This window comes from Rhea pennata, chromosome 10 (genome assembly GCF_028389875.1).
Source record: "Rhea pennata isolate bPtePen1 chromosome 10, bPtePen1.pri, whole genome shotgun sequence".
NCBI lineage: Eukaryota > Metazoa > Chordata > Aves > Rheiformes > Rheidae > Rhea > Rhea pennata.
The window spans coordinates 19,866,357-19,922,933 of record NC_084672.1 but is presented as its reverse complement, the minus strand read 5'-3'; the positions used below and the strand labels follow the sequence as shown (position 1 = coordinate 19,922,933).

General features: G+C 41.6%; 3 protein-coding genes and 1 long non-coding RNA gene across 28 annotated transcripts; 1 reads left to right on the top strand and 3 right to left on the bottom strand.

The window, feature by feature from the left end:
• Positions 1 to 4,003: 4,003 nt before the first annotated feature.
• RPS27L (ribosomal protein S27 like) lies at positions 4,004 to 9,888 on the top strand. The gene is made up of 4 exons (XM_062584153.1): positions 4,004 to 4,078; positions 4,894 to 5,002; positions 8,451 to 8,561; positions 9,678 to 9,888. The coding sequence occupies exons 1-4, from the start codon at positions 4,073 to 4,075 to the stop codon at positions 9,704 to 9,706; spliced, it is 255 nt and encodes an 84-aa protein (XP_062440137.1). The 5' UTR covers positions 4,004 to 4,072; the 3' UTR covers positions 9,707 to 9,888.
• Positions 9,889 to 10,590: 702 nt separating this feature from the next.
• Positions 10,591 to 21,994, bottom strand: LACTB (lactamase beta). Its single transcript, XM_062584152.1, has 6 exons — positions 21,758 to 21,994; positions 21,065 to 21,131; positions 19,545 to 19,735; positions 18,812 to 19,157; positions 17,218 to 17,383; positions 10,591 to 15,420 (listed from the first exon to the last, which is right to left on the bottom strand). The coding sequence occupies exons 1-6, from the start codon at positions 21,992 to 21,994 to the stop codon at positions 14,877 to 14,879; spliced, it is 1,551 nt and encodes a 516-aa protein (XP_062440136.1). The 3' UTR covers positions 10,591 to 14,876.
• Positions 21,995 to 24,101: 2,107 nt separating this feature from the next.
• LOC134144884 (uncharacterized) lies at positions 24,102 to 28,296 on the bottom strand. The gene is made up of 3 exons (XR_009959503.1): positions 28,059 to 28,296; positions 27,617 to 27,699; positions 24,102 to 25,156 (listed from the first exon to the last, which is right to left on the bottom strand). It is a non-coding gene; the product is annotated as an uncharacterized LOC134144884 (long non-coding RNA).
• A 3,181-nt stretch (positions 28,297 to 31,477) lies between these two features.
• TPM1 (tropomyosin 1) lies at positions 31,478 to 50,294 on the bottom strand. 25 transcript variants are annotated; one of them, XM_062584090.1, is made up of 10 exons: positions 50,039 to 50,280; positions 49,652 to 49,777; positions 49,346 to 49,471; positions 44,132 to 44,265; positions 42,705 to 42,822; positions 42,181 to 42,251; positions 41,283 to 41,358; positions 40,688 to 40,750; positions 40,341 to 40,410; positions 31,478 to 32,433 (listed from the first exon to the last, which is right to left on the bottom strand). In XM_062584090.1, the coding sequence occupies exons 1-10, from the start codon at positions 50,150 to 50,152 to the stop codon at positions 32,351 to 32,353; spliced, it is 981 nt and encodes a 326-aa protein (XP_062440074.1). In that variant the 5' UTR covers positions 50,153 to 50,280; the 3' UTR covers positions 31,478 to 32,350. The 25 variants fall into 25 exon arrangements, with proteins under 25 accessions (XP_062440074.1, XP_062440067.1, XP_062440066.1 ...); XM_062584091.1 differs by lacking the exons at positions 31,478 to 32,433; positions 41,283 to 41,358 and adding exons at positions 37,538 to 39,052; positions 41,850 to 41,925 and having other exon boundaries at positions 50,039 to 50,293; XM_062584092.1 differs by lacking the exon at positions 31,478 to 32,433 and adding an exon at positions 38,491 to 39,052 and having other exon boundaries at positions 50,039 to 50,287.
• Positions 50,295 to 56,577: the final 6,283 nt, after the last annotated feature.

Sequence of the window (56,577 nt, the reverse complement as noted above, 5' to 3'; positions counted from 1 at the left end):
ACATGAGCTTTGCTCCTTAACTTTTGGACTCTGATAAATAATAATAGTTTTCACGTTTATGCTTAACAACTCCGGTTTTGGCAGACGCCACTGAAATTTACAGCCATTCGATGACTGTCACATGACACTCCTTTAAGTAACTGCCACTTACTTGCCAGTTCTAGTAAATACGTCCTGCTCTGCAGGTAGATACATCTATGCTTTGTCTCAGTGCATTCAGTATGTCTTGTTTTTTACTTTAAAAAGCATCAATGCACATGTTTAATTTTTTTGGTCTTTAGAAAGAGCAATACTTTACTCTAGTGACCTAAATGTATGAATTCTTCATATGTATATATGTATACATATATATGTTGCAGAACTTTATATAGAAGAGATTAAGTCAAGCTATTAACAAGAAAAAATACACAAAGTATGTATAGTTTGATCTCCTTCAGTCCTGGGAAGGAAAAACACTGTAAGATTCTTATCTGTAAGTTCCATGAAGTTCAAGGTTTGTTAATAAAATTAATCCTAAAAGTAGTCCTTCTTTAAATTCCCTTGCCAATCTGCCCTATCTCAGTGTAAGCCATATTTAAACCCACTGAACACATCCCAGGGTTTACACTATTAATTTATAACCAGTTAAAAAGTACTATACTTAATTTTGCAATAGGAACAAAACCACAGGTAGATAGTGTTCCAGATCAAACATACAACCTGACAGGAAACTAGTTTTGAGTGTATCATAGAATTGGTTAACATATAGAAATCTAAATGGTTTTAATGATAATACCACAGTGAAACCTATCCACAATTTATTATTTTAAATGTACCACAGGAAGCTTTATTAGGGTGAATTTATTTTTCTAGAATAGTCAATATACATCTTGGAGATCACGCTCAGTCTGAAAGATATCCTGTACTAAACGCCCCCAATAGCCTGTATTCTGGCAACAACACTTAGCAACTCCTAACAACCCACCCAAGCTCCGCTGCCAAAGACTGCAAAAGGAAAAGAACGGAGTAGTACCGGGTGCGATCAGGCGCTCTAGCGTGGCCTCCCACGTCGCAAAGCATGTCTCAGGCACAGCTCGGTGAGAGGCTACCAAAATGCATGTCATCAGAGAGCTCCAGCTTCATCTCTGCAACAGCAAAGGACTTCCACTCATTATGCAGGAAAAAAGTAACCATCATTATGTTGTTTTTAAACATCTCCAGATCAACTTCTGGAAATTTTCTCTTGTTGTTCTAGCAGACAGTGTTTCTTGTTCTTTTCTCTGAAATTAGTTTTGTTTTTTTTTTTTTTTTTTTTTTTTTTTTTTTTTTTGCCAAGAGAAGGTTGGAAAGGGGAAGTAATTTCTCTTGGACTTGCATATATACTCTGTACGCCATGACACTGTGGTACAAACCTGGCAAAAACAGACTACATTTCTCTTCCAGTTAACTTGCAACATAAAGGTCGGTGCTGCACTTCCGCTTTCCAAATAGTGTACTTCAAAAAATGGTTTATATCATAAGATTGAATGTAATCCATTATAACTGACTCCTTTAGCAGGTCATGCTCAACTACAAGCTGCTAAGAAAAGGAAATACATCTCCAAGTAAAACTAAAATAGAGAACCAAATAGAGGGCTGTGTCCCAAACACATCCTGTTTTCAGATCATCCTGTGTGCTCCTTCCTTCTGCTCCTAAAAGCAGAAATCTGCTTTTAATGTAAACTGTGAATCTACAGTCTTCCTCAGGCACCGGATGGTCCTTGCAGGAAAAACCTTTATGAAAGGAAAGTTAGAAGGAAGAAGTGAAGGAGGGCAGTAGTTGAAAAGGTTTTTTGTTGTTTTCTTTTGCTTTATAATATTGTGAAGGTATTACTATAACCAAAGAAACATATAATTCTCTTCTGGATTCTGAATCAACAGCCTTAATACAGTCTCTTCTGCTTGTAGGTAAATACCATATATTTGAAACAGACTGAAAGGTAGTAGAAACAGTTAAGAAGCAAGAACTTGAGCCAGCTGCTCTGTATTGATAACTAGTGTCTGTTCCTAACTTCACAGGATAACATACAGACCATGAGTCCAGGCCTTTCAAAGACCCTACAACATAATGAAAAGGACTTGCAAAATACACTTGCAAAGTGTCATCATCTCTCCAGAGCATAAGGAAAAAAGGCTAATATGACATTACACTGTGACAGTTGTGACTGAGAGACGAGAAAAAACAGTATAAAGACTTGAAGCGCTACATGTGGGTCTATTATTACAGAATAACATGAGGTTTTGAGGGAGGGAGAATGTATTTTGAAAGCTTTGTATGCTGGCAGCATTGGGGATGCCATCTCAGCTTTGGAAATATTGTCATCAGACAGATGTGCCTCTACAAAAATTTACATCTTCACTTCTGCACGTGGCAAATTTATAAAATCCTGCAGGAAGAAAAGGCAGGAAATTCCAGCTCTGTATTTTAGGAGAAATTAAAACAATTCTCAGAAAGAAATAGGAAACTTCAATAATGGATTTTTTTTTAAAAAAAGCTTTTATATTCATGCAATATTTCTTATGAGATCAGAACAAATTTAAGATACCATTATTAACAAATATACTACATAGACAACAGTTACGTTAATCTGCCTTATGTAGTTTAGATGTTAAAGTATAATATAATGAATTCAAATTTTGACAAAATTATTGAATAATTTTTTCAGAGAAGGTGCATGGAGAATTCCTTTATGTCTAGTTGAAGTATTTTCTACATCTACTTCTTTGATAGAAATTTTACTAAATGCACCAGTTCTCCCTTCAAAAAGGATGTAACTTGACATTCTGCCTGTTTTACATTTTAGATTTTTCATAGTAAGTGTTTTTTATAAGGTGTATTTGTGCCACTTACTGGACTTTTAGTGAATTACACTTTTAAATGCAGCTTGGGGCTTGTTTCAGTTAAATCCAATAGTCTTACAAATTATACTCACAATTATTATTTATGAAAGACTTCTACCTCTTAATAACAACATTAACGACTATTTTTTCATTCCCACTATCAGTAATCTTTATTTCTCATAGATTTTCTAAATCGAATTAAACACATAAATGATAACTAACATAAAAACTGTTCTCTATTTTTCTTTTTGATTTGGTTGGGGAACTCCAAAAGAATATGTATCTACATATAGTTTGAAGTAAGGTGTGGTTAAGTATAAAACATTGAGTCACATTTGACTCAACATCTAGTATAAAAGCACATTGGTCTTCTAAACCCCATTTAAGATCTGAGAATTCAAGTTGAGATCCTGATCTCTTGATCAATAAACATACGAAGATGCCTTGCAAAAAAAGAACTAAGTATCTGTAAGCTGATGAACTGTTTTTAGCATTTGTATTTGAAAATGTAAAATTGTATTTTACAAGTAAATATATTTTTTTCATGTGTCATGTATTCAACCACGGAAAGGCAATACAGATTTTTTTTCTATAAAAGAAAGCTGAACTAGTACCGTAGCGGTGCTTTCCCCCGCGCATAGCCAGCCCCCGAGCTGCAGCTGGAGGGAACGCGACATGCTTATGGCAGGGCAGTGTCACGAGGACCGTTGTAAAAGGCCTCGTGAGGCCGTACTTCCCCGTAAGTTAAATTTTATCTGCGATAAAGTAGTAGATCCGTCATAAAGATCGCCTCTTTAACACTTCTTTACCGGAAGTGCATTTAACACAGGTTCTCTACGGTAATTTCCTGGAAAAGGTTAATTAAGTACGTTATATGCAAGGAAATTACATTTTTTTCCCCCAGTACAGAAAAATAGCTTCTGTACGGGACGAGATCCCTCCCGCGTGCCTCAGGGGCCGCCAAACTCGCCCCGGGCGCGCGCGAGGCAGCCGCCTCAGGGCGCGGCTCGCCCGCCTCAGGGCGCGGCTCGCCCGCCTCAGGGCGCCCACGCCCCGCGCGGGCCGCTGGGGGCGGGGCCGGAGGCTGCCCCGCCCCCGGGGCCAGGCCCCGCCCCCGGCGGAGCGCGCACCCCGCCCCGCCCCGCCCCGCCGGAAGCGGCGGGCGCCCGGGGGAAGCGGCGGCGGCGGCGGTGGCGGCGGCTCCGCCGGCGAGATGCCCGTGAGTTGTTTGCGCAGCGGCGGGCGGCGCCGCGGGACGTGTCCGGCCGAGGCCCGCGGAGGGGGGCGAGGGCGGCGCGGCCCCGGAGGCTGCTCCTGGGTGACGCAGCCCCGCGGCCTCGCCGTGCGGGGGCGCCCGGCCCGGCCGGGGGCGCGGGCCGCGGCCGCGGGCAGCGCCCCGGCCCGGCCGGGCCCGGCCCCGGCGCCTCCTGCGCAGCGGGCGCCGCGGGGACGGGCGAGCCCGCGGCCTGGCCTGGCGGCGCGCCGGCTGCCGCCCGCGCCCTGCTCCCTCCGGCGCTGGCCGCCACCGCGCAGTCCCTTCGTGGCTCCCAGAGGCCGTTTTCCCGAGGCTGCGGCGTGATCCGTTAAGTGCTTCTTCCCGCTCCACCTTTTTATTTTTTAATTTTCCCTTTCTCCCTCCTTTCTAGTGCTAGCTCCATGCTTGCTTTTGCAGGCATGCATTTCAGGAATCAAGATACTCACCGAGTACCTGGAAGCGTTTGTGAGGGTTTTTTGGTTATTCCTGTCTGCTTCAACCCTTTCACTCAAGGGAAACAGACACGGTAGCATTGCTACTTCACTGTACGTCTGCAATGACAGCACTTCTCCTAATATACTACATCTTCTATTCTGGGATTCAAGTAACATAAGTCAACAGTGGTATTGTAAATTCTAAAGAACAAATGTTTACACAGATAGCTTAACTATAGCTATGCCTGGGAGCAAACTACAGGCAGCAGAAGATACAGTTTGTAGCAGGCTGTTTATTTAACTAGACTGAACATTATTTAACAGTGCCTTTTTTTCCGTGTCCAGTTGGCTAGAGATTTAGTGCACCCCTCGCTAGAGGATGAGAAGAAAAAGCACAAAAAGAAACGTCTTGTGCAGAGCCCAAACTCCTACTTTATGGATGTAAAATGCCCAGGTAAATACTTAAAATGTTTATATCTTAAAAAAGAAATGAAACTGATTTTGTATGCAGTTCAGCTTCATAAAAGGCCTCTGAAAATTAATTTACCTAAATGTGGTTTGTATGTTCTGTAGATTAAAAAAAAAACATTGTTGAAATTTCTGTTGCTTTTTCTTTACAATAAAATGTTTCAACCTTTTTGAAAAATTGATTTAAAATATCAGGTCTTAATATCATTTCAAACCTCCAGAAAAGAAAGTATGTTGGTGTTTTTATGTTTTTGTTTGTTTTTTGCAGGGAGGTCTTTCTGAAATTCTGGCAGGTGGGGAAAAAAAAAAAAACACCAATATTTCCATGTGTAAGAACTAAAATGAAAGAGATGTTTTAAAACATCCATTGCACAAATTTCAAATTGAAAATGACATTATTTTTCTCCTAAGTTGGGTGATTCTGGAAGAACAACCAGAAAGCTTTTTTGCAGGGATATAATCAAATATACTGGAACTTTACATAAAAAGTAAAAAATGCGCCACTTTCTTCTTTGCGTATTTCTGTTTAGTAGTAAAACTTGACATGAAACCCACACATATAGGACACATTTAAGGTATTGTCTGTGTCTAGTTTTCACAGACTTTAATTATTTTGGCTTAGAAACATCTGTACAACCTCGCCTATGCATATTACAACATAACATTTTATGGCACAGTTATAGGAGAATGTGCTACCATTGACCAGCTTCTTTGATCAGCACAGCTGCATTCCTACTGAGGCACAGAAATTGTCAAAGGTTGTACCTTTTGTCTTCGACACTCTTGCAGTATAAGAAAAGTATAAACAGTGTAAAAGTATACTAAAAAAAATTAAGATTAAAACAGTAAGAAAATACATGGACTTACTTAGAACCACGATCACCCTGACAAGACGCAGTGTAGCGAATCATTGCTGTATCCATTTCCTTGTATTTGTTATTATCTAGTTCTTTCTTAGTAGTTTAGATTTCTAGGATGGTGTGAAACATTGTTTTCCATCTAAAGATGATATAAATTCATTAAAACTGTTTGAAGGTAAAATGTGATTATTAAGAAAAAAATACATGGTTAGTGCCACTTACTTAAACTTAACTTGCTTCAAACGAGCATTCATACATGTGTGCACTAAGATACAGTTAGAAATGCCAACTTATGCCCATAGGTCATCTGTTACATTCCTAATTTTTGAATTAATTGCTTACTGAGTTTTAGAAATATTTACAGCAAAAGAGAAGAGCTTCAACAATGATGGTCATTGAGGCACTGCTCGTGACATCGGGCAGCCTTTTGTATCATCCACTGGTGCTGAAGATGATAAATAGTTGTTGAAATTAATTGGGCTCTTTTTCTTGAAAAACCCCAAATAAAAACTGATCAATGTAGAAGTTCAAAATCATGGGGAAAAACAACACTCGCTGTTGCTAAGTTTTAGCTTCTATTTTTTTTTCTCCAAACAAATACCCTGGTAGCAGCTATTTATGGTTTAAACATAGAAAGCTGCCATCTTCTCTCAAAGGAATTCTCTGTGCCTGCCACCTTCCTTGTCAGGGTTTCTTCTGAAGTTTAAGATGACCTTTCTCATATCATATATTCTATTTTGTCTTCTCTTTCTGATTTTTTCAGATACTGATGCCACCTGAAAATGGCCTCTATGCTTGTCAATAGCTAATTGTCTGTTTATATTCACATCTGGATTGAAATCCATTATAAATCTTTTCATCTCCAACACCTCCCTTTCCAATTCCTCTTGACTAATTAAAAAAAAAAAGAGTAAAAAAGCCTTTATGTATGAGAACAATTCCATTTTTGTTTTCTTAAGTAATGGAGTTTAGACATCTGCAAAATACCTATTTTTGGATCTGGAACTGGGTGAAGTTTTTCTATGCAAGTCTTCTGTTTTAAATATGACACTAATTTAGTGGAATATAGCCAAGCATGTGCCTTATATGTACCAATTATTAAACAGAAAGCAAATAATTTTGTACAGTAATGTTTATATTCACAGTTGCCAGACTTCGTCAATAGCAGTGCTCTACCACAGCAAATTACCTGTTTTTCTAGATAGACTGGATTCTTGTAGTCCGGAACCATGTCAGGAAAGCAGGAGGTCTGCAATGGCAGTGCAGTATTACAGGAGGTGGGATGCATCATACAGTTTGACCTGTGTTCTAGATACAGAATGCTTTGTCCTGCATATTATGAACTAATGTCATTTTAAAAATTGTTTGAAGAAGGTATGAAGATTGTCTAGTAGGTGGCAGCTTCTACTTTCACTCCCGTTGGCTTTATTAAAAAGCAAACAAACAAAAACAAACAAACTGAGGATAACCACTGTGTAGAAGAGGGGAGTAAGCTACTTGCCAAAGGAAGAGCTTAGATTATTCCAAAGTTTGTCCTAAGGATGTACGTTGACAAGCAACTGAAAGGTCCATTAGCAGATATCCTAGCCTGTATCTACAGAACCTCCTGCTGATTTACTCCTTTCAAGCTTGGGATGAGATAGCCGTCTTTCCCCCCCCATGCATTAAAAAAGTATAACTATCATGGAACAGTTTCACTAAATAGCAGAACAAGTCTCCAAATGTTTTGTGAACAGTTTCTGATAGCCATAAAAATAAGGTAACAGACTCCTCCTGTTTGCAGGAGACACTGCAAGTAAATTGAGTTTGTCAACTATCAGGCTTTGTTGATAGTTCTCTCATAAACAGTCATAACAATTTCAGTCAATTAGCTGTCACTTTTGGATGCGTATTAATAAAAGCAAATATTTCAAACTACAGTAGCAATGCTTTTGGTTTACATAGTATGCAGTGTAATGACAAACAGATCCATTTTTGGACCACTGTATTTAGAGTATCTGGTTCAATTACACATACAGAAAATAACTTGAAAATTTTCAGTTTTGATAGCCCTGGGTAACTTAACATCTATTTTTTATTTTGGGTTTTTTTCCCTAAAACTATACAGCAGCTGAACAAGTAACATGCCTGTCTCAATGCCATCTTAGTTTGATCAGTATGTTGATAAAAGGAAAAACAATATTGTTAGTACTATTTACCATTATGAAGTCTGGTGTATTATGTGATGCGTGTCAAATAACACTGTTGGTTACTTAAACTGTAGAACAGCTCTTGTGTACTGCTCTTAAGCTTCTCACTGGAAGTACCTTGAGAGAACCAGTAATAAAACATACTAATACAGATCAGCTTTTTATTGGGCACTGTAGGAGAAGTTTAAGCATTAGAGATACTTGTCTAGTTTCTTACAAGGCATCCTGTACTTTGAAATAGGTTAAGATAATGAAATACATACATTCCTCTCTTTAGAGGAGGAGTTGGAACAAATAGTGTCTGAGAGCTGTCTTTAATAATAATAATAAAAAAAAAAAAACTAGAAACACTCAATGGAGAGATTACAATAATGCTGTTTTCCAGGATGCTACAAGATCACCACCGTATTCAGCCATGCTCAGACAGTAGTTCTGTGTGTAGGGTGCTCAACTGTCCTATGCCAGCCTACTGGGGGAAAGGCTAGGCTCACAGAAGGTAAGGGGCAATCTTTAACAGTCCAAATACTGCGCTTAAGACCATGTATTTATAATCTGCAAATAATTTAGCTTTGATTTTGAAAACAGATATTGGAAAAAAAATCTCAAATTGTTTAGAGTTGATTAGCAAAAACATTGTTAGCAGGCTCTGTTTTTCTGCAGCTTCTTAAAAAGATATATAGACATGCCAAACAGCTAAGCAGCTCTATTTTGGTCACATTTGATTTTAGATGCATTGACTTGTAATTTACTTCAGCCTAATGGTGATACATATATGGTCTATTTAATTTTAGTTCTGAACAAAGTCTGGAGTTTTGTTTTGTTTTGTTTTGGTTTTTTTGTTTTTTTTTTAATCCTGTGATTATTCACTATTAAAAGGAATAGAGTACTTTTGTCAGGTTAAAGTGATCCCTCCCACTGCTAGTCAGTGGTGAGGGTTGTTTTTTGTTGTTGTTGTTTTGTTTTTTAAGTATTTGAAAGTTTCTTCCTTCCAATTACTTGGCTAGTGTTCCCTATCAAAATTTGTTTTGTATAAATTACAAGAAAGCAAATAACCACTTATCATTCTGTGCCGATAACTGGTATACCACCACTCTCTTGAAGTACAGCCCAAGGTCTAGGATATGGAAAACACTGGAAAATACTTGAGAGTTTAAATTACTTTAAAGAATGAATACAGACTTCATTCATAAAGAAACGTATGTGAATTACATATAGCAGTACTTGTTTCATATACTACTATACACATGTAGCTGATGGGGAACAGAATATCTGAAATAGTGTTGGAACCCTTTCAGCTGCTCAACAGCCTTAGCAGCTGTTTCGGTTTAGGGTTTGTATCAATCAGAAGTGGAACAGTAGAATGGAATTTAAAAAGACAGCTGGGGGGAAAAGAAAAGGCACTCCTGAGCCTTATTATAAGATGATTTATAAAACAGTAATATCATTCTGGTTGGATTGGAGAAGAGTCAAAGTGCTAGATCTTTACCTTTTGTGGTATATGAAATTTAAATCTATTACACAAATTCTGTAGCAGAATTTGAGGAAGCAATTTTTTATGGCAGTCTTAACAATTTAAGTCCTATTCATTTATACTCCTGTGATTTCTTTACAGGCTGTTCATTTAGAAGAAAGCAACACTGAAAAGTCTCTTCAACATGCTTACTTGGGATCTGTGCCCCTGAAAGCCTTACCTGTTAAAAAAAATGCCTGTTAATATAACAATGTAATTATGGTTGATTTTGTAAAAATTATATACCAGAAGTGACTAATGAGCTGGAATCTCTTTTTCAATAAATGGTTCAAAGTGCAAATTTTTCCTGCAAGTTTGCAGACAGCTCTATTTTTTATAGTTTTACTTCCAAACAATGTATTACAATTGGGTAGTGGCACTTAATGCAAGAATCTGAACTTCACACTTCCTGCATGCTCCCTTCCCCTTGTTATTATCAACTACAGAAATGTAAGGCAGGTGGTGACACAGAGACCACTGTCAGAATGCATTCTGTATGCTTTATCATTGTAGCTGCTCTAATGTAAGAATCATAAAGGCTAGACAGATTTATAAAGGGCATGCAACTCATTTGCTTTCAGCATTGCTTTAGTCCCTTCACCATGTTGACAAATATGCTGATAATCTGTCAGTTTATTTTTCAAGTATAAATTACCCACTTATGTTCAGCTGTTATTTTAGAACATATGGTTTTCCCCCTCTCTCTTCTAGTTTAGGGACTCCCATTGAGCTTCTATACTGGATTGGATTACAATACAAAGGAAGAGTATTTTGCAAAACAACAAAAACAGATAGAGACAGCATATGGTAATGAGTAACAGTAAGTCAGCAGTCTACATTAACAGCTGAGAAAGACAGCAAATCACAAAATAACTAATAGCAAAACCATGCATATTTTTCAGTAATATATATAAGTAATTACCTTTTTGAAGGAAGAAAATGATTTTTAAGATTAAATTTTTAAAGACATCCCTTTCTAAATGGCTATGCAGAACCATTAGAGTTAAAAGGCTGTTTTAACCATGATAAACCATTCAAACAATGTAATCTTATATGCATCTTATTTTACTAAATATTCAGTTGCATGTCAACAACATCTCTTTCAAAATACCAGCTGACCTGGTGAGCTGATTGTTGTTGAAATTTATTTAACTTGTATTTGTTTTTTAATGATAGCAAATTTGTGTCTAGTCAATAAAAAAACCCTGATGATATAATTCAGTGCATTCACAAGATATGTTTTATTTCAGTTAATTCATTCAGTGAACACTGATAATTATCAGATGCAAAGCAGGTGTTTGGTAGAGAAACAGATACACTAATTTAGTATACATGCCTTTAAGGAAAGTAGTTTTAGGTCAGTGCCATACTGTGCTTTCACAATAAAGGTTAATTTAAGAGCATGTTTATCACTCAGGTTGCTTTTGAGTGACCATACAGTTGCCCACACTTAATACCAGTCCATCAAATAACTGGTTTCAGAATAGAGATCAGAGTAGCAATATTAATTCATCTGTGTGTGACCTGAATACATGTGCTAAAACTGATTCCTACACTCCCATATCAGTGCTTTTCTTCCCCCCCCCCCGCCAACAGACGAGAACATAAAATTCATGATTAAGTAAAGAATTACCAAATCAAAAGGAAGTCAGTGACCCATTTTGCTACAGGTGCTAGAAGGTGAAATGTAAAAATTATAATGTGTCCAATACTGTACACATGACAATAGGCTAGTGACATTCAAACACTGTTGTGTTTTTTTTCTTAAAAAAAGAGCCTTAAGTTACCAGAGATACAGTATAAAGAACGTTGTCTCTGCATATAAAGTTAATCGCTAACTGTTCTGCTTCTTGAGTTAGATACCATTGTTAATAGCTTAGTGTTAGAAATGTCTTAGCTACTTCTGGCCATTATTTGCTCATACATACGTCAAATATTCATTCATGATGCATATTTGATCAAGTGTAGACAAGCATACTGGCAAACTTACATGCTGAATCTTTATCTAAACCTAGACACAACAGTCACTGAGACTTGTTTTTGTAACATATGCAGAATGTTTTTCAAGAACAATCAAAAGTCACTTGCAAAATAAAAATATCACACAAGAAAGGCTATAAATCTTATAGTACCAATGTTAGTTTTCAGAGTTTCTGTATTTAAAACATTGTATTTGGTCAATTTCTGTTAACGTATCCTTCAACATGAAAACAACTGAACAAATTACTTGTTCCTTGTCTAAAATGAGCAGTGACTTCTGCTGTTGCATGCTTACCAGTTACTAAGTGCTCAAGACTGAAAACATGTTGCCATTGTAGAAGATGCTGATCTCCAGTACCTCTGTATTGGAACTGTCAACTATTACTAAAGATTTAAAAGAAAAATTAGATGAATTTATTGCTTGACCAAATGAACATTTTGTTCAGAAAGGTTTTCATGCCTCTGTTCTCTCTACTAGTTTGATACTTTTGAGCTATTAAGACAACTCATTATTAATGAATTAAAAAAGTGAAATTTTGGTGGGCCAGAAAACCCAAGCAAAAAGTATAAATGCAAGTAAGTTTTTTACAGCTTTAAGGCACAGGAATGATTATGTGTAATTATGAAAAGTGCTGAAACAGTCGTACCATCTTGAATTAAAAAAAATCAAAACAAAATACTGACACCTCATAATAGTTCATTTCCTCGTTTGTCAGTCTTAATAACTGCAATTATAGGCATACTGGGAACAGAACTGACAGCATATTATTTTACCACAGAGCAGGTATCAATTATGAACTTAACACTATCAGCAGTAGCTTGCAGAAGAGGCAGGTAAGGCTATCTTCTCTCAGCTGTACCATCTGAGACCACCTGAACCATCTTTCTGCCCAGGTTCAGAGAAGCACAGCTGCTAAACAATGCTGGGACATAGCATTCACATCTTTTCTAAAGGATATTTTGTGTTGTCTCAGGCTAGAAAGAAGCATCTGATCTAACCGCAGGGGAAGAGGAGTCTGTTTAAAAAAAACACCTCCTTGCAGTCTTGTGAAGAAACTGTTGGTGAAACACGCAAAGCAAGGCTCTGCACCAGCTCTGCAAAGGATCAAACATACTAGCACTGTGGACAGAAAACGTGAGATGCAATCTACTAATAGTAGCTAACGGCAGCTGCATGTTAAACCAAAGGTCTGGATGTAGTACAAGTTAGTGGCTAACAGCAGTGGTACTGAAAAGACACTCCGCAAAAACAACAATCAAATCCATTAAAGCAGCAAACTGTTTAAGAACTAGTGAATCAAGAAGAAACACCTAACTTTTCTGTTTTCTAAAATCCAACCCTATTACACTGATTAGAACTTGCAGAAGGAAGACAACAAACTATCTTTCATCAGAGCATTATCTCCACTCTGACTACCTCTAAGTTTACACCTGCTAGATAGATCTCGCAAGAATTAGTATACAGACTGGAACACTGGTAACTGGAACTGGTAACTCCTACACTATACAGTATTCCTACAGTCTCAAGTATTTACCATGCTAAATTTGTACCATCTTCTCATTTAATTGAAAACCACAGTAGGAAAAAAGTTACACACACAAATATTTCCTAGCTGTTTTGGGACTGACATCATGCTAAGCACTGTACAAGAAACGTGGGAATTCTCCTGAAGACAGTATCAAAGATCTCCTGATGACTAACTTAACCCTAAGGTACATGTGAAAGGCATAACTTAAGTAGTTGCCACTGGAGAACACACTAAAACAGTTCTGTCTGAGCTGCCCCGCTCTAAACATGTAAGAAATTGCAAAGACAGTGATACAGCTTGTATAAGAAATTGCTACCAATTTAAAAAAGGAAAAAAAATATGGGACAGAAATTTTATTATTTTCTGCGTTAGGAACAGTACAGAGGTTCTCAAGAGCTATGATAGGTATTCTGAAGTTGTCTCACGCCAAGAAAAGGTAGTAGTTGGAACCCTTTTCAATTAGGGCACGAGGACAGTAAAATAACATGCCCCTCCACAAGGGCATATTGTTTCCTATATTGAGATACTTAAAATCCATTTTGAACAAAAGTGGACTGGGGAAAACAGATCAGTAAAGGGATGACCGAGCAGTAAATGGCTTTTTGCTGCCCTTGAGAAAAAGGAGATGCCATTATGGAATATATAAAACTCATAATACTGAGTTGTCATTATACTCCTGTAATAGGAATGAAGCTTACATACAGCTTCTTTGGGAACCTGTCACAATAATTTCTTGCTCACCTTGTGCAAACATAACTCCTTAAGGCAGATCTCCAGAATGAGAAAAAGGATGGTTTTGGAGGTTAAAAGCAAAAAACCACAATCCTCTTCATCTGTAAAACCTCACTACTGGCTTCAAGAATGGCCTTTAAATTTTATCAGAACTTTTTTTTTTTATCTAAAGGTCTATCTACAAACCAGAATACAGTGCTATTCCTGGCTATTAACTACCACCTCTACTACCAGTGCTAAGTTGCACATGCACACTGTGGCTGATTTATCCTGTAGGGAAAGCTAACAATAAGAGTTTAATGGTTTACCATGTTGTGCTATTCTGGCATATTCAACTGTAAAATAATACCCTTATTTCACAGTAAAAAGGTTTCACATATTCTCTGTGCCCAATCAAAATGGAAGACAGCTATATAATGAAAATATTTTTACTCACATTACTCTAGCTTCAATCTTTTTTTAATTCTTCAATAATTCACATCTTTGATTAAAATGTACTTCTGGTATAAATCTGTATTCCGGAGGTAGCTTCAGCATTTGTTTTTTGCTTTTTAAACAAATAAAAAAGCCTCTGTAAAAATCTAAAATCAATACTAAAACTTTTAAATAACACTGAAAAGTTTTGGCAGACCTGAATTGTGAAAAAAATAAGTGTTTGGGAACTCAAATCAAGATGTGAAAATTTTTGCACAAATTTAACATTTAAGTTACATAATTTGTTGCTGAATTTCCCAGTACAAGAAACCCACACTACTTCCTAAATCTTTGTGAAGTGCATAACTGGATGGGGGGGGGGAGACCTGCTAATATAAATGATGATTTATACGGGTAACACAGGAAGTCAAATTCAACTTTTACATTCTCTTCTATAAGCTAGGAACTTCCCTGAGAGATGAATTCAGTTGCATGAAAATGTAGCACCACTAACAGAAGTTAATTAGTTGAACTTTTGATACTTTCTCATGTATTCTCAGCAATCTCTGACTTCAGTTGTCCCCCTCTCCATTTATGGTTTTTCCCATGTTTCAGTACAGTAGTTTGGTTATCTACGTCTGTTTTTTTAATCTATGTATCTCATCCATTTTTCTTTATCAAATTCCCTTGCAATCTTCAAGGCAGTGCTGTTGAGGGAAACTGATTGCATATTACAGATAACAGTAACAATTACTCCTCTAGGTGGTGCCACTAGCCCATTATCTATGACTTCCGAGTCCAGCTCTTCAGGAAGAATGAGGAGGACACTACTCGCCCCCACTGCACCACCTGTATGGGAAGCATAATGTCTCTGCTGTCTACAAAAGCCACATTGTTGTTTCTTCTCCACTACAGCCCAAGCCATGGCATATTTACCATCCCTGTCCCATGATACTTCAGTGTTTGGCACTGGGGTCCACATCATTGCGACTGTGTCTGGTTTGAGGTACCCAGGAAGAAGTTTGCCATTACTGTTTTTAAATCGTCCAACTTGATAACTGTATAACAAGGCATTTCCAAATTTCAGAAGGTCACCTACTGATGACAGAAAGCCACCACCAGCCCACTTGTAAGAGTTGTCCACATACGGTGCGTTTACCAGCCGTCCCTTTTTGTTGTAAACATAACACCTAGAATTCAAGAAAATTTAACTCATCATTCTCAAGTATCATGTAAAACTATTTAAACTACCCTACTTTTTAAGAGCGTATTGACTATATATCATCCTGCTCTCAAGAAACTTTAAAATTGTGTTTTTAAAATATTCATATTTAATATATTTTTGAAGAAAATCAAATCATGAAGAAATTCAAATGGGAAAACAAAAATAAGTGACTACTTTTAGGTTATAAGTTTTGTTTCAATAACTCACTAATCTTTCTTCTTACTAGTAGGATATACTAAAGGTCAAGACAATATAGAAGACACGGAAGAAGCCTGTAGATCAGCCAGCACAGGACTTGTCTTAAATCTGTGTAGTAAATGTAAAGTGTTTCAAGAGAGAGGAATCCTACTACTGCCCTTGTGATTATCAGACACTGCTCTGAAATTTCCCTAAAATCTTACATGCCCTGTTCACTGTGAGGCAGTGTTTTCCATTTATGATTGCCTTTTTTCCATTACAGTGATGATGCAGAACAACCAAGTGTGCCAGAACTACTAATATGACTGAGAAGCATGGAAGTCTTGCAAAACCTTTTATTAAAATATCAATTGGAAACCATCAGCCAGAATAGGAAAATGAGCTATCAGGAACAATACAATAGTAGCACTGACTGCACTGAAATAACTGGAACCTTGTCTTTAGGCCACAAGAGGCCCACAGACTACTTAGAGATCCATGAAAGTATAAAAAGCATACCTACTACCAAACAGGTACCCACTCCCTAACTAGTTCGCGTTTACACTGAAAAACTTTTAGGGATCTTCTAAAAGAAGTAACAATTCAGAGATTGAAGCAAAAAAAGAGAGGTAAAGAGTTCCACTCTGCCATCAACTCAGCCAGTGACCTGAGAATCTCTCAGTGCCCCTATACTCTATTTTTCTGTCATGATAATAGTTTCTTACAAAGATACTCAATGCCTGACTTATATCTTAAGAAGATCTTGAAAATGCAAAGTTTTAAGCATTTTAGTATCAGTAAAATATAGCACAAACAAATTATTAAGAAATACCCAACTTCTCAATGTTTCTAGGTTTGAGACATCAAGCCAGTTATGCTTGAAGGAAAAACAACACATTCATGCCTCAGTTTTGTTCAACATTAAATAGCGCAGAAGATGATCCCCATAGGAGTGTCTGTCCCAATCATCCCTACCACATTTCCATTTGTAAAAGGGTTTGTATCTCTCTTCCCCCCCCCTCTCTCTATATATATATACATACACACATATATATGTATAGATAGATCAAGCCTTTTATTACTGTGGGAATGAACTACTACCATTCAGTGGACCTCTTTGGAAGTCAGCATAAAGCAAACTGAGGTAACTACACATTGTACAAGAGCCTCCCAGTTACTCCTTCATCTTCCTCTACCTAAACTTACCTGCCCATTTGCAACTAAACTAAATGCAAACTTCAAAATTATTCAAAATTATTCAAAATTATTCAAAATTATTCAAAATTCAGAACTCCTACTATCTCTCTCTATATATATACACATATATATGTGTGTTTGTGTATATATATATATATACACACACACACACCCTTAGAAAATACTTTTCTATTCTTTAATTTCACATGCTAATTACAACATCAATACCATAATGCTGATATAAAATTCAAGTTTGAAATAACATGAATCACTTCATCAAAACACTCGTCCAAAAAAAAATTGCATATTTTAATTCAGTAGGCTCAAAAAGATAGAAAAAACAATGATTATCATGGAAAAGGTAGAGTAAAATTTCATTCTTGTTTACCTTGCTCTGTTATATATTATTGCTTCATTGTCATCCAGCACAGTTGACAGCATATCCAGGTCCTGAAACATTTTTAGCATATAATCTGTAAATTTTTGTCCTGAAACTCTCTCCACAACAGCACTTAAGAGGGTAAAGCCATACGTTGAATACAAGAAGTGACTACCTTAAGAAGAAAAAAAAAGGAGGGGGGGACAGGGAAGAAGAGTTAGCTGCACGATACTTTAATGAAAATTTTGAGGGATAAAACTTCAATAATCACACAGGAAATAAAACTAGTATAGCAACAAATAAGAATTATTTACATTATATTACAATTGTGAAAACTAGGGCTCAAGATACTGATCCCTAGCCATTACTGTATTGGAGCAGACAGACACTCATTGAGTGCAGGCAGCTGTGACAACAGCACTAAAGAACTCTCAAGAATCAACATTTACAGGTAGGTTTCACACCGAGACGTAGAGAAAAACATTTCACATCCTTTTCACAAGATTTACCATGCTAGTTCTAACAAGGGTATCTAGATAGAGAGCAGCAGAAGTCAACCATGTAATCACTTCCTAAGAGAAGCTGATCCACTGTGATTTTTCTGTTTATCTATACCTTAAAGGTGGAAAAGCAGGGGTAGTACTGGCTCAGGTTTTTCCAAGGTCTTCAATCACTTTTATCATGTTTTAACCTTTCTAGTTCTAGAATATCGTTTAAGGTCATGTAACAGTAACACACGTTATTTTAGATAGTATTATTTACAAAATTATTTACAAAATGATGTTTTGTGTTTTTAATCTCCTTATTTCTTGCGCTAACATCTTTTCTGAAACACCAATACACCAAGTAAAAGTTTTCACTGAAGTCCCTGCAGTTACAGACAGATCCCTTACTTGACATTGGTTCAATTAACTTAGAACTCTCCAAAGTGGAAAAACGGTTGACGTCTTCCCCTTTCTATCCATCTCCCCTAAACAGCAAGTAACACCCATTTAATCAGCAATGAGTATCATTTGCCTACTAATCCAACTCATTTAGAACTTTTATCTGAAGCTCTTCAAAGTAATCTCTGGACTTAACTTAAATAATTTCAGCATCTTCCAATAAGGTTTAGTTGTTGTAGCTGTATAGCTGAAGTAACAGCAAAACTGAACTGAATAGTTAAAAACAAAAAAGAACAGTATACGAGTAAATGCATGATGGAGATCTCTCTATACAAGGCACGCATGTGCTCTACTGTACAAATAAGAACTTTCAAATGTACAAACACTGTGGTCTGTACCTTTACATAAACTGAAAATAAGGTACCACTAAAGATTTCAGTTTAAAAATATCCTTAAAGCAGTGCTTTGTCTTGACAAAGTCCTAATGATTACTTTGATCATCAAAAGTTAAGTCAGTTGTAATATAACGACAAGAGTGGACAGTTTCTACAGAACAGCCTGCACACTTCTCTGTTGAACTTTTAATGGAGCACAGAAAAACAAATAAACAAAAATCACCCCACTTTACTGGACTAAACTAACTTCATTGCATGTAAAACAATTTGAAACTAAAATTTCACCAAACAGTGCATTTTTAATTAAAACAAGTAGAAACTCACCTGGTTTAAAGAATAAAGGATCATTTTTAAATATCTTCAGTGATTCAATCACACTTTCAAATTTTTCCTTCAAATAATACTCTTCTTGTTCAAACTCCTTTCCTCTCCTGCCAGGTTTTGAATTTCGGCTTTTTTCCTCATCTTCGTGTTCTTTCTTAGTCTTGACAGAATCCACCTTTTCCGTGCCTTTATCTTCTTTTCCTTTTAATTCCTTCTCCTGGTTAGGTTTTGTTAGTTTAAGTGTCCTATTTGCCTTTTCCTTCTCTTCCTTTACTTTTGTAATATCTTTTTCATAGTGACGAATGCCACTCAAGTGTGAAACTAACAGTCTTGTAGTAATAACAACCTAGGTAGAAAGGACAATATCAAAGGACAAGCCTTTGTAATTAAAGACACAAAGCATACTGAATCACCCAAAAGAACATAACAAGGAAGAGTCAAAGATATAGAAGCTTTTAAACACTGTGTATTAAACTGGTTTAAAATACATACATATACGTATTTAAGTATATATACAAAAATACATGCATATATATGCACATGGACACATACATACTCTTAATACAAAACTGAAGATCCAAACTTCCAATGTTGTTTTTTCAAGCAGTAAACATCAGTACATGTCTAAAGGATTTCTGGTGTTCTACATCAATAGATCCAGGTACAAACACACACGGCTGGGCAATGGCACGAACAAAAGCCAAATAAGTGTTACCAATAAACTCTCACATACCTTTTCACCCTCATAGATTTTTTCTGGAAATTCAGGGACATATTTCTGTACTGGAGCATCTAAATCCAGTTTTCCCTCTTCCCACAATTTAGCAACAGCCATCATGGTAAGACACTTGCTAATACTAGCAATTCGCATGATTGTCTCTGGTTTACATATTACACGATTCTCTACATCAGCATAACCCAAACCTGTAAGAAAATGAAAACACTATGTCAGGAGAAAGTTAGTTACAAAGAATCTTTCAAATTCTGTAACCTCACTTTAATGAAATATGTTGCCATGTACTGCTATCATCTTAGCTTTCCACAAAAAACACAAACCTATCAAAGTGTTTCTGAAAATATATAATAATTTTTTTAAATTAATATCAAATGCCTGCATAATATGAACAGTACTGACAGATCTAAAAGATAACCTCTGTAATCAGAGACATTTCTTATAATTTCTAGAAGAATGACACCTATTACATTCCCAGTAATAATCTATACCTCAGTCCACAAATGGGAGATGGATCACCAAATGAGAACTATTCTTTCTTTCTCTGCCTGTTATGTAAGTTCCTAGGGGAAGACCAATTCTTTTCATCTCAACATACAATTCTACCAGACAACAGTAAAGCTGTATACCTCAAGTATAAAGATATACAAAGACTGATCTGCTAAATTAACAGAAGAAAGGTTCTTAAATACATTGGTTGACATATACTAGCAGGCTCAGGAAGTTACTGAACTATTGATTTCTGGAGGTTAGTAAAGTTTACCAGGGAAAGTATCAGTTCATATTCCCTGGTCACCTGTTTCTGGCCACTGTCCTGAGATAGGACAACAAGAGGATGAAATTCTAGTTTGATCAGTATGGCCACCCACATAGTTCTTCACTGCTCCAAAAACAAAAGAAAATACATGAGTATTTTGTACTATGATTTTTTTAAGTAGGAAGCATTTGCAGAATGAATGATATAATGATCAATCGTCATTCACAATGGTTTAGAATTGTGCCAGGACAGAACTCTCATGAACTTTCATGAGTTGGTAGGAAATTTTCTCTAAGATTTCTTCAAAAATATCGATGAAAAATCCTTATCAAACTAAAATAACTAGTCAGAAATATTTCAATTAAAAAAAATCACATACATTTTAACTCAAATGCCAAGTGTAAAGTGGTTCCACTTATTATGGCAGAAGTCACATGCCATTAATGTCAACGTTAATGTATACCATATTCTTTAATAATTTTGTTCACATTAATAGCAGGCACCTTAGATTAATCAATGAACAGAACATCTTTTGGAGCCTTATATTGATGAGCATTTGTTCTAAGACATCTCTCTAATTTTATAATTCCTTTACCTAATTTGAAGAAACTAAGCAGTTATGAACTGTGGAGGCAGAAGTCGAAATCAGCTTAAAGATTTAACAGCAACACTTGTGTCTGAAGTAAATAGTTAACTTTTAAAGACCATTCATCATTTCCCAAGGGCATGCACAACTACAAAACTAATACTCCCATATACTGACCTTCTGACCAGATTTCCTTTCCATCTACAGAAACTCCAACCAGTATACCTGGGATTCCTGCTTCATCCTATCAAAGGAGAGAGAAAAGGCATTTTAAGGAGAGATTTTTTTTTTAATCCCTCCAAACCCCTAAAGAACCAAAACCAATCCTCCAACTAAATTATTCCTGATATTGTTGCCAAATTACAAATGATTTTGTTAAGTACTAGTTGGACTGGTGTAAACTGCTCTGAAAAAAGAAACCGGCAATTTCAATGCAGCAAGTATGAAAAACATAACCCGGTAATGTAATAACAGTTTAGTTAAATTATTTTATTTCATAATTTAATGGATTTAAAGATGAGGACATGCAAAACCAAAGGTAAATAAATAGAAAACATTTAAAACTCAGTATGTAGTACGTGAATGGGCATCATATGTTAACAAACAGAATTTCAGGGAGCTTCGGTTAGATTTTCAAAATAACTATAGCCTATTTTGGGGACAATCCACCCGCCCCTTCCTCCAGCCTGTGCGGTCACCCCTTGCGGTCAGGCGTCCCGCCCCGTACTTTCATCCGCTCCACCACTGCGCGCTGCCCCGCCTACCCTTCCCAAGCACAGCCAGCCTTCACTGGCACCAAGAAGGAGGATAATGAAGTAAAGTATGTAAAAGTGATGCAATATAAAAAAATATCGACGCCCCCCACAGCACCTTGACCCTGCGCAGCAGGTCCCGGCTCCTCTCGATGGCCCCGCCAAAGCCGTGAGGGGCCGGCGGCGGCGCCTCCGACCGCACGTCCGCCTCGCAGCCCGCCTGCACTCCCAGCGCCAGCCCCAGCGCCAGCCCCCAGCCCCAGGGCCGCGCCCCGGCGCCGCCGCCGCCCGCCGGCAGCCGCCCGGCCCGCCCGAGGGCCGCCGCCCGGTGCAGCGCCCGCACCAGCCCGTTCATGGCGGCGCCGCGCTGCGCCGCCAACGGCTGCCGCCAACGGCCGCGCGCCAGGCAGCTCCGGCCGCGCCCCGAGCGCATCGAGCGGGGGAAGCGCGCGCGCACCCCGGCCGTTAAACGGCTGCGGGGGCGCCGCGCCGTGCCGGAGCCGCCCGCCCGCCGGGCGCGAAGCTGCTGCACGTTAGAAACGGCGCAGCCGGGCGCGGCTGGTGACTGAGCAGCAGCGCGCGTTAGGGCGGCTGGCGGCGGCCTTCGCTGCGGGGGGCTGCGCGACCGCCGGTCACAGCCCGCCGCGCCCGCGCCGCTCGCCGGCGCCCAGCCGGGCAGCGGTGAGCCTGGTGCGTAGGACTCGCGTTTAACCTACCACCAGGAACATCTCTGTGCCCGGACTCAGTTATGGGCAGTATTTGCCCCCTTAAGATTAATCAAATTATCATGAATTCTTCCCCTGTTTAAAAAGTAGGATTTTTAAAGTACGGTTCTGCTCTGCCGGTAACTGGAAAAAATGCCGGTAACGTTGGGTAGCTAGGCTGGCACTGAGATAAAACTTTTCAACTGTAATATGAGTGTATTTAATCTAGCTCGATGAGGAATTAATTATAAACCTTGAACTTCCCAGTGCCAGTTTTAGAGTGCAGTTCAGCCTGGGCTGTGGCAACCTAGAGCAGTACTAATGGCACAGCCCACGTTTCCTCTTGGAAACAGCTTTTTCCAGGTAGTTGCAGTTGTTTTCTCACATTCTGAGGCATGGGAAATGAAAACGCCCTCCAGCTGATGCTTTTGAGTATCTCAAACAGAGGTTTCCTCTCAACTTTGTGTATATTTGTTGCCAATAAAATTTTTAATAGCTCTCTGTAACAGTTTGAATGTTGACTGAACAGTGAATTAACTTTAGACTAAAAAATGACCAAACTATATTATTACTCAAAAAGGCAGAAAGAAAAGAGAATTTTCAATGCATCAGCAGATGCAGATTGACATGCTGTAAGTAGTGTCAGCCAGATCTAAGTCCAAATGTCAGTCGAGGAGCCAAGGACAGCACTAATCAGGACTCTCGTGAGCTTGCCAGAGGGATGAATCTGCAGATTTGGGCTCCTCACAGCAGCCATTTGCTGACAACTGAAGAGCCAATGTGCCCACAACGCAAAGACAAATCCAGACACCTCAGGTGTCAGTGGAGTTAGTCCACACGTCTAAGTGGCTCATCAAAACATCTTCATCAGTATATAGATTTTTGTCAGCCAGTATATAAATTTTGTCGTACCAAGTGGTAACATTTTCACATTAACTCCTCTTCTTTTTCCTTTCCTGTATCTATTGTATTGTTCATTGCTGGGAAATTACTAATTACATTGAAGATAGCGCAGATAATGTTAGGTTCAAAGAATGTTAAAAAAATCCTCATTAATCCCCCATTTCAGTCTTTTTTTTTTTTTTTTTTTTTTTTTTTTTTTAATCACTGATACTGTTCTTTGGGGTTTCAGACTAACTTGTCCAGGAGTTTAAGCACAGGGGAGGAATGCAAAATGCAATGGTTTACAAACAGGTTAGAAATGATCATAGTGCTTCTCTTTTTAACTCCTCAATGAGGGGATGCCTTAAAGACTGAACACTTCCAGGGCCCTAAACCCTGCAAATAACTGGCAGTGACTGAGATGTGTTGTTCCATTGCAATGCAGAAAGCTCCTTATGCAGAAAGCCGCCAGTTTCCAGTCTGATGGATTATACAGTCCGGTACAGGGGTTTGCCGTTCCTTTCTCAGAGATTTTCTTGGGTATTTGGAGAATGACTTAAAACAAGATGTATACATGTTGAAGGATTCTTGAACAACAGCTAACAACTCCTAGTAATGGCCACACTGCAAATGTTAAAGATGTTAACAGAGAATACTATGGCTTAAAAATTCAAAAAATTGAGCCATAATTGTAAGCAAAAGGAGGGAGTCTCTCCTTCTGGAACTCTGCATACGATATGCCAGGAGAAAATTCTGAGCTCCTAACCTAGGGAATTCAGTGTTCTTTCTGCCTGATGATCTCCAAAACTGCAGGATTTGGCAGGAAGCCAGACCAAATAGCTTTCATGTGTGAAGTCAAATGCAGACCAGATGATACACATTTTATAGCAGGCATTTATTTCTCATTACTATTTTCTCAATAAAACTCAGTTGTTTATAACAGTACAAATTAATGCCCAACTGGTACAAGATGTACTTTCTGGTAGCTTCTTTGCACTGTGTTAAACTATCCTGGGAAGTATTTTGTGACAGGAGGATTCTCTGTATTTTTAAACCCTCTTTGGCATCACGCTTTTGAATGTGCCTAAGAGAGTAATGTATCCTGTCATTTTTCTTTGATTCTCTTTAACGAAGAGCTTTACATTAAATCCAGCAGCACAATGTGACCTGCAGTTTTATGTCGCATCTTCCTCAAAACTACGGTTTTTGTTGAACTTCGAGTTGAGTTTCCAGGCCCTTTGAGGTGCTAAGAAATCTCTCTCCCACTGATAGCAATAGAAAATGAGAACAGCAAGTACTAGGCTAATTCATTTCTAAATTTACAAAAAGAAAAAAAAAAAAGAAAAAAAAAAAGTTTTTTCTATCCTTGAGCATCAGTCACTTAAAAATATAGGGACAGATCCCCAGCTGTAATCCAGCTTCCTTACGTAACACAGGCAGAAAAGGCTGTCTGGAGTTCTCTCCAGCATAGTGGAAAAACTCCACACGGTTTAGCACTGAAACAGCTGAATTTTCTTCTGCTCTGCCTCCCTGCCAAGTGGGCCTTGGTGAACACGCCAGTTCTGCTGGTCGGGACACGGCGTGGCGTCTCCCCTCGCGCAGCGGGGCCGTCTCCCCCAGCAGGTCTCAGGGCTGCGCTCCCTCACCTCACAGCGCTACCGCTCCGGCCCGGGCCCCCTCGCACTCTCAGTATCGAGAATCCCTCCAGGCTGCGTGGTCTTCGAGTAAGACAAATTCCGAGGGCTTAACAACATGAGACTTTGAAACAAAGCGTGCACGCGTCTTCCTAGCTGTCTTGCTGGGCAGTAGCTGTCGCATCGTTCCGCGCTGCTGTTCCCCACTCTCAAGGGTGTAACACGCTAATTCTGCTGCGGGTGGGCAGCAGAGGCCGGAAACACTGGCTGTTCTCAAATCATGAAGATCAATACTTCCTTAAAAAAAAAAAAAACTTCATGATTTCTATCAATCCTCCTCCATTTGTGCAGGAACCAATTAAATGTTCCATTAATCCCTGGGATTGTAATTTTTGTAAAGACTTAAAAACAAACACTAATTTCTAGATCTAAAAAACCCAAGTCTAATGGAAAACAATTAACAAGTGGAAGATAAAATTGTCAAAAAACAACATAATTTATATTTATGCCAGATAAAATGAGGATGAAAAAAGGGAAAGCAACAATTATAATACTTTTAATATTAATATCTAGGTATACCTGTATACATAGCTATAGGGGAAGCTGATGTTGACAGAAGATGCAAAGAATAAAGCAATAATGATTCACTTGATCACACCTGATGTTTCTGCTCTCAGTATGTGAAAGATTGCTTTAAACAAATTATTTCTGATTTTGAAAAGAAGATAAATAAGGGGAACATTAGATCCAGACAGAAATCAAGCTCTGATTTCTCTATTTTCAGAAGCATTTTCATTTTTTGGAGAACCAAGAGATGGAACTGTTATTCCCGTTTGGCTTGAAACCTTTGTACAGTAGATGGCAATAAGAAGCTTTACGGGTTTAACCAGTTTCTAGCAAAGGGATGGTTTTACTGCAGTGCAATCTCTCTTGGGTGTCTCAGTCTTACTGAACTGAGTTGTTACTACAGATTCCTCACATTATTTGTTTGCTCTTGATCAGTACACCCGTTCTCAGGGGGTTATAATTTGCTTATCAAGGTAACACCTGTGTGATTACAGTGCCATTACAGAATAGCGTTAGCCTCACCAGTGCACACCAATGAAGTTCTATGCTAGGACAGTTAGATCCAGCCAAAAAACAAACATCTCTTCCCCAAAGGGTATGTAAATAGATGTGTACTTACAGTTTTACTTTAAAATGAATGTCTTTCCTTAGGTGTTTTTCTTTTTTTTTGAACAAAAATCATGACTGAATGAATTATCTGCTCAACAACTTAGCCCCCAAACGTTACTCAGAAACAGAACTTGAAATGTTTAAGGTGTCTGGATGAGGAGACTAAGCACAATTACAACATTAGGTGACTCAGTCTTCAGACACTGAGACCGACATGTTTATGGCTCTGCTGTGCTTGAACCATGATTCAGATGTCAGATACCGGATTTTTATAAATCTTAAATTCTTTAGGAGTTTAGTTAAACATGAGGTACTTTTTCTACACTGCACAAGAGCACTGATCCTGTTGCAGCCAGACCAGTGGCACAGCCGTGCCATGTCTATGTCCCAGTCACAAGTTAATAGAGATGGCAGTGGTAGACCTCAGAACCACCTAGCAGCCCAGCACGTTGGTCCTGCCTTCTGGCAGCAGCTCACACCGACCTGCGCAGTAGTGCAGCCTGACCACCCTTTCTTTACACACACCATAAAAGGCATGTGACTCCTTAATTTATTCTATTTGCCTGTGTGCTTGAGAGGTGTCTCCTGGGAATCGTTTACTTTCAATATGATGGAAAATAAGAGAGTTTTACTGTGCCACATTGTTACTTCCTTTATGACTTGCATCCAGCCCCAAACATTTCCTAGAAACAACAGGATGGGAGTTTAGGAAATGTTTTGCATGTCAGGCGAAGGAATGCTGAAAAGACCATGCTCTGGTTACAGACCGGCCAAAGGGCACACCCGTTTCTTTTTCTTCTTTGCAGAAAGGTTAGTTTTTAAACTCAGTTTTCTCGTGGTGATTTCTCATACTTTTAATTCAGGGCTTACTTTAAACCTCTTGGCACTAAGAGGAAAAATAATTGTCACCAGCTAAAACAAGTAATGAAGGAACATTTGGCAAATACATTAGCGTAAAAAAAAACAAAAAATAAAAAGTCCCAATAACCATACAGAATGATTTCCTGTTTTTTCCTGAACTTATTTTTCAGACAACAATCTCTTCTGATAGAAAACTGAGCACAGAGAGGACTAAACAGTTTAGTCCCTGAGAATGGCTTTATGTTTATCATTAGATTCAGTTGATTGATAGGTCTGAACTTTTTACGCTCTCCAGCTTTTCTCCCCATTCAGTGGGAAGAGGTGCAATGTACCACAGAAAAAAGTGTCTTTTGTAGCCACTACCCACATAAAGGAACAGATACCAGACAGCATCAGCACCTCTGGTTTTTCCACGTATATCTTTTGACCTGAAGCACATTGCTTTAAGAAGAAATGAATTAAGGCAGGTGTAAAATACCTAAAGGATTAAGCATATTAATCAGAAAGTACCAAATGCCCAAAGGCAAAATTAGAGTACATGCACTTACTGCTGTAAAGCTTTTCATCTTGCTCTAGGAGGAGCTCCTTAAAACTGGGCAATTAAATCTTTTCTCCACCCCTTTCCCCAAAATACAAAGCTCAACAAAATGAACAAGCCTCAGACAACTATGGCCCAAGAAATGTGACTGTGAGAACTCTTAATGCCTGCTGCTGACTTACTAACTTAGGAGCGCAGCTGACCAGATGACTGCATTCAGTTGTCCTAAAATGCCAGGTTCTGGTGCGATCTCAACTTCATGTGTCTATAAGTGAGGAAAAAAGCAACAGGCACATTCACTTTGACAGAGTACTAAGAGGAAAAACGTGATTGCAAATTCTGTATGGGAGTCATCAGACACATCCCTCTCTGAAGAATACAATCCTGATTTGTGTTTACTTTAACTATTTTAGACTGTGGGAAGAGATAAGCAATTTTTCCAAACCCTCCAACAATATTTGAAGCTCCAGCATGTCTTTTTACTGATACCTATTGTCAGCAGCAAGTGCTTCTCTGCTTCTCTTTGCACCAACTACTCATCCAGCTGTAGGCACAAGCTGGTTGCTAGCCCATTTTCCACATATGCACTGCTTTGACTATCTTTTCTAGTGCCGCTTCACCTACCTGTGCTGCGATTACCCGTTCATTTTTGCCCTGCAGACATGCTCCGTGTCACTAGGAGTGCTTTTTGTGAGAACTGAGCGCAGATAACTTGAGCAACTGCACACACTAGTCAAAAACAGGAAAAGGGCTCTTATCAAATTAGTAACATCTCAGATATTTGGGTGGAGCCATTTGGCACTGGGCCTGTGTTTTCTTATGGGAGTGAGTCTGTGCATACTCCAGACTCCATTCCTGCGCTTCATATGATTGCTCCCAAGTTGAGGCATGTTTCAAAAGAGCCTCTCTGTACATATGTAAGTGCACAGTTGCTATGTGCTATGCAGATCAGTAATAAGAGATTTTACTCTGTTGCCTTTCTATACATGTAAAATAGCAGTAGATAAAGTTAATGGAATCTACTGTGCTGCAGCAGGGTCACTGCAAACACTAAAGCAGGTATTTCCTTTGTACTTCCACATGCGCAGGTACGGGAAGGAGCTAAGAACAGTTTGATACCCTCCATTAATGAGGGAAGGTGACTGCCTGGGTAACTGACTTCTGCAATAAGAACGAAGTGGGGACAGTTTATCCCTCCTGCCATCTGGAACGACCCATCAACTGCTTCAGTTGTAAATAACGAATATACTTTAATATATTCAATGCATGCCGTCAGCACAAAGGAAATAATTTCCTTGTATTAAATGTTGTATACACTTTCTGGCATACATGCACACACTGATATGCACAAGTACACATACACATGTATAGCATACTTAGTTATATCTTACGGTGGGATTGAACATTACTCAATAGACCAGTTTTACTACCTGCACACTCATCTTAATGTCTGACACTCAACTTGGATTCTTTTCATCCTATCATCTCCAACAATGATGATCTTGTAGTGGGAAGGTTAACAAGGTTTTGATGCATGCTTCCAAAGGGAATCAAGCTCAAGATGTACTAATGCTGGAGGGAAAGTAGTGCTCTACCTAATTGGTGATAGTATTTTTTCTAAAGGGTATAATGAAAGGTAACAAGTTCTTACTCAACTCAGTGCCTGTCAGATTAAATAGCAGGTGTAAGTAAAAAACATTTCTTACATGGACAGCTGGTGTTCTTGTGAATTCTCAAAGAGGAAAACAAAATAGAAACTAAGGGAAATCCCCATGTTATTTGAGAAAGGTATCCATAACTATGAAACAAAACAGCACACTTTGGTTTTCCTGTTCACACTACAGCAGAGAGTAATTTCTTTAGTATTGCTTCAAAGGCAAAACAGACATCAGGGAAAGAAGAATTGGAAATACAACAAAAACAGGAAGCCCTGAAATCTGTATTTTAAATGAGGATTCTCAAATCTCCAACCTTTAATACAGCATCCAAGTGTCCTATTGAGAACAACAAAAGCTACTGCACGCTCAGCATCTTTGAACATCGGTCTCCTCCTTTAGAAACTGAAATGTCTCATTGGGATCCTGACTAGGGACAGTTTTTTTTTTTTTTTTTTAATCTACATATTAAATGTCAGAGCAGCTAAAGGCCCAGCAGCTTTGACACAAGAAAGACAATTTCTCCTTGTGCAACGATTCCACAAAGCTTGATTCTGCAACACCAAGACCTTTGCACTAACGGAGCTGTTTGTTTAACTAAGGCTTAGCCAAACAGACAGGCTGTGGCTGTATAGACACTGTGAGCACGGGGCCAAAGCTGTTCATGCATTTCTGTGGTTTGAGAAAATGAACTTCTAGAAACTTAGCTAAAAAGGCACAAAACCCTAGGCAAACAATCTCAACTGTTTAAATTATATTGATTTTTCCCTAATTCAATCCAAATTGTTAATAGCAAATAATTGACAGAAAGCATAGATTCAAAATGAACCAGTTCCATTGTTAGCTGCCCACAGCACGTGCACTGCTGGGGGAGCAGGAAAAGGATTCAGGCACTTAATTCAGGCACTTGGCCATGGCCAAGGTGGCCATGGCTGCTGCTTCTCCTCAAGAGACAGAGACATGCAGCCCTGTGTGCTTTTTACTGTCAACTTGTAATGTAAGAATCTCAGCACAGAGCACTTCCCAGGGATTAACAACCAGTTTAGATCCCTTAGGCTGTATCTTGTACCCACAATCTTCTAGTCATTTATCCCGAGGAAATGCCCTGTACCATGACGCGCGTGTGTGTGTGTGTGTAATAAAGGCACATCTACATTTGATACGTGCTAGCTGACAGCTGAAAAACAGCAAAAAAAATGCTGGGTTTGCTTTCTTCTTTTTAAAGGATCATGACCTTCCTGGCCAAGGTATTTGATAATGAAGTCCCAGCCTGCAGAAATGTAGCCCAGATTCTGCCGCTGCTGCCAGAACCACTGTAAGAAAGGAATTTTACTGATTTATACATGAAGAGCTCCTGTACACCGCACTTTGAACCCAGAGGAGGGGTGACGTAAAGATTTTGCTGCTGCCTGGACTTTACCAGCCTCTTTCCTCTGTGGTAGAGGAATGTGAGGAGAGGTGAGAGGAGCAGCACAAGGCATAACAGTAGCATCTGGAGTGCTCTTCTGCCCATCCTTGTCACGCTGTCCACCTTCCCGGCAGGTCTTCGCTCCCTGTGTGCAAATCTCCCTGCTGTTTTCCTTTGAGCTGCTTTATCACCTAGTTCACTTTCTGGATATGTTCCTTCTTTTTTTCTGAATAGCCTGCTGAAACGATAGCATCCTTCTTGCCAGTCTATTTTACACTGTGCGCAATACTTTGTACAATAAATAAACAACAAAATAAGACAGCAGTCCACGTCAGGTGGGAAAAAGTCTGGTAGGCTCCTTGCTGGCTACGGAACAGAACTATTTTTGGAAGTTGTCTAGTCACAGATCTCGTAATTCAAATAAAGATATCTACCTGCATAGAAACAAGCAGCCAACAGGGAAAAGTTGGGTTAAAGGTTCTCTCATGAACTTGGCACATCACCATTTTGATAAATCTATCACCACATCAAAATTAACAAATACTAGCAGGTACGAGATGCAAATACACGGCAGATTTTCATTAGCCCAGCCTCTTAAGCTCATTTTCCACAGAAGTCCATGAGGGTTCTGCCACTAACTCCACTGAAAACAGATTTGGTCAACAATGACCGACGCGGGAAGCTCAGGCATCCCCCTGGGGATGGTTGCTTTCTGGGCTCCTATCGACATGGGGATGCAATCAAGTACTGGGGATGGGCTCTTGGCATATGGCCCTCAAAGGGCCTCTGTAAGCTGCTGAATATCCACATCCGTCCAAATCCCAACATTTTGCAGCATTTTTACAAACTACCCTAACAGAAAAGACTGGAAGCCAGTGTGTTGATACTGTATCCCAGTGAGACACACCGTACATGTGCTTATTTAATACAATACAGATGGAAAATGAATGTGATAAGAAACAAATCACAGAAGAGCAAAATTTAAAAAATGTCCTAAAATGTGCATTTTATTCCATATCATTATACAATGTTTACATACAGGCATAATTTTAAAATTGCTCAAAAGAAAGTGTGAAATATAAAGTGATGCGATTATCGATTTATAAATTCCTCCCCCTCCCCTGAACTCCACACAAATAAAATACATTTTAAAACAATTTCTACCAAATTGATGTTTTCTCCTGAATTTATTGAATCTTTCATTTCAACATGAAAAATACAATTGAACGAATACTTGAGGTGAAATGCTGACCTACACTTCTGTAATGAGTTGCAAGTACACAATTTAAAGCCTCCAGAAGCCTTCTGTTTTCTGTTGCTTATATATCCTTCGTTTTACTAAATTGGAAGGCACAGAAAGTCCAAATTCTCACAGATCAATAAAAAGCCAATAAAATAAATTACTGTGCTGGTCAAACTCCTGACTTGTCTGATATCAAACAAAAGACTTCAGTAGAACCTTTTGTTTACAATAGCACCATTTCCACCTTATCTTTCTTGAATATGAAATCAATCTTCTCGTTAAAAATTGTAGTTGGCACTTGAGGTGGGACACTTTCTGCCACAGCCAGGATTTTTCAGATCTAAGCATACTGAATTGCTGAACTCTCTACAAAGTGTAGGTAACATTTTGTTGGGAAATGGCACATTTAAACCATAGTATTGTAGCTTAACCCGCATACGGCTTGCCCATTTTGGTGTTTCCCTGACCCCTGCCTGATAATTTAGCAGATGTTCTCGTGACTGTGGTGAAACTAAAATAAAGACAAGTTTATGGGGTTTCACGGCAAGCAGGTGTAAAAAAAAAAATAATAATAATAAAACAAATAATGTGGTTGCTGCTAAGAAGATTTTCACATGTTGTTTAACTCCAGTAAAGTTTGATCCAGCATCTGATGCATACTAAGGTTTTCTTCTTTGGCATGCGCCACTTTCTCTGTTGTGGAATTAGAAAATTAAAACATGAATAGCAGTTCTTTGGAGGCCCCGCTTCTCAGAACATGAAGGCATGCAATCATCATTTCGAGTGGAGGGTTTAGAAGGTAGGAAATGTGCATGCTCATAAATGCTAATATCCTCAGACAGCACAACCAGGGAGAACTTCAAATTAATAAAACAAACTGCAAGGAATGAAAGCTTAAACTGTTTACAGCTGCATTAAAAAAAAAAAAGGAAAGAAAAGAAAATGCACTGCCAACAGGGACGATATTCTTGTTGGTTCCAGGAGCTTTTTGCTATGGGAATGTGGGATGGTGAGTGAATTTTTATTTATGTGTTTTTTAAAGTAGAGCGGTAAGGAAGAACAGAATACAAATTCTTTGCAGTTCCACACTTTAAGCTTCATGTAATTTGGAACTTGCAGAGAACTAACAAAAAACTTAAAGCCACTTCCTTCATTCAAGTGACTTTTGAGAATATTAACTTATTTCTGCTATAAAAACCAAAAAATTTAGTAGCTTTATGTTGCATGCACATTTTTATAGGATTGTCATTTAACACACTTACATGACACAATAAATGAGCACAATATTCTAGAGCTGCATCTTACCAGAATCCCATAAATAACTTCATACTAATGCAAGCATACCTTTAAACTGACCAGGTATTTTCAAATGGAGCTCCCATTTCTATTTTTAGTCAAATACAAGCCCATTTTGTAGTAACGCAAAACGAATGCATTACAGTCTCCAGATACAGAACAGCCATAAATATCCTTCACATGGGTTTTCAAATTTGAATCCTCGCTTCCATCCACTTCCCAGTAAAAATCTCAGGATCAATTTATGGCATCAGCTAAACCAACAGTCTCTCTACAAGGAAGGCTGTTGCTTTTTGGATACTGTTAGCTAAATGCTGTAATTAGTACTAAAGTGGATAGGATCTTACAGCTCCTCCAAAGCAGTTGTACATACAGATAATCAAAGGCCTCATCAGAAGGAGCACTTCCATTTTAATTTTTCCAACAAAATGAGAATTTCATACATTAATTTGTCAGAGAATTAACATCCTGAACATCAATTCCTAGGTTTCTTGCTACTTTCTACATTTAGTGATTAATTCTGGAGGAACTTTTGGAAGAAGCAGTTTTTAAACGAGTTATCAATATATTCGCACTAAAGTTTAATCCTCATTCAATGCCAGCTTTAGTTCATTAGTTAGGCGACTGTTTTGCTCAAGTTGCTGGTAGAGTTGGTCTGTACAGGCAGCAAGCAGGTTAGAAGGAAAGAGAGGCAGAATGAAGAGAGATTAGACAAAGAAAACAGGTAAGTAAGAGTTAATAAAGAAACTGGTCACACCACAGACAGTTCAGTAACTAGTAACAGAGAAACATTTTACCTTTGTCTCTAGAGCTTTAGCAATTAAATAGCTACTCCAAGGAACAGCTGTTATAACCTAAAGAGGACCTGCTAAGACTCCTGTTGTGGAGAACAGCTGTGAGACAGGCGAAGAGGAATAAAAATGGAAGAACTGCAGCTATATTCCTAGAAGGACTCAGTCCTGCTTAAAACTTCATGATTAATGCATAGAAAACTTGTTCTATGAGTGATGTTTTTCTTTGTAAAATATTTAAGATGTCTTGGAAGCTCATAACTCAGCTGGTGGAAAGCAACTGTACCATGACCAGGCTAATACAGGAGAGAGCAGAGAGCCAAGTACTACTCAGTTTAATTCAACCTACACTCCCCAATCCCTTCCAGCAAGCCTCTCCTCGGTTCCTGTCACTGAAGCAAGCAGGAACTGGACTGATCCTTAAGTGCCCAACTCCCTAACTTCTTTACTGTGGAACCCAACAGCTGAAATGGTATTTTTATTATTTGTCTTTAAACCAGGAAAGCATACCTGTGTTCCTAATACAAAGAGGCTTTAAACTGTCCACTGGTACTTCAAAAAACAAAAACAAAACAAAACCCCCCACACAACACCACAAAAACCACACTGAAGGTAAATGAAATGGTAGTGTGAAAATCTGTGTTGCCCAAATGCAGCAAACTGACAAGACAGATCACCATCAAGATCAAACACCTACAGCTGTGTCATGACAGTAAATGTAAGAGCTGTTCTGCAGAGGGGAACGAAAGGTCTCCAATGGTTTCTGACTGTTTTGCTTTTTCAAACTGTGTATATTCTTCTGATAGTCTAGATGTAAACTGGCCTCCCACTCTCAGGTTATCCCCCTGTAGGGAATCTTTTCCACAGCCTTCCTAACAGCTGCCACAGCAATCCTCTTCCTCCGCAGGGTCAGGCTGCAGCATCCCACAGCAACTCCTCCCCAGAGCCAGCCTCTGACAGCCACTTCAGGGAAGTCAGAGCAAGTCACAGACTCCAGTCTCGGACCATTAATGAGGCTTTTGCTTTTCTTACTGGAACAATGTTACATTCTAAGACACAGGTGGAAAAAACATCTGAACTTCACAGTTACTAAAACTTGACTTGTTTGGCAGAATGTACGAGTAGTTACTCAAGCATGACAATATAACAATTTGAACTCAGAACTGGATGCTTACCTGCATCACAGAAAACTACTATTTGAGGCAAAGATTCCCAGTCTTTCTTAACATCCAAAGTGAGACTATGAACCCTTGGTCAGCATGAAAAATGCTTATTAAGCGAGTGCATACCCCGGCTGGATCACAGGCAGCCCGTCTGGGCTCTGATTTGCCTGGACCACGGAGGCAGGACTCTGAGGGGAGCCACCACGGGCACGCCGGGCACACGAGCCCTGGCACGCACCCCGCGCCCCTCGGCCCCGGCCCGGGAAAGTGGGCCTCGGGGCCGGGCCGGCCCCCTCCGCTGCGCTCCCGGCAGCGGGACTCGCACGCGCGGCCAGCGCTCGTGGGAAGCGGGGCGCAATGTGCAGGTCAGGTCCAAAGTGACAGCGCCGGACGCACTGCACAGAGAGACCCAAACAGCTCCGCGGAGCCAACGTGTGCGGCAGGGCTGCCGCAAGCTCTGCACAGAGCTACTGGTGTATCTGCACTACGCGGGCCATTTCCAATACGCTTTCCGGCAATTTACCACCCTGCAGTGCAGAGGTGTGATTAGGTATGTTTAAAGGAAAGATTTAAACATTGATATTCAGAGTTACTGCGAAGACTCCCCCCTCCCCCATTATTTTAATTACTACTACATCCTACATTGGATTTTAACTTCTTAAACACATTATTACAGGGAGTCGAGGGGGAAAAAAAGAAAAAACAACACTATTGATGCAATAAAACAAAACTCAATACATTCAAGGGTTGGAGTTGCTGTAGCGTAAGTTACCCAGGTCAGATGACAATTGACCGTGCTCCCCGAGACCCCTGCAACTGTATTAGCCTCAGTCATCTCACAAATGCTGAAACACACTGGGTTAACCTCCACGCTAAACATTTTACTTTGCAGTTACAATATACTGAGTATAAAAAACACACTTACTACCTCTTGATTCAGGAGTGGTAAGTTATTGAACTGTAATAACAGGCCTACTTGTGACTGTTGATATATATCCAATACTTGTGCTTCCTCCCACACCCAGTAGCGTTAGGAAGAAACAAATGTCATAGGATAACTTCATCTCATTCCAGCTTTTTATCTGAGCAAAGAAAGGCAACAGAGGAAGAGACGGACCCATTCTCAAGCCTTATTTGGAGAACAGAGTTAAGGGAGGGAAATGCAGTCTAGATTACATTACAAAATTATGCCGTTGAGCAATTCTGAAGTTGAGTGAGAAAGCCACAGTTACGTTATTCTACATGCTAAATTATACTAAATTAAAACTCAGCTGCAGTGTGATGAAAGTTTATCAGCTTTGGAACTTAGCAACAAATACAGTCAGAGGTATATTAAGTCAATTTAATTGAAACTTTTTAAATATAAATTGGAAAATATCTTCTATTGCAAAGGAAGTTACAATAATTGCAATCATTCTAGTTGCACATAACAGCACAGAAGAGCAAGAGGTGTCAGTATCTAATGCTTCATAGTTAATTAGGCACTGCCACATCAACTGAAAACCACTGTCTAGGCTTTCAAACCTGAAATCATTATGTTTCAGTTGCAGCACAATTATTTCAGTATTAATGTAGTAACAAGTTTCTTATTCCAGATTTGAAACATTTCTCAGAAATCTGCAACTCACACTCACAAGTCTGAGCTAAGCACAAAACTGAAAAGCTATTGAAATCTCCCTGCTGAACTTTCAAGAGAAATTATAACATTAAAAAAGGTAACATGCAGCACCCTTCCTGAGAAATCAACATGTGACACAGAGGAAAACTTTTCTGCAAGACAGTTAAGTGATTACTTGGGGCGGGGAGGGGGGATAGGGAGGGAAAGAGTTGAACTTTTGGCATTACCTCTTAACTTCTCTAGCAAAGGGACTTAACAGACATTTATATAAAAGGAGGAAGTCTTCAGTGTCACACTAGGAGGACAATTTGAACTATAAAATGAAAAATCTAAAGTCAAGGGCTTAACTGCTATCTCAGCCATGCTCCCACGACCAAGTGACCCCAAGGGAGTAGCGTCCTTGCAGATTTTAGCCCAACAATAACAATCTTAAAAAAAAATCCCATTTAATCTATGCGTCATTATCTGCATCGTAACTTGAGAAAGATCAAGATCATGACAGGTCAAGTATTAGTCTCAAAATACCAGGAATAGTATTCTCATCCCATATGCTGATATTGTTGGCTTTGCGCTGTCAACATTCAAGCAGAAGTGTTTGTGGAAAAAATGAAAACAGCAACAAAAGTTAAATCTCTAGTGGCGAAAAAAGCAATTTCTTTATTAATAACTGAAATACTATTTAAATAAATAAAAGGCATGGGAATAGCAGAAGGGATACAGCTGGGGTGTTTATTTTACATTGAGAGATGTGGAGTTTCTGTACAATAGAACACAATAGAGCATGTTTGGAGACAGGTGCTAGAGAGAGTCAACTAAGGTAGCAGACAGGACAATGAACCCATGAAACATCCAAGAGCTTGGAAAGATGTTTTATCCAACCTGATGAAGATGTCTTTGCAGAAGTGAAGCAAAGAAAATTATCTGCATGAAAAGAAAAAGTGAGATAAGGTAGGAAATAAAAAGGTGCAGTAAAGATTTCCAAAAAGGTAGCAACAGTGCAGCAGAGCCCAGCATGCCGAGATGACTGCTAGTGAAATACCACACCATGCTGGGATTGCAAGGCTACAGCAAGTCCTCGTGTACCAGCACAGGAGTATATTTTAAAGTCTGTTTTCCATTTGGAAATACCTCAAATTGAAGAAACACTGTAATCTCTGTATACAGAGGAAAAAAATCTGTTCATGTGATAAGCCACTGAGCAAAAGCATATGTTGGAACATAAAGAGTATACAAAGCAGACAACATTAGACACTAAAAAGTTGGGGGAGGAGGAAGTAATGAACAAATGTAGGGATCTAAAGGTAAACAAGGAAAAAAAAAAATAAGTGCATGCCAAACATTTTCAGCTCTAACCAAAGCTTATGCCTTGCTGAAAAGGTGTTAAAGTCCCGAAAGAAAGGCTGGGGCCAAACATCACACCTCACAAGCACGAGAGAATCCCAGCTCTTCCTCCTTCCCGTGCCAACGGCACACAGTTCATGCAAACAAGAGGTAAGAGCGTCAGACAGCAGATTCAGCACAGCTGATCTCTGTTCAGAGTTCTTAGGTTCATGGAAGAAAGGCCAGGCTATATCATCACTGCACACGTCAGATTTCACGCCTGAACACTCTTCTCTTTTGCTCCTACAGAAAATGCTCTTTTTCCCCTTTATGACTAAAGCAAATAGCAGAAGTGTGTTAATACCAGCAAGTTGCTTACTACCACTGTCCACAAAAAATGCAAAGATTTGTTTTTCAAGTACTGTTCACAGAAACAACCTTCATTTCAATTCCGTTATTACAGGTTTAAATGACAGTGTTTTCAATCAATTTCTGCATGTGCAATTCAATAATAACTGAAAATTTCATAGTAGTTAAGAAAATCTAGATACACATTTTCCATTAGCATTAGTAGAAGATACAGCTAAGTCTCATGTTTTCCTTTGAAACTCTAGTAAGAACTTTGGCGGAGAAAAAATTGTGATAGTGGAAGAATGACACACACCACACACAATGTAATGAGGTAATTATCCTCTGGCAATTTAAAAAAGATGGGCCTGGGAGAAAACACTTGAACAGAGGTGAGCTGAAAGGAGCAGAGCTACAAAGAGAGCAACTGCAAGACACAAGGGTCAGACATGGAATGAAAGAGTAAACACAAGCTTCTTAGGCAGGTTACAAAATCACCATGAATATTTCCCAGCCTAGGCACAACACTCACCCACACTCTACCGTAGTATAGAAATTGTTCATGGTATTTTGTACACCTAGTCTCGCTAAAGGAATGTGTCTCCCACTAGAGAGGGAGTATCATTTCACAAAGCTGGAACCGTGCAATCAGTGAGGCAGGGAAGTAGGTGCAGGCACAAGCTGGAAAGACATTTACATGGAAGTCATATCATTGAGAGCGTGGTCCAGCTCCTCGCTGATGGCTTTGTACTTCAGTTTCTGAGCATATAGCTCATCTAGCATTCCCCCAAAGGAAGGTAGAAGTGTGCAAGGAAATGGAGCATGATCATGGGATGGAAGGTGAAGGCAGTGGCGTGAGATACCATCCAGAAGCAGCAGGAAAGGGGAAGAGAGCACATAGAAAGAAGTGTTGTGGCAGACAGAACAAAAGAAGGACCAAACAAAATACAAAATTGGGGAGTAATAATAAATTTTTAAAAAGTGAATAGTTTGTGACAAGTTATTTAACTGAACTGCCAGTGAGGTAACCTGTAATAGAGGGAAAGATGGAAGCAAACAAAGCATATAAGGGAAGCAAAACCTGTGTTTCCCTACCTTGGATTTAACCTGTTTCAGTAACCATTAGGGAGGCATGCACAAGGTGCAACAGTAGCGGGGACAGAAGATCTCAAAATGGAGCTCAAAGAAGAGGCTAACTTATCTTCCATTGCTCTTTTATAAAACCCAGTGCTTTCTGTGAGTAGTCATAAGCTTAGATATTTCAAGAGATTTTTGTTCTTTCTAAAGCGCTCAGTTTTCTTCTCTGCTTCTTCCCTAAGTGGTCGTAAGTTTTCAGCATCTGAATATTAGATTCTAAAAGTTTCATATGCTTTATACATAAGTAAGCCTGCTATACCAAGCAATCATGCTGCTTAAAATCCCACACAATGTAAAACATCTAAAAAGTAAACTCCATGTAACTTAACCTTTTAATTACAAAATACTATTATTTACTCGGGGAGGGGGGGAAGCACATTGTACTGCATTTCTGAAAGATTTATCAGAACCCTAAAGAAATCTCTCTGCTTAAGTTATCGTCTTGAATATGTATACAGTCTATTAGATTTGCTGAAACTGTTCTCTGCCACAAAATGCTTGCCCTGACCTGCACTTTTAGCAGTCATAAATTAGTTTGTTACATGCCTAATTAAAAGAAACCTAACACAGCTCTTCAACTTTAAAAGCAAATTAAAAAAAAATGTTGCTAATAATATTTATCATCTAATTGTTTACATTGTATGTGCATATACTTCAAAGTAGAAGAGTTTAAAGTAAAAATGAAAGACGTCTTTAGAAGAGAAAAAATGGAACAGGCAAGAGCAAAACACTGTTCACCCAAAACATTTAAGTTATTGATACATTTCAGTTGGAAAACATTTAACAAACATTTTGCATATTTTACTCTTCAAGTAGATCCATTTATATAAGCAAAACAAGTTTGATAATAGAACCGGGTACTGAGTAAAAACAATAGAAAATGAGATCTATATTTCTGTAGCAAGCATGAAAAATAAAGAACCATACCTTCTAGGTCATCAATGCTCTTCTCCAGCTTGGTTACTGATCTCTCAGCAAATTCAGCACGGGTCTCAGCCTGAAGTCAAGACAAATACAAATCATTTTAGGAAACACACATAGAACTTACAAATAGAGAAGCAACAATTCAAATGAGTAGTAGTGGTGCAATGATAGCTGATGGATTTGAAATAATTAGAACAGTATGGAAACACTCACTTTTAGAAGAGACAGCAAATGCTAAACTCACTGTCTCAGAAGTGAGGCATCATCTTTAAAGACTCATAGTAGTGTTTATACATAAAGAAACAAAATAGTGTTAGAAGGTGTGCTGTACAGAAAGGTTCTAATTTTACCTCCTTCAGTTTGTCAGTCAATACTTTGATCTCTTCTTCATATTTGTCTTCTTTCTGCGAGTACTGTAATTAGAAAGAGGATCACTAGTATTAGACCAAACTCTTTACACATACAGAAACCACATTCATAACCGTCTTCCAATAGATGAGCTGTATAGAAGAAACATGGGTGTAACTAAGTTCCACTTACCAGACTGTAGTCATGTGAATTTTATTACAAGAGTTTTATACCTGGGCTATGCAGTGGGAACTCTGAGTACAAGTTAATCCTACAGTTTTAAAGAGGAGGGGCATTTTGAAAAAATACGTTGGCACACCAAATGCCATTTTAAAGCATGTTATATAAATATACATAAATGCTGTTTGATGTTTAACAGTAGCTGTGTTCAAATAATACTGATCTATTTGGAATCCAAAAGAATCCCAGGTTCTCATAACAGCCAAATATGAACTGAGTAGTAAGTGTCCAAATACTTCCATTAACAAATGGCCTTGCTGAAATGCTGCATACAAAAGTTATCAGCATATAGAAACACAGGCCAGTCCAGGTGACAACTTGTCAAGGAACACATTCTCACATAAGTCTCTAGCCTACCTTCTCAGCCTGAGCCTCCAGCGACTTCAGGTTGTTGGTCACAGTTTTCAACTCCTCTTCAAGCTCAGCACATTTGCTGTTATTTCAGAAGGAAGGCAGGAAAGGGGCGGGTGGAAGATTCAGTCAAGCAGAAGAAACAGGAGAAAATAGGGGGAAAAGATAGAGAAAAATGAAAACAATTATAGAGCAAAAGGATGGCCTCAAAAGCAGCTGAATCCATCACAGATTGAGAGTAATTCTTTATGATGCCAATTGTGTTCCAAGTGTGCATTAAGAATACCAGACAGAAATTATCTACAGCCCTTGGCTTACACAGAAATATTTATACAGCCTTTAACTGTGAGCAGTTCAGCTTCTTTTTGGCTGCACAAGAGATCGGTTGTAAAGGTAAAAATGAACAAACAACAACAAAAAAAAGAGACCAAAGAAAACCACCAAAGCAAGATGCAAAGAGAGTAAAGAGCATAGTGAGGACTGATTTGTTACTACCGAGTGAGCTAACTGGCTATGAAAGCTGAAAGACTTGGGTTGCAGTTAAACCTAAGAACTGTTTATTAGTATCAGTACCTTATCCTCTGCAGCCATTAATGCTTTCAAGGTTTGATCCATTATTCTTAACTGTTCTTCCAGCTGTCGGACTTGGCTGTTAGTGAACACATGAAATGCACAAAAGCCATTCACAAAATCAGTGTGCAGGTACAGCATGCAGTGACAAACACACGCGCACACACATACAAACACATTTACTTCGGTGCTGACCATTTATTTCACCTGTTACAGTAAATGAGCAGAACATAGCTTTGAGCTGAACACACAGTGGACTGCCAATGTTTCATGCTGTTACAGTTACTGTCTTGCAGCACCTCACACACATCTCAGGGGCGGTTCCACCATTTACCTTTCTGAAAGCTCAGCACGTTCCTCAGCCCGCTCCAGGTCACTCTCAATGATCACAAGCTTACGAGCCACCTATGGGAAAAGGCAAATGACAATCACAGGCATCACACTGCTGCAGCCAGTATCATCTGTGGCTGGAATCTATGAGGCAAACAGTTGGGCGTCTTCCCATTTTTAGCTAAAGAGATGACATGCAAGTTTTATTACGCGACATCTTCATTATTTATTTGGGTCTCAGTTACCTGACATTTTCCTAATTCCCTAAAAGGCAGGTTAAAATAGTCTTTCTTTCTGAGAGACTCCTTAAGAGACCAGGGAGCACCCTCAACCATTTTGGTGCAAAGGACTGAGCACAAATCTCCAGCCACCTACTTGGCCCTGAAGGTATCCAGGTACCCAGTGTTTTTCTGCAGCTGCACACAGCAGTGTTTATGATCTTCTGAACTTATACAGCAAAGGAAAGAAAGAACTAGAAGCAGAGCCTGAAGGGCCTTAGAAACAGATTATCTGTGTTCAAAAACTGACCTCTTCATACTTGCGGTCAGCCTCTTCAGCAATGTGCTTAGCTTCTTTAAGCTGGATCTCTTGGATTTCCATTTTCTCTTCATCCTTCTGGGCTCTATTTTCAATGACCTTCATTCCTCTGAAAGACAAGGAAAACAGGAAATTCAAGGTTCAGGGCTTGCCAGTTTATCTTCAGCTCTGCTACCACTGGAATATGTCTTTCAGAAAGGTACACTAAGATGAATGAAGCACATCAGATATTTGATGCTACAGAGCAAGAGTCTAGTCATGCATACCTGCACATCAGAATTTTAAAGGAGAGATACATGACTTAGGAGGAAATAAGAGTCATTTGTTTAGCTCTTTCCCTCTACCCAGAAACTTGAAACCAGCTGACAAGCCTTTTTCATTTTAAATTCAGGGAAATCAGTTCTTATACTAAAGTAAATCAAAAACATCTTGCTTCTAAAGATCTAGCAAAATGACTTAAGACATCTGTGCTTCTTCACTCAACATGAGATAGCATGTTTCAGTTCCTGCAGGACTGACAGATACTATCTTTATGGGACAGAAAAATTCCCATGAGATTTGTCATGTCAGAGTCCTTGAGCAATGAGGTGCTTTGTGCTCTGCACCAGCAAAATTTAACCCCTTTGCAATAGGAAATACTTTGTGTTCTCCCTTCCGTGCACATTTACCTGAAAATCTTTCTCAGGAGACACAGAGCATCCTGTGAAATAGTAGTGTGCTTTCTAGTTTCAACAAGCTGCAGTGTTAGTGAGGTAAGAAGAGATGCATTTTATTTGGAATTCTTTCCCAAAGAAAGATTCTATCACAGATAATAAATTATTATCTGTAAAAGTAAAATGTGAGATCTTCCAAAGTCAGAAAATCTTGAGCTCCTAACTCGCGTTAACTACTTCTGAAAATCCCAACCTAAACAAGACTCAGTCATCACCATCTCTCTCTCTTTCTCTCTTTGTTCACCTCCATGCACAAATCTGATCAACAAGAGAATCAAAGCCTCTTTCAACCCTTTGCTGTTCTCTAGGTAGGAGAACATATATGTATTTTCTACACATAAAGAAATCAAGAATCACCCTACAGCACAGGAATACATATCACCCATATAGAACTCGTCATCCAAATAGAAGAGTATGGGCTAGGTCAAGCAGTTTTCTCAGGAAATGACACAGTGCATCAAAACATCAGCCCTGTCTCAGGTAAGCTTGATCTTTACAATTAAGACATGAACAAGAACTCAAGCCTACACATTTAGGGCATCCCTACAGACAAGTTGTGACTGAACTTCATGTAGGCAAAGGCAGAGTAGATGACACGTGTTCAGAGGCAACAGGAGTGGTTTGATTTACTTCCCTAACCCACACCCTGGCAATTGCCACCTTCGTCATAAGGGTAATGAGCCCTTCAAGAGCAGCCCTGCCCACCTTTCACTCTCATCTGCAGCCTTCTCAGCCTCCTCCAGCTTCTGCAGGGCAGTGGCCAAGCGCTCCTGAGCCCGATCCAACTCTTCCTCAACCAGCTGGATGCGTCTGTTCAGAGAAGCTACCTCGCTCTCAGCCTGAGCACAGGAAGAACAGAAATTAATACCTAGTAACACATACGTCACCTTTTGTAAAAGATCAACCAATATACCTGCTAGTGTCATTTAAAAGCACTTCAATAATTTCTCACTTCATCCACTAACTGGCATATATACAGAGACATACATGCCCTCACCGAATTGTGAAGTTACTGCTTAGTGTGGAAAATGTGATTAGCGCGTCCTTTACATAAAGTACTTTAAAGGCTGCACATTTCGTACCAGAAACAACAGTACTAGAGGAATTATGCATCATTCTCTGAATATTTTCTGTTACTGTATTTGCAGATTTGAATCAATTATACCTTTTTTAAAAAGCAAACCAATACAAACAATACCAGGTTGCGCAATTCTTCTATGTTATCCTGAATAATCTACTGCGGGAGTACATTTAAAAAAATAAATCCTTTAACTCTGACCATAGACCATAGTTTGATAAGAAATTCTGTACCAGTATGTCCTTGGTTTCAGTAAGAAAGTTTAAGGTAAACAGGTAAAAATACAGCATCTAGATCACCATTTGCAATGAAAGTGAGCTCACCGAGAGAGTATATTAGAATATTTAAGAAATATCTGAGCCACTGGATACCCAAAAAGCTTTGTGTATAGGTGAGATACAGCGCAGGCAAAAGCAGCATCAGGGGAGGCTGCATCATGGAAGGGCCCTGGAACAGGCAACAGTCACCTAAAGTATTAGTTGTTTTGATAACGCCATCTTCAAAGTTCCCCAGATTTCCCTCTCTTGCATTACCCATTTGCTTTATCTTCCATACAACACTCACAACTAGTCTCTCTTATCCTTACAAGCTTTTACTTCTGACATTCTCAAACCTACACTTGCTTAAGTTGCTGAGTAAGTTCTGTAACTGCCTTCTCGTAGAAACCCCTCTAATAAAACTTCCTTATTTCTTTCAAAAGGACATCAAGAGCAAGAGATAGAGCAAAAAGATTATTCTAAAAAGTAAATTCCTTCCAAGAATAAAAGTTACTCTGAATTTGTATTGAAAAACATCTTGCCAGGTATGCAGATATACAAATTCAGTAATCCTTATAATATCTACTTGGTGAAAAAAGGAAATCTCTTTCATACCAAAAGTAACAGCTGGGTATTTTTTCTTTCATTAAAAAGTTAAGGAACTGTTATTAGTTGTTCATACTAGCTAGAAGCACTTGGATACACTTGGCCAAGGTTTGAGTTTTGTTGTGCAAAACATCAGTGAGGATAACCCATGTACCAGAGAAGTAAAGCAACCTTTGATAAAACAGTAACACTGACACTAGAATGACTAGAAATTACATATAAACAATGGAGTTGCAAAAATCTTTGAGCATTACCGAGTATTGGCAGTAAACATGTGGGACCAGGACTAGAAGAGACCCATACAGATCCATATTGACTCGAATATGGAGACTTTATCTGTGTAGTAACGCAGTAAAACTCCAAACGAGTATTTTTAGTTTTCTAGCTTTAAAGAGTAAGAATTTAAACATTCTGAGTCGAGAAACAACGCAGCTTTGGGGAGGAGAAAGATGCTTTCACAAACATTACCCTTAGGAAATTAGTAATGTTACAAGTTAATTATTGTCACGTAACGACTTCTCATCACGGTAAGAGCATACAATAAGCTTAGAAAACAGAGGGTGACTAAAGTTCAAGTTTTTACTTCCTGCTCTGCAAGCAGTAACTCAGTAAGGGTTTACGGACTCCCCTTATATGGCCCAAGTTATTCCTCTGCAGAGCGGACTCCTCTCCTTATATGGCGAGGAAGGAAAACCCGGGTGACACCGAGGGGCACTCCCCTGGGAGCAGGCAAACACAGCCCTGCCGCAGCACTTACACCCCGCGTATTTTTAACAGTGAGAGAGGACACAGGTAAATTACTATGGGATGTTAATTATTACTGCTGTAAGAGAGATTCTGTTTTCCAGCTAATTGCATAATTGAAGAAGGAATAAGGTATTCTGAAAATGTGATTGCTAACAGCCCCACAAAATGCCTGCACAGAGAAGAGATTTTTCTTTCTTTTCTTTTTTTCTTTCTTTCTAAGGGGGGGGGGGGGGAAGGCTGCTAGTCAGACTCTCCAAACACTAACAGGCTGGTTTAACAATCAAAACCTGTAAGCAGTGATATGCTTTGGCCACAGCTTTAGCTTTTTCATTGTTTGCGTATCTGTACCTTGCACAGAAAGAAAAACTTCTGTAGCTGGTCACGTGCTATATGTGTAAGGTGCTCCCCACTAAGGGATGGGTCAACTCACGCTGCAGATTGCTTGCTGCAGCATTCTCGAGCCGCCTCCTTCGTCCTCAACCACGCGGAAATACTGCAGCCACAGCACTCACACACGCAGATTTTTTATCACAGAAGAGGCACAGTTCTGCACACACCTGTGAGGTGCTTTCTGCATTCATTCACGTCAGTACTGGCCTTCTCCAAACAAAAAACAGAACACCACGTGGACGTCCGCAGCAGAACTGACACAAACCGCTCCGGGGAAGAGGCAGATGCTGCCCTGCGGGATGCTAAGCCTTAGGCCAGCCCCATGACGAAGCCTCATGGCCAGACTTGGCCAGCCAGCTGCAATCGCTCCCGCAGACCGATTCCTGCCACCGGCAGAGACAACAGCGAACCTTCCCGCTTTCAGTGGCACAGTAGCCAACCTTAGTAACAAGGCTTGGAAAAGGAACCCAGCTCTTTCCAAGGCACAAACCCCTACGAAGCAAATTAACGTGGCAGCGACGGGATCCATTACTGAGAACAGGGCGCGTGAGCGACCTGCAGGAAGGTGAAGCAGCTGCAGCAGCGCAGGGAGCCATGGCTCTGCTCCCCGGGCAGGCCGCCCGCGAGCCGCCGGAGGGCCCTTCCCCGCCAGCGCTCGCTCCTGGGAAGTTGCTGCCCAGTAGGCAGGACAACCCGGCACGCTGCAAGCGGGCGCAAAGATCACCACGTCTGTGCTGGAACGAACTGCGCGACCAGCGAGCCTGTTCTTCTGCATCGCTTCCACACGAGCGCCGAGGACGCTGCCGCCACCCTACAGGACGCTGCCTATTTTACAGCAGAAAAGCCAGCCTGCGGCTGCCAGCGCTTCCCAAGGGTGGCAGTGAGGCAAAAAAAACCCCAAGCCCCCAACCCATCGCCTCCTCGCCGCTTCAGCCACCCGAAATCACAGCTGCCCCGGCGACGCCTTTCCCCCTCCCCTCCGCGCTCCCGCCGTGACGCGCCCCCGGCGGAGGCTCCGCTCCGCGCCGGCCCCGGCCCCGCTACCTCCTCGCGCAGGGCCCGCTCCTGGTCCACCTCCCGCTGCAGCCGGCCCGCCCGCTCCTCGGCGGCGTCCGCCTGCTCCTGCAGGCTGCGGATCTTCCTGCGCACGGCCTCCAGCGAGCTCATCGCCGCCATCGCGCCGCGCCGCCCCCCGCCGCGCCGCGCCGACCCGGAAGTGCCGCCGGGGCGGGGCTGGGCGCGGCGGGGCGGGGCCGGCGGCGCCGCGCGCGCCGGGGCGGCGGCGGCGGCGCCAGGTGGGCGCGCTGCGGCGGCGGCGCCCCCTGGCGGCGCGGCGCGGCGCGGCGCAGCGCGGCGCCCCCCCGGCGGCGGCGGCGGTGCCGCGCTGCCGCCGGCGCGGGTCGCCCGCAGCCGCCGGGACGCGCCGGGCGGGGGCCGCTGCCCGCGGCGGCTCCCAGCGCTCCGCGCCGGCGGGGGCCCGCGGCCGGCGCGGCCTGGGAAGCTCGCTCCTTCCCAGGGGGAGCCGGGTAGCGTTTCTCTTCCCTTCATCCCCGACGGGCTATTCCCAAATAGTCCGCATACTTTTCCTTATAAGGAATATCTCCCCTGGATCTAGCTGCGGGCCCTTTGAACGGCGTCTCCCCGCCGCAGCCCTGCGCGGAGGGAGGCGCGGGGAGGCGTCTGAGCGGCCCTGCGCCCCGACCCCTCGCTCCCCTGCGTTTGCAGAGCTCTCAGCCCTCCTTCGAAGCCAGCTGTGCCATTTCACCACCGTCCTGCCGCAAAACCTGCTCCCTTGTTTGCTCATTTTTAAAGCCAACCACCAGAAACGCACGTTGTCGCTCATACAAAGGCAGTTTTCCTTTCCAAAAGTCTCTCTCCTCCACCTGCAATGCTTTGCTGGCTTTACCTGTGGCCATTCCTCTTTTCTTACAGCTCGGTGGTTAATTTTAAAAGCTGAATTACAGGACAAGGACAGTCATCCCTTGGGAAGTGCTGTGCTTTCACCTACTCCTACAGTTCAGACCCAAGATTCACTCCAAGTAACTGGGCTGCGCAGCAGCAGCAGCCACCGTGTCCTGCACCTTCGCTGCGGACAGGCTCAGCTTACGTAGCTCCCCACACGTACTGCGCCGGATGCACGTCGGGGCAGACAGGTGGGGTGAGGGCAGGGAGCGGCGCAGGCGCCGCGTTACTACCATATAAAGTACTGAGCTATATATATCCCTCGCCCAGGATCTCTGTCCCCCAAAGTGCAGACCCAGCAAATATCGTCTTCCGGACAGTGCACTCCTGTGCGGGGCTGAACATTGCTTCGACAAGTGAAAAGGTCCCAGAGATTCCCAAGGAGAAGACCCGGGGGGGGGAGGGCCCCAGTTGCGGGGCCCAGGGAGCCAGCCCCACGGCTAGAGCAGCTCCAGCCCGCGGGAACAGCGCCCTCGCACACACAGCGCGCAGCCCCTGCTCTTCGGGAGCCTCGGGGCAACAGCTGCCGCCGGCTCCCTGGCTCTGCTTCGCTGATTATCAACAGCAGCTTGTTCCAGCCTGGGCTATTTCCCCCGTCATCGGCACTGACAGGCCACCCTGCCTTTACTTTCACGTCTAGAGTAGCAAGTACACACGAAAAGCACGTGTCGAGTGAGCAGAAACCCAATCAAACGCTTCCGCTGGTGTGCAAACCTCATGCAAGGAGGCAGTGCGGGGTCTCCCGCCGCTCCGGCCAGGAGGGCCAGGACCTGCCCCGGTGCGGCTTGGGGGGCGCCACTCGGCGGCAGGCCTGGCTGCCCTGCGCGGAGGGGCGTGCGGGCCGTCCCTGCGTTGGGGGTGGCGATGGGGGTAACTTACATCTGTGGCCTTTTTTTCAGCCAGTTCCAACTTTTCCTGGGCATCTTTAAGGGACTCGGAGTATTTGTCCAGCTCATCCTCAGTGCCCTTCAGCTTCTTTTGCAGAGCCACCAGCTCGTCCTCCAACTGTGATTCGGGCGGAAAGTGGTGGAGAGGGGAGGGCAGGCAGGAAAAGGTGCGGCAGGCAGCGTGATCGTGCAAAGGGAGAGGTGCGAGTGCAGAAGAGACAGCAAAGGACAGACGGACAGAGAGAGGGAGAGAAGGAGAGACAGTTAGACGGCTGTGCTCGTGGCGCGGGCACGATACCTTGGCGGCATTCTCCTCGGCGGAGAGGAGGCTGTCCTCCGCCTTGTGCAGCTCCTCCAGCACCTGGTCCCGCGCATCCTCCGTCACGTGCAATTGCTTTTCCAATTGCACGATGTCCTCCTCTAGCTAGGTGCACAAGAGCAGACACAACGCACAGACACATGGCTCCCTGCGCTCTGGGAAAGGGTGGCGCGGCGCGGGGGGGGGCAGGTCTCCCCTTCCTCCCGGCTCCTCTCCCTCCCTCGGGACACGCGAGCGCGGCGCCCCGCGGACGGGACGGGCGGGGCGCGCAGCGGGGCGCGCAGCGGGGCGCGCAGCGGGGCGCGCAGCGGGGCGCGCAGCGGGGCGCGCAGCGGGGCGCGCAGCGGGGCGCGCAGCGGGGCAGACCTGCTTGCTGCGCTCCTCCGCCGCCTTCTTGTCGGCCTCGGCCTGCTCGGCGCGGTCCAGCGCGTTCTCCTTGTCCAGCTTCAGCATCTGCATCTTCTTCTTGATGGCGTCCATGGCGGCGGCGGGCTAGGCGGCGGCCCCGCGGCCCGCACCGGCAGCAGCACGTGCGAGAAGCGCCGGGGCAGCCCCCGTTCCCAGCCGCGGCCCCCGCGGCAGCGGCGCGGAGCGGCGCGGAGCCGAGGCGTGCGCGGCGGGCGGCCGGCGGAGTGCAAGCGGCGGGCAGGCAGCGCCTCACAGATATGCGCTTTCCCAGGGGGCTGACTGCATTCCTCAAGACATCCAATACTTTTTTGGAAAGGGCTTTCCCCCCCCTTCCCGCCCTCCCGCCTCGGCCCGCCCTGCCCTCCGCCATTGGGCCGTGGATATGACTATATACGGGCCGCGCTGGGCGCGGGCGGCCGCCCCGCTCCCGCGGGGGCCGGACGGGCCGCTGCGCCCGGGAGAGGAGCGCGGGGGGGCCGGGGGGGGGGGGGGGAAAGGGGCAAACGCGCTGCGCGGGCAGCGGGAGCGGGCGCGGCGCTGCGCTGCGCGCCCGGCGGCGCTGCGCGCCTCGGCGGCACGCGCAAAGCCACGGCAGGACGGGGGCCGCGGGCAGGAGGCAGGACGGCCCCGGGGCAGCGAGCTCCGGGCGGCAGCGGGAGGCCCCGGCGGTCCGCAGAACCGCAGGGCGAACACCGCGGGGTTCAGCGCGGACCCGCTTTGGCTGCGGCGGGGCCCTCGCAGCCTCCTCAGCGGAGCGGGCAAGACGCAGCAGGCTGCGGGGCCCGCGCAGACGGCGCAGCGCCTCTTCGTCCGCGCCCCGCACTCGCAGCGCAGAAATTCCTGCCTGCTGCTGGCGCCGGGTCCGCGGAGCCCAAGTGCCTCGGGCGCAGGAGGGAGCGGGCAGAGGCCCCCGCGCTGCCGCCCTTGCCGGGCGCCGGCCTGAGCAGCAGGCAGCGCCGCTCGCCCCGCGGGCCCCCGCTGCCGCTCCGCGGGGCCGGTGCGGCGAAGCCCCTGGCGTCGGGCCGCTGGTTATCTTTCTCCGCGCCCGAGAAAGGCCAGAATCCGAACTCGGCTGTAACTTGTGTACGGAGTCCGGAAAGGGTCCCAGCTAGGCGCTGGGATCCAGGTATTTTGCTGCTAGAAGAGATGTAATCGCATCGGCAAAGAAGCAGCTTTCGTTCTTTAGCCTAGCTAACGAAAAGCTGATTTCTCACTGCGTTCCCTTAATATCCAAACTCTTATGAGAATAGTAATAAAATCTAGTAGGTAAAATCTTTCTAGAGAGTGAAATTCTTTCTCCTCTATCCAGACAATATTCATTAATCCGTATCTATCAGGTCCTAAGAAAATACTATTCAAACCCATGAAAATACAAACAGCAGTGCACTGGCATGGACTGTTGAAAACCAGCAGACAATGGACTATTGCAAAAGCCTGCAGATCTCGCTGCAGCCAATTTTTCTGTTTGTAGTTACTGTGAAGCCAAATAGAGCAGATTAGGGCCTTTCTTAAGCAAGTATAGTAAAATATTTAAAAGACATCTGCTTATATTTTATTCGACAACCTGACTGTGTTGCAAAATGCAGCACTATGTTTTGTTCCTCAGTTAGGATAACTTGCTCCTCTGCCACAAAAAAAGAAAGTCCTTAAAAAGTTAGAGCCTCATGGCTGGGAATTCCGTGAGGTAGTGCTTTTGCCTTTGGGTAAAGCAAATGTCTTGCAAAATTAAACAAACAGCATCCTGTCTGGCTAATTTGGGAGTGGTGCTGATAGGCTCTTCAAGAATTCCTGTGCAGCACCATTTTTCTAAAGAATGACAGGGAGCCTCTGGGACACATGAGAAAGTCTGAGGTATGCGGAGAGGAAAGGAACTCAAAGTTTAGAAAAATACCGGGAGGATGCCATCACCTCCACAGAAATATAAAATCTCGAGGTTCCATTTACATAAAAACATCTAATGAATAAGCTTTGTTTATATCAAGACGACCCTGCATCCATGGGGCTGAATTTTAATGGCAATTTAAATAGTTTTTTCTGGTGGAGAGAATATGTAAAGTACAAATATGGATGAACATGCTCATCTTACCTTTCATTAACAGCTTCAACTGCATGGCAAGTTCTGTTGCAGCTGGCTAAGAAAGATAGGCTTGGCAATCAAGTAGCTTGTGTAGTCTCTCCTTCTTTAATTGATACTCGAAGAAAGACTGTTTACAAATTAATTTGTACACTGTAAAAAAAGAAGGCAGCACAAACTTTGATTCTTTGAGATAATACCGATTCTGCAATAGTACTTGTTACTTCTGGTCTTTTTTTTTCTCCATCCTAGTGGGTGTCTCAACTCGCTCATTGGCAAGTGGTGCAGGAGCTCTCTAGTAGCAGTTTTATTTGCTTCTGGGGAAACAATGGAGGTTAATACTAAAAGGAAATACCTACTGCACTCATCTTGAATTCTGTTAATTTAATCAGGCCCTTTAAAAATCCAGACTGCCAACAAAAAGAACCAGAGAAGTGTGTGTGTGTGGTGTGTGTGTGTGTGTGTGTGTGTGTGTGTATGTATATATATACATATATATATATTTTGACCTCCCCTCTTCCTCCTGTGAAGAGTTGATGTGGCACTTCGGGTTTAATGACTCTATGGTACTGCTTCCCAGGATGAGCTGGAACCCATTGGTATCATGATGCTTCTGTCATGCCACATGCCCATGGGCAGGGGCAGACCTTGCCTTGAGGAGGACCTGCTCCTTGTGCACTGGTCAGAGGCCGTTCTCACTGCTCACTGCTGATTCTGAGGATGGCCAGCAGGGCAGGTAGAGGCAATAACTGGGAAAGACTTCAAACAGACTCTTCCTGGCAAGGCTGGAATTGGCTTTTTTTTTTTTTTTTTTTTTTTTTTTTTATGGAACAGGCAGGAAATGACACCTAACTTCATACTCCAACTGGTTCTGCCAGTTCTCTGAAAACAGTCATCTTAAGAGATGATTAAGGATTCAAATTAGGTCAGTCAGCATGAGCTCACTGCCCTGTATGATTCATTTGTGAAGAAATGGAGTGTTCACACAGAAGGAGGCAAATGTAAATAAAATTATACTCACTTTGCAAAGGTCTCTGAGACATCTGCAGCCCTTTTAAGGCTGGAAGGTTCATTTTGGACAGAAGGAGCAACAGAAGTGTGGTAGAATATCAAGAAAAGGGAGACTGAAAACATCTGTATTCACCTAAAAAACAAATAAAACAATTAAGTCCTGATGAAATGAGGCAGGTTTTACCATCACGGTTAGTGTATTTTATCCTGTAAGGATCTCAGAGAGCCTTGCACAAAATGAGCAGATGGACAGTATTTCTAGGAGATGTGTCTAAATGGCAAAACTCTGCCTGAGGGCCCTGGTCATATACTCTCAAGCCCTAAGGCAATGGCAGGGCTTAAAATAGAAGGCAATGATCCCAACGGTCAGCTCGCTGCGCAGCCCAGTAGGCAGCGAATGAGTACAGAAATACCCCTCAACATGCCAGTCATGCTTAATAAATACATACTATACCCCTGTAAAAGATTTTCCATTACATTTTTAGGGTAACCATGAAGAACATCTCAACTTTTAAATTTAAAAACTAGGAGACAACATGTTGCAAAATAAATCTCCGAATTCTTCTAAAATTATTAAAATAATCTCTCCCTTCTGAACTAACATGTTTCTGTCCAATTTGTCATTCAAGGCAGCAACTCTCTGCAGCCTGTGAGCTCCTTAAGGGTAAAAGTATTTATAGGACTCTCTTCTGCACCTGTCCTGATCTATAACCCAAGGGTCTACTCAGATGCCACACCAAATGCTAAGGAGCTCATGACCTAAATCATGACCTAAGGTCTTAAAATATCTCTGTGAAGGTCTTTTCTGTAAGACTCTTTTCATCCTTATTACACTACTGTTATTCATTACTTTTCAGCTGAGCAAAATTACATCTCCCAAGGTTTTGCATTGTGTTTCCTTTTTAAACCGAGAGGCTTGATTTAGCTGGTAGTTATGAAATCCTAAGTTTGTTTTCTGAAAAAATAAACAGGAACCAAGTAATGGAGAAGCAAAAAAAGACCACCTCTGGTAACATGTTTTCCCACATCTTTCTTTTTATAGCTTCAGAAAGTCTTAGCCCCCCAAAAGATAAATAGATCATTTAAAAGCAATTGCTTGTATATCATGGTTGATTTATATTCCACGCAGTGAAACCTCTGTTGAAGTCACTTATTGCATTTGACTGCAGTAAATCTGGTGTTTGAAAAAAGAAAAGTCTTTCAAAAAGACACCCAATACCTCTCAATTTAAAGCATGTTATTGGGGAAGAGAAAGCTGAAAAGGACAAGTAGCAGTAAAGAGCAAGTAAAATGTAATGTGGAGAAAAAGAAGCGTCTGAAATCTAATATGCCCAAATATGAAACTGAAAAGAATTGTGAATGAACAAATCTGAAAGGAAATGACTCTCTCCTAATGCAAGGTCCCAAACATAACCTTACCCTGGTGCAGAAATGACATTAAATTCAGTGGATTTCCTCCCAATTTACACTATGGCAACTGATACCAGGCCTAGTCCTGCTGAATGCAAAGTGAGAAAAGCGCTCTACAAATGCCCACTGTGATGGACGATAAGACTATGCCTTCAAAAGACGTAATTCTGTCTGTGTTAAACAGCTCACTTGCCAATGCTTTGAGCTATATATAGACAAATACACTATCATCATAACATCTACTGCTGCAGCTACATGGTTACAGGCTGTACTGCAGGATAGCTTTGCAATTTGGTAGGGGATTCTTTTCTGTTTGGCGGAGCAAACAACAGCTACCATTACCAAACCCTTAATACATTTATGGTACTAATCTTACTGGTACAGCAATGTGTGATGACAGCAAATAGTGGAATACAGCAGGAATGAAAAAGCAGCCAAGAGGATATTGCTGATGTCCAGCCCCTTATACAACAGTACGGAGGGAGATGCTGTAGAGACATACCAGGGTAGACAGCTATTTCCCTCCTCTAGGCTGCAACTAGGAAAACTGAAAGTGTTTTAGGAATGTCTTGAAATTGTTTGGCAGAGTTCACAGTGGGAATGTACAGCAGCAGCACTCCTGCCGCACAGAAAGCTGGAAATGAAAGCGTAGCTCCAGTAAGTGAATCAGCAGAGGTTTTGGGGCTGTATGTGTGCACGCTCCTCTCCTGCTAGGAATTAGTTTTTGTTTGGTGGAAGTGCTCAGGTGTCACACGTCAAGGCTTCCACCTGAATTTGGACAGGATGTAGCAAAATACGCCCACATTCACATAGCCTAAATTCAACCTACCTGCTTAGGCCTGATGACCTAGGAAACTAGGTAAAAGCTTTTAGAGGTGCCTAGCCAAGAGGAAACATCCGCAGAGGGAATTTAGCCATGTGAATCTGGCTCTGGGAAAATCAAATTTTCTGATAGTAAATGGGGCTATCATAACATTTGGTCTTCAGTAATTATTCCATTTCAATCACACTGACTGTATACAGCTCAAGAAAATAAGTAACTATAATGTCAAAATTCATTATGTGGCCCTACAAGGTAGTGTGATTATTTCCGGAAGACAGTCAGCTTTCTTACTGATACTCATCCTTATAATCTGATCTGAATGTTCACCTTTCTGGTGGGAAGATCCTGATAACTTAGCAGTCAAAGTGTAAACTTTTGTCAGCGGCTAACCTACTAGGTCTGGCCAAAGTTTACTTATTACCATACAATACTGGACCCCCTCCCCCCCCCCCCCCCCAAAAAAAAAAAAAAAAAAAAAAAAAAAAGTATTCCCAGTCAAGAGCTATTCCAGGATATTTCTGGACAAATATAAGCAAAATGCTTGTTTGGCCCTTGGCCTCTCTGCTGACATTTGGCAGTGCCAGTGAATGCCAAAGGTAGTGATTTCTGTGATGTGGTCTTCTGCCTACCTAGAACCAGATGGCAATCAGCTAATTCTAACAGTGGCTTTCAGCCAATGCCAGTGGGGCCAAATGCGATCGAGACCTTAGATGAAGTTTCTCATCCCTGCTCTCATCTGTTCCTTCATGCATTTTAATCCTTAAACTAGGGGCCACATTGTAATCTAGCTGAAGAAAAATTCTCTTTTGAAACCAAGGAGATTTTTTACTAATCTGCTTGGAGTTTCCTTCAGGGAGGAGAGAAAGTGAAGAAAGGGGCATTCAGTATTATTTTATAAACAATCCTTTGTCATGTAGCAGAACGAATAATATTTTATCCCTTCACTTCAAGCCTTATTATTTGTACAGCCTGAAACTTGCTGCCACAGCAAAAGACCTGTGAAAGTGTTTAGTCTCAGTGCAGAAAATTGTGTGAGCGCAGGTACAGTGTGGTTAAACCCATCCTTCCAACATCTCTCTGCATGTATCCCCCAGTCTTAGCTTGTTCTTTTGCATCCTCCTGGGTAGCAAACATGCAGTTCATATCACCGACATCTTTGGGCTGGCAACTTAACATGTT

Excerpts from the sequence above, each read along its gene's own strand:
- RPS27L (XM_062584153.1), top strand. Across the intron at positions 5,003-8,450 it reads TATGGATGTAAAATGCCCAG|GATGCTACAAGATCACCACC; the intron begins GTAAATACTTAA and ends GCTGTTTTCCAG. Across the intron at positions 8,562-9,677 it reads AAAGGCTAGGCTCACAGAAG|GCTGTTCATTTAGAAGAAAG; the intron begins GTAAGGGGCAAT and ends ATTTCTTTACAG.
- LACTB (XM_062584152.1), bottom strand. The coding sequence starts at position 21,994 with ATGAACGGGCTGGTGCGGGCGCTGCACCGGGCGGCGGCCCTCGGGCGG. Across the intron at positions 19,736-21,064 it reads AAAGGAAATCTGGTCAGAAG|GTTTGGGTTATGCTGATGTA; the intron begins GTCAGTATATGG and ends ATTTTCTTACAG. Across the intron at positions 15,421-17,217 it reads ATAATATATAACAGAGCAAG|GTGTTATGTTTACAACAAAA; the intron begins GTAAACAAGAAT and ends CTTGAATTCTAG.
- TPM1 (XM_062584091.1), bottom strand. The coding sequence starts at position 50,152 with ATGGACGCCATCAAGAAGAAGATGCAGATGCTGAAGCTGGACAAGGAG. Across the intron at positions 41,926-42,180 it reads CGTGCTGAGCTTTCAGAAAG|CCAAGTCCGACAGCTGGAAG; the intron begins GTAAATGGTGGA and ends GTTCACTAACAG. Across the intron at positions 40,751-41,849 it reads TAATGGCTGCAGAGGATAAG|TACTCGCAGAAAGAAGACAA; the intron begins GTACTGATACTA and ends TTCTAATTACAG.